This window comes from Xenopus laevis, chromosome 5L (genome assembly GCF_017654675.1).
Source record: "Xenopus laevis strain J_2021 chromosome 5L, Xenopus_laevis_v10.1, whole genome shotgun sequence".
NCBI classification, from domain to species: Eukaryota; Metazoa; Chordata; class Amphibia; order Anura; family Pipidae; genus Xenopus; species Xenopus laevis.
In genome coordinates this window covers 14,561,703-14,622,650 of record NC_054379.1, presented here as the reverse complement: position 1 = coordinate 14,622,650, position 60,948 = coordinate 14,561,703, and the positions used below count along the sequence as shown (strand labels likewise).

The 60,948-nt window shown below is 39.8% G+C and overlaps 1 protein-coding gene across 2 annotated transcripts; it reads right to left on the bottom strand.

The window, feature by feature from the left end:
* Positions 1-17,431: 17,431 nt before the first annotated feature.
* rrp15.L (ribosomal RNA processing 15 homolog L homeolog) lies at positions 17,432-48,676 on the bottom strand. 2 transcript variants are annotated; one of them, XM_018262607.2, is made up of 6 exons: positions 48,528-48,676; positions 41,408-41,658; positions 37,474-37,571; positions 37,297-37,371; positions 33,889-34,084; positions 17,432-17,968 (listed from the first exon to the last, which is right to left on the bottom strand). In XM_018262607.2, the coding sequence occupies exons 1-6, from the start codon at positions 48,565-48,567 to the stop codon at positions 17,801-17,803; spliced, it is 828 nt and encodes a 275-aa protein (XP_018118096.1). In that variant the 5' UTR covers positions 48,568-48,676; the 3' UTR covers positions 17,432-17,800. The 2 variants fall into 2 exon arrangements, with proteins under 2 accessions (XP_018118096.1, XP_018118098.1); XM_018262609.2 differs by lacking the exon at positions 37,297-37,371.
* Between the last annotated feature and the right edge of the window lie 12,272 nt (positions 48,677-60,948).

The following is a 60,948-nucleotide window of genomic DNA, read 5'->3' as shown; positions in this document are numbered from 1 at the left end:
GTAAATGTGATTATACAACTAAATCACATTATTTACATACATAGAACATATGGAGTTACATACATCACAACCAATACCGGTACAGAAGGTGAGGAAGGGAGCTTACAATCTAAAGGGAAGGGAGTAATACACAAGGTGTGGGAGTGGGCAAGATTGAATTAAGTGGGTGAGAAATGTGGTACTGTATGTGGTGTTGCATTTGGTAGTTAAGCAGAGTGAGGGTAGGCTTCTCAAAAGAAGTGCGTTTTCAGACATTTCTTGAAAGCAGAAAGGTTGGGAGAAAGTCGGACAGACCGTGGGAGAGAGTTCAAGAGGAGGGGTGCAGCCCTTGCAAAGTCTTGAATGCGAGCATGTGAGGAGGTAATGAGAGAAGAGTTGAGTAGCAGGTCAGTAGAGGAGGGTAGTAAGCGGTTGGGTGAGTATATAGAGATGAGCTTATGAAAGTTTGAACATATTTCTGTGGTTTTTTTTCAGTTATTACAGTTTTGCTAATGAAGGTGAATTGCCCTTTAAGCTGTGAGTCTAACTTCTCCCAAGGGACCTGTTATCTTATATTGTTACAATCACTTATTTACAAAAGTATCTTATCTGCAGCTGTGGCTGTTCTGGGCTCTCTGACAAAAGCCAATTAAGTTAGAAACATTGTATCTTTTTCTGACTGTTCAGCGCACAGAAAATCGGGACTTTCCAGTACAAACGAGGGTCTGCGGGTTGAAAAAGAGGGACTGTTCCTCTAAAAACGGGACAGTTGTTAGGTATGCGAATTTTTTCACGAAACTGCGGCTAAAATTCGCTCATTGACTAATGCATTTGGAGATACAAGTTGCCATAAGAAAAAACGCCCATTGACTTTAATGCATTCTGAGAAAAAAGTCGCCAAATTCTATTAGATCCAGGGGAAACAGTGATAAGTTAGCAGCACCCAGTGGGCACAGGAATCAGAGCCAGTCCCCAGCTCTGCACTTGCACAGCAATCACATGCCAAGAGGCTAAATAGCTTATTACACAATTGAGATAACACCTCTGTTTGCTTTCAGCCCTTTGGCAGGAGACAGCGCAGGGAATTCCTCCATGATGTCACAGTATTGCAATGCGCCAATAATATAAGGGACCGTGGGATTTGGGTAATGAGAGGAGACATGTCTGTCTAGTGCGGCGAGTGTCAGACTGTTTCACTTCAAGAGCCCTTTGGAGGGCCGACAGTGTGGTCAGGGACCCCATCAGCTCATAACCAGGCTACAGATAGTTATATAGAAACATTGGGGGTAACTCTTATCCAGCTATAGTTCCCTGCTATAGTTCCAGGGGTACCCAGGTTACAAATAAACACTCACCCCAAATCTCACCATAACTGTCCTTCAGGCTGGGCCCCCTTAGCTCATAACAAGGTTACAGATATATAGAAACATTGGGGTAACAGTCACCCTGCTATAGTTCCATGGGTACCCAGGGCACAAATAAGCACACACCCCAAATCTCCCCCTAACTGACCTTCAGACTGGGACCCCTTAGCTCATAACAAGGTTACAGATATATAGAAACATTGGGGGTAACAGTCACCCTGCTATAGTTCCAGGGGTACCCAGGGCACAAATAAACACTCACCCCAAATCTCCCCCTAACTGGCCTTCAGACTGGGTCCCCTTAGCTCATAACAAGGTTACAGATATATAGAAACATTGGGGTAACAGTCACCCTGCTATAGTTCCAGGGGTACCCAGGGCACAAATAAGCACTCCTGCTCATGGGTATATCTTGAAATACCCGTAATTGACTTGCTGTCCAGGATTCCGTCACATCACCCTTCTATGCAAACGTTGTTCCAGTAGTTCCGCAACCCTCAACCCCCTGCCACCATCTTGCCCAGCAGTTTGCTGCATTTACTGTATATACAGAATGTGTCATTTAAGGGCTCCATCAGATTTGTATTGTGCCCAATTTGGAGAGAAGGATAAGGCAACACTCAGCATGGGTAGGGGGTCAGTAAAGCATCTATGGTTTGATTGATGAGAGGTGGTGACTAGTTTACTGGTTTGCCCTATTTAGGATATGGAATGTTGGAACTTGTTATTGTCCAATGAGCTTGACACTGATATGTCAACTCACCCCATGACATTAGGGTCAAACCTTACTCCTAGGGGCCAAATCACTAACTTTGAGTGAAGGATTCGAAGTTAAAAAACGTAGAATTTCGAAGGTTTTTTTGGGCTACTTCGACCATCGAATGGGCTACTTCGACCTTCGACTACGACTTCAAATCGAAGGATTCGAAGTAAAAATCGTACGACTATTCGACCATTCGATTAGTCGAAGTACTGTCTCTTTAAAAAGGAAGGATTTTAATTCCTAGTCGAATAACGAGGGTTAATTAACCCTCGATATTCGACCCTTAGTGAATCAGCCCCTAGTGTTGGGTGAATTTACTCGGCAGGCGTGATTTTGCAGCAATTTCCCACGTTTTGCAGCTGTCTAAATAAATTTGCGAAACTACCGCAAAAATTTGTCGCCGTCAATTTTTTTGAATGCCCGTGACAACTCAGACGCTGGTGACAATTCTGATGACAATTAAAGGCGCCCGTTGACTTTAATGCACGTCAATTTGTCGCCGTCATTGGAATTGTCACCGGCATCAAAATTTTTTTTCGACATTTCGTAAATTTCATAGGGAAGTCGCTATTTTTTTGGTGAATCGAAACAGGTGAAATTCGCCCATCACTTCTTACTCCTCCACTATAAATGAGAACATGAAATAAGGTCCCAAACACAGCTTGTACGGATCATTATTACCCCAATGACACAGGTTAAGGTGACATTACAGGGAATAATGAAGATTTACGGTATGCATAACCTCCTCAAAAACAGACCAATTATTATGTTTTCATATATGTTCTTTATAGATTCAATGGAAAACCTTCTGTTGGAAGCCTCCCTAAACAAAAATGCCACCCACTTCCCATGGTTGAGGACACTGTAAGGGACCACAGTGTAGTGGTGCCAATGCTGCAATCAACATGGCAGCCAACCGAAGAGCACATATGTTGTTATAAATGGCACAGTTCTGATTAACTCATAGATATGATGTCAACAGAATGGCAAGACTTGTTTCTTATTGAATTGTGAAGATGATCCACTATCATTCATCCAAGACAGAAACAGTTTGAGATATATATATATTATGGGTTTGCAAATTGTCCACGACAATTAAACATATTGACCACAAATCACACTGGGCAGGTCTGACTGCTGATTTGCCCCCTTGCTTATTGTCCTCGGATACCATGCAGCTCTAGGACCACACAGTCAATAAAGAAGGTATCTGGGGGCAACACCATACAGAAGCTCTGAGCACTGAAAGATGAAAAGGCCATGATTATTGTCGCTAAAGATAGATGGTCTCTTTTGTTTGAGAGAGGCTAATCATTAACACTTGGTTTTGGTGATGCTGCTGCTCCTTAAGCTTTTCTTATTCTTCACTTATATCAATGGGGCTGGAGGTGGAAGGTGGAAGCTAACCTGAAGACAGGAGTCTAGAGGGTTCCATGAAGTTCTAAGTGATGTACAGTTTCAATATCATTCAGCAAAATAGGTTGTTCTGCTCAAGGTTTGAAGGACTGCTTCTCTTCAAGATTCAAACAGTAAACGGATGTGATATGTGAATCCATTGGTTCTTGTCTTTAAACTTGGAGAATTTGGAGTCTAGGGTCAGGTAAAATAAAGTAGGAGAAGGCCTAAGATCATTAATATATATTTTTAAATGGTTTAGTGAAGGAGATAGAGAAGTGAGGAGCAAGACAAGACATGGAGCCCCACCTTTAGAAGTAAATACATAAGTCTGATTCTCTTTTGTAAATCTGTAGCTCAAACTCAACACCTTTTCTTGAATGCTCTTTGTTAAGATTCAATTAAGGTTGAGGAGATACAGGATACAAGGCTTTTATATATATATATATATATATATATATATATATATATATATATATATATATATATATATATATATATATATATATATATATATATATATTATAAAGGTTGTAGGGAAGGAGATATAGTAGACAGAGAAGGTTCCCTGTCAAAAAAAGCTTGCTGAAGGTTTGAGGGACACTAAAAAGAAAGCAGCCTTTCCAGTTACTTGCCAAGTGAAGCCTACAATTTAATTGGTACATGAATGTATGACCAGCTTTAGTCAGTAGCAACCTCCTTACAAAGTCAATAGATATAGATGACTCTGAGATTAAAGTGCAGTAGAAATTCTTTCTGCAGGCAACAGCTGAGATTTGCCAGCCACTTGGGAAGAGCAGCAGTCGGGAGGGAGAGGTACGGCTGAACTTTTCAAACTCTCGGTAAAGAGAAGAAAAACTTGTATCCTGTATAAGATAAAAGGCTCGAGCCAAACACTATTGAACTACTATTCCATGTTTGCATTGGCAAAGCTCTCCGCACTAGGGATTCTTGCACTAGCATTGCAGACTAACCAGGACACCGTTGCTGTGGATACCAGCAATCAGAAGACTTCCAAAGGAAGGAATATGAACACACATGGAAATAAAAAGTCTGATTTTTTTTTTTCTCTCTCTCCCTCTCTCTCTTTTCACTTTAACAGAAATCTCACAGTGTTGTTGTCTGGAAAAAATAACAGTGGGATCAATATTGCAAATGAAATTTTAATTAACAGCACTCAAAGTCTTAATACGTTCAAGATTCTCCTGCTTTAAAAAATCCAGCAGCTGCCTATAGAGGTGGTGCTGGAGGTATTTGATGACGCATCACTTATTTAATGCCTGTCTGCTTCAACTTTTTTTTTTTCCTGCGTTCCACTGAAAAATTGGCACCCCAGCTTACAAAAATATCGTAGGAAAACTCAAACTGATTTGGCAAAGTTGCCATTGTTTCAGTAATTCCACATTGCACGTTCCAACTGTTTGGCCATAAAACGTCGAATCCGTGACACAACAGGAAAGAATTGAATGCATTCCGTTCAATTTATTAAATCAATATTCTGGTAAATTGTAATCGGAAATATCTAGGGACTTTATATTGAGGAATATCCCTCCCCCTTACATTTGACAGCCAAAATCCAAAGAAATTCTATTTGTTTTTGCCTCTGAAGAGTGAATTTTGGATGAATTGGATGGACTTGTGGAGACCAGAAAAATAAATATTATAAAGGGAATTGGGAAAGAGAAGAACCAGTAAACACTAGGGATCCCAGGCATAAGAAATAACTACAGGTTTCCAGAAAGCTCTAAATTATGGGAAGGCTGTCTCCCATAGACCCCATTTTATCCAAATAATCCAAATTTTGAAAATTCTCTGTAATTATAAAACAGTAGCTTGTACTTGTTCATAGCTAAACTATATTGAATCCTTATTGGAAGCAAAACCAGCCTATTGGGTTTATTTAATGTTTAAATGAATTTCTAGTAGATTTAAGGTATGAAGATCCAAATTATGGAAAGATCCATTATCCGGAAACCCCCAGGTCCCGAGTATTCTGGATAAAAGGTCCCATACCTGTACAGAAATCAGGTTCTTCTCTTACACATACCTGTAGCTGTTGTTAAACATCCACCATTACCCTTCATGATCAAACATTAAGTGGAAGGAATAGGGGAATATATTTCTTCTTGCCTGATGAGTAAAAGTTAAGAGAAATTGGAGGCTAGAGAGTTGGGCCAGGTTAAACGTAACTGGAGATAATATAATATAGACAAAATTTAGACATATTATAAAGCTTTTAGAGAAGGAGATAGAGACTAGAGGTGCCAAGCAAGAATGTGGACCTTCAACTTTCTAAAATAAGTACATAATCAGGTATTTCTCTTATGGAAACCTGTAGCTGTTGTTAAACCTCAACCATTGCTCTTCGTGGACCTTTGGTAATCAAGATTCAAACAGTAAGTGGATGGGATTTTGGAATCCATTTGTTCTTGCCTCTCAAGAGTGAACATTGGAGAAGCTGAAGACAAGACTTGAGGCACTTAGGCAAGTTAAAACAAAACTGGAGATAAATGGCCAAGAACACTATTAAATATATTATTTAAAGGCTGTAGAGTTGACAGAGAAGAGAGATGACCGGCAAGACAGTGGATGAGATACAGGAAAGGAAACTTCAATTAACTGTTCTGCTGTGAGAAGCGCACATTCTGGGTGTGGGAGATGGAAGGACCACCTGAAACTGATTCCTGTGTCAGTTTATCATCTGCTGGTCCCCAGGTGCTATAACATAGGTTCTAAATGTTGGGACAACAACCACAACACTAAGGGGGTTATTTATCAAAGGTCAAATTTCAGAGCTGTGAGCTATTTAAGACCTTGAATGAACTCACAGCACGAATGGTTTCTTATTTAAAAGTAAAAAAAAAACTTTGAATCAGTTGAAGTTGGGGTCAACAACCTAAAAACTCAAATCGATCGAGTTTTCTGCGGAAAAAAACTCAAATCACTCTTATTGATTGAGTTCTGAGCGAAACCCACAGAAAAAAACTGAACATCATGAATCTTCAAATGGTTCAAGGGACCACTGCCTTTGACTTCTACATGATCTCCACAGGTTTTAGATGGTGTATTTTTGGATTCAAGCTATTTCCAGGGTTGGAGTATAATAAATCTCAAAAATCTGCATTTTCAAAAATTCCAGGTTTTTTTTAACCTTAAAAATCAATTTTTGACTCAAAAATACCCTTGATAACTCGAATTTTGCATGGAAAACACAACTTGATCCTTAATAAATCTGCCCCTAACATACAAGTTGGATTGCTTTAGAGTGGGACTAGGGAAGGGATACAGAAACTAGCAAGGAGCTTTGCTGCAGGTCTCTATACTCATTCCTCCATACATAGCTCTCCCAGTTGAAGCTTTCTCTCTACCCAAAGGCAGTGATGTAACTAGAAGACCAAAGAGTACAATCATTTTAGGTCCCACAAACAATTTTGAGAATAAGACACTTTTCTCATAGTATTAGAAGATAATGTCCCACTAGTCTATCCCTACCCACAGGTGTAAGATACCCTTTTAGCATTCCAACTCAAATATGACATTGGGGGAGATTTACTAAAGGGTGAAGTGGCCATCGCTAGAGAAAATTTGCCAGAAATCCCATCCGCAGGGACATTGCCAGTTTACTATCAGGTGTAGAGGACAATTCGCTACCAAAAGAGACCATGCTTAGCGCATTTTAGTGCCCTTTCGTCAGGCACATTTTCGCTCAGGCAAACTATCGTTACTCCTCAAAATTCACTAAAGTGCAAATTTTACAGAATGTTACCCCTATCGCCGGAGTTTCCTTTACCAGCTTAGACCTGGCAAGCTGATAAGATGAAGCTACATCCTTCTCAATCGTATGTCAATGACATCATATCCTGTATGCCAAAAAGTCATATATTTTTTTTTAAAACGCTGGTGTTTTCTAATGCGGGATTGTCTTTAAAAGTTGTAACTATTAAGAAAATGTTATTTTTGTAACTATTAAAAATGTTTATTTTAACATTTCTTTTTAACCATTTGAGGGGCATGCTCTATTTGTTTTAGGATGGGCTCATGTCTAGGGCATTAGAGGAGCTATTTTGTCTTTATTTTGTTTCCTTGGGCATTTTTAATAATAAGTGACCACTTCAGACATTTGCACCAACATCTCTAATAAAGACGTTTATATGACATATATGTACCCGCCCTAATTAAACTGACCTAAGAGCAAGTGTACTAACGAAGTTTCGCTAGGCAGAAACAAATGTTGGTGAAAGTTCGCTATGAAAAGCCAAAGTCCCGAAGCTGCGAAAAGACCCGAAGTCACAAAAGCAGCCAAAGTCCAAAAGCCACGAGTTCAATTCAATTCAACCAATGTGTGTTTTTAATTTTTTGAAACCCCTGGCCTCCAATGTATTATTTTAATACTCTATAGGCCTCTGCCACTAATGTTTTTTAAAAAATATTCTCTGGGGCCTAATTTTTTTTTTTTACTTTTAAGGGGGGCCAAGGCGCCTACGCTTTCTAAAAAAAAATATTCTCTGGGGTCCCAATTTGTTTTGTGGGGGGGGGGTTTGGTCCTTAAATGTTGGGAATAAAGATTTTAAAGCCAAATACACATTTCTGTGTGAAATACTTACATTCTTCCACATTAAATAGAGACTCACTGAGCATACACAGCCTTTACCTTTGACCCGGGAGATTAGAAGATGTGGAACTGCCATAGTGTTACACCTCACTGTAATGTCTTTGTTATGTGACAGACACTCATCCGTGACATCTTGGAGTATCAACCGTAAATGAGCCCAGACTGCATGTGACATGCCACCAAGAAGATTCTACTCCAGGCTCATACTTAATGAAGAGGCATCACTACTTCCAAATACTTATGTTCACTGCTCGGTCCTTCCTGCCATCAGTTCTGAATCAGGCACTGTTACCCTGCTCCGCCTGGAGCGACCACCACCTCCTGTCCAGGCAGTAACTTCAAGGTTCCCACAGCGTACTGCATCAATCACCACATAGAAGTTGTGCCAAAGAATCACTCATGCATTGAACACCAGAAATGATACCAAAGCCTATTAATATCCCAATGTTACTATAGGCACCATCTCTCCCTACTATACCTGCTATCCCACAGTCACACTCCCTTCCCAGAGACTATTATCCACTGTTACTATAGACACCATCTCTCCCTACTATACCTGCTATCCCACAGTCACACTCCCTTCCCAGAGACAATTATCCACTGTTACTATAGACACCATCTCTCCCTACTATACCTGCTATCCTACAGTCACACTCCCTTCCCAGAGACTATTATCCACTGTTACTATAGGCACCATCTCTCCCTACTATACCTGCTATCCCACAGTCACACTCCCTTCCCAGAGACTATTATCCACTGTTACTATAGGCACCATCTCTCCCTACTATACCTGCTATCCCCCAGTCACACTCCCTTCCCAGAGACTATTATCCACTGTTACTATAGACACCATCTCTCCCTACTATACCTGCTATCCCACAGTCACACTCCCTTCCCAGAGACTATTATCCTACTGTTACTATAGGCACCATCTCTCCCTACTATACCTGCTATCCCACAGTCCCATCCCAGGGGTTATTTTCCCAGTTATTCAGATAAACAAATGAATGCAAAGACAGACGTGCAGCCTTTCCCCAGACTGAAAGAAAAAGTTAATCCAATTTACATTGTGTTAAAATCAGCAGATATGTGAGGATAAAGTGAGTAATAAGAAAAATACACAGAGGGGATCGTATTCCGCAAGTAGCTACAAAATAAACCAATTTGGGTCCCTTGCTCGCAGGCATTGGGTGCATTTTGTTACAGAGCTTTGGGAAGAAAAAGTGCAGTTTTACTAAACCAGAGACACCTGGAAAATGACTTTGCAGAACCTGATGGTTTTCTGTTTTCTGTTTAATGTTCGACATGATGTGGTCAGAATTTTATGATATGTGGTTTAGCTGGAGATGCTGGCGCTCTGGGTATGAGCAGGTAACGCTCTCCTAGACACAAAGGAAGGGATCTCAGAATTGCTGAGCAGATCATTAAATGTTTGGCCACATTGCACAAGCCCAGAGCAGTGATGGACACGCTGAAAGCTTTCAGTGAGGACGGTGCTGTTTATTCTTCTGCGGAGGTGTAATGTTTACAGCCAATGTAATTTCATACGAATTTCACATGCAAATTATGGTTAAGGATTTCAGGATTATTTTTGCAAGTGAGTTAAGCTCTTGAAAGTTCAGTTCAGGACTTTATTTTGCTCAAAAATCTAGTTTTAACATTCTATGAAAACATTTTAATACTTAATTTAAAGACAGGCTGTTGCTGATCAGGGCTGTCATCATTATTCATGGGGTCATATACTACTAAGTTAGAACAGGCTGCTTCCCAATTGTTAGACAACTCAACACCTAGTCAGTGTGCCCAACCAACAAGTAGAATGGAGAAGACAGTGTGTGTGTGTGGGGGGGGGGGTTTAAAATGCAGTTTACTCTCTAACCCCGGGATCCCCAACATCTTTTTACCCATGAGCCACATTCAAAAATAAAAAGAGTTGGGGAGCAACACAGGCATGCAAAAAGTTCCTGGGGTGCCATATAAGGGCTGTGATTGGCTATTTTGGTGCCCCTATGTGGACTGGCAGACTACAAGAGGCTCTATTGGCAATACAACTATTTTTTATGCAACCCATAAGTTGATTCCAAGCCTGGAATTCAAAAATAAGCACCTGCTTTGAGGCCACTGGAAGCAACATCCAAGGGGGTTGGTGAGAAACATGTTGGAAGCAACATCCAAGGGGTTGGTGAGCAACATGTTGCGTGCGAGCTGCTGGTTGGGGATCACTGCTCTAACCCAACCCATGATCCGCCCAACTGTACTTATACAAGCCCCAACCACTGCTTCCTGACTCTTGCAGTCAATTCTGCCACAGGGTCCTTGACTGGAGAACGCCCTTTACCCCCAATGACGTCAGCCCTGCTGCTGATGAAAAGAGGACTGTCTCAACACCACCAAAAAATACTGGCTGACATAGAGACCACAGAACCATAATGGCTTATTGGCCAATCAGGTGTTTTGTTATTGTTGACCTATTAGGTTCATTAGAGTGAAAGGAACATACAAACAGAGTAAGATCTTAAGAATTATTTTGGGAAGAGATGAAGTTGCATCTCTATATGTTGGGTGTGTGGACAGAACTGAGAATAATTAGGACTGGAGTTTCTCAAACAATAAAAAAAATGTACCACCAACTCCAATTCAAGCAGAAAACTTTAATTTTTCTAAGAATTTTTGAAGACTAATAACATTATGGAAATACAATATAATGCTTGTGTTGCCCACTGACTTGAATTAAACTGGCCACAATGGATAATTGGATGCAAAGAAAAAAAAAAAAGCCATTCAGTTGAATGAGTGTGCCCGGATTGTTTAGTAGTATTGTGCTAGATTAGCAGATATATCTCCAAAGAGCCACTTGAACTGAAGCAATTAGTAAAGACCATTCGTTAATATGTCCAATTCAGTGCCTGTCCGAACAAGCTCTGTATTATACTCATGGCAAGATAAATTCATCTTAAATTAGGCAAAACAAACGCTTTATGGTCGATTTATCTGCCTTCAATCAAAAGGCTTCCTAGCATGTAATCTGCTACTAAATGGAACACACTTTAATGGCCATAAATAATTATTCACCAAACTCTGATTTGATTAACATATTGCCTAGTTTTGGTCTTACTGACCACTGCATACATGGGCCATCACTGTCTTAGAATATCTACATCACCCTAAAAATTAATTCAAGGTGAACTATCCATTAAATAAGCTTGTGTTGACTCCAGTGTCTGCTCCATAGTCTCAGACAATCATTTAAACAGCAATATGAGCCTCTGTAGTTCATGATTTTAACAGGTGGAAGAGTGATGGAGTCTTAATTGAGCAATCAATCATCCATAGGATAGAGATAATAAAGAGGATGAATGAAAACAAAAGAGAGATTGCAATCAATGTGCACAAACATTAGCTTTTGAACTGCAAATGTAGTGCTCAGATCACCTGTGTAAACAGCCTTAAACTTTTCGGGAAATGGTGGTTATTCTTCAACTGCAATGTTCTTAGAACAAAGATTGTCTTCTAAATTGTCTTCTATCTTTAGTCTTCTAAGACTACAGGAAAATATGTAGTAGACCTCATCTGATACAGGGCTCAACTATTGTGAAACAGGATACTTTCATCCCCAGCAGACAGATGTTAAAGGTTATAATAGAGGTACTTAGTCTTGCAACCAGTTTTGATGGGTGATCTGCTAGGTCCTTCAGAATAGTTGGGTCTAAAGATATCTGTTGAGCATAATGTTCATGTTGCCCCTTTCCCACTGGAGATCGCCAGCAGATATTAATCATATTGAGTAGAATCAAACAAGAATTATTATAATCTGGAATTATTCTACAAACAGGTAAATCTGGTGCAGCATTGATGTATTCGTCCATTGGCAGCTCTATCATAGGCTGCTGAGTGGATCTCAGACTGATTAGACCAATGGGCTGATACAATACAGCGCACCTATAGGGACCTGTCAGAAGATCACCAAATCAACACGTCTCAACAAACCCGATTTTCATTTTGATAGATTAGATTATCTGGCCATCAGTTGGGCCAACAATGTACCATTGTGGTCTTGAGGGAGCGAATCAGCAGCTTTTATCAGCCTAGCTTTAACATACAAAAAAGATTGTGTTCCTAGATTTTCCGGCCTGTTTATCCAAAAATGACTAAATGTCAATGAAACAAGATACAAGTTCAGTAATTTTTAATAAGCCTCATTTAAATAAACCATGTGTGTATACAGGAAGGACAGAGCAAGTGATGGAAAAACTTCATACTCCACAAAGTACAGGCTTCTAACACAAATTGGTCACATTCAGCTTCACAAAAGGAGACCAGGAATTTAAGAACTTATATTGGCATTGATTTAACAATTTGAGGTTGGCATATTTTTTCTGGCTTTGTTGGAGTCAAATTCACAATTGCTGGCAAAATTGTGTTGCTCCAACTTTTTCAATGATGACAAAAATTTGGCCATAGGGTGGCATAAAAAAAAAAAGTTTGGAGTATGAAATTTTCTGGTGAATGAACTAATTTTACGCCAAATTCATCTTTGTAAATTTCCAAATTAATTCTGCTTTTAATGTATATTTTTTATCACTGCACACAGACTACACAAATTGTTTTTTTTTTTTACAAATAGAATTGTGGCAATTATCTAAAAATGTGCCTATTAAGACGGAGGGCAATTTTATTTGCAACTGGAAAAAAATGATGTTTGCAGAACATTTCAGAATCTCAGAAGGGTTTGTTTTTGTAACAAGACACACATCTTCCCAGTGCTTCTGGTTTTACTCTCTCCAGAGACCAGGGCAAGCAGCTTTGCAAATGCACAGAAAGTTCTGGGAATGAAAACAGCCATCTCCATTGATATATGGCAAACTCAATGTTTTGGTCCATTGAGCAGGAAGCAAGAACTGAAAATAGAAAAGCAGACTCACTGAATTTTTTAATTTCTCCCAGTTGTCCAAGGTGAACTTGACATAATGAGCAGCTGGTGGTCATTCTGAAGGATTTGGTATTTCTGCCCTAGATTCTTGTGTTGGTTCCCACAAACTCGCCTGGATTTGTAATAAATCCATAATTCCAATATGATTGGAGCTGGGGAACAGATACTCTGGAGAGTTGCAAGCCATTTGCTACCTTTTTTTGTTTGTTTTAGCTTTAACAGTGCAGTCTGTATGAACCAGGTCTAGATTTACTTTGTGGCCTGGAGCAAGTCACATCACAGGCACCACAATAAGGTTGTGAAAAAGGGGAACAAATTTCCCATGGAACATTACAGTGAAAAATAATTGGTATGGGGGATATGTCTATATTGTTTTCTTTCCTATTATATACTGTCATTATTACTTCCAGAAGAGCCCAGAATCCAGTTCCACATCTGATGGAAAGAGTCAGAGCACCGATTCATACCCTTTGCCACCATTGGAAGGCAGAGACGACAATATTAAAATGCATATTACAGTAATGGAATAACACCCACTTTCAGAAGGGTCAAATGCAAAAATTCCTTCTCAATTTTAAAAAAAATAAAAATAAAGTAGGACCTCTATGGTGGTAGCTTTGATAAACATCAACCAGCTTACCCGAACAAGGGAAATGTGGCTCATTAATGATTCTCAATTTAGCAACCAGCCTCCTTTCACTTTAGCAGAGCAGGGGTAGTGAGTCTGCTTAGCCTATTAAGATTTCTGGCATGACCAAAGGTAGCATAACTACCCAGAAGACCCAGAGCAACAGCAAACAACTCTAGTCTTCACAGAAAGGTGGTCAGTATAAGAAAAATCTCACTCATCTTGAGCCCCAGCACTCATATTTCACCCCTTAAGTGTGACGAGACAAGTTAGCCCATGGTCTATCATGTAAAGCTCCTAACTACTATCAAAATATCTAGATATGTCAGAATGGAAGAGGTGATCATTCTTGTTTAACTAAAAGTCTTCCAAAAACCAGACCTTTCAATTCACTTAGAGCTCCATACCGTATTTATTTTTAGTAGAACAACTAATATGGAGCAATAGCCTTAAGGCTAGAAGACTATCTGGAGAAGTTTGGGCTAAAACAAGGAGATGATTTTTGAGAGGAAGGGAGCAGAATGCCACACAAGAAACATCTCCACGCAAACAAAAAAAGTTACTATTGTTAAACTTTATTCAACAATTTTCAGTCATTGGTAACAACCTGATATTGTTAGAGAGAACGGTCTTGGTGTGAAGTTAATAATGACATTTAAACCATTGCTAGGATCACTATAGTTGGACTGGAGTTTAACTTATCTATAGCAGGGACAACTATGTCCAACTAAGTGTAACATAGTATAGTCGTGCCAAATTCATGCCAGGACTGAAATGTTTAGCTTTACATAATGGATTATTTCCATAATCATGATACGTGGCATGATTCATGATAGACATAAGTACAATGGAGCTCTATAAAAACAACATTTAGGGGCAGATGTATGAAGGGTCGAATATCGAGGGTTAATTAACCCTCGATATTTGACTAGGAACTAAAATCCTTCGACTTCGAATATCGAAGTCGAAGGATTTAGCGCAAATCCTACGATCGAAGGATTATTCCTTCGATCGAACGATTAAATCCTTCGAATCGAACGATTCGAAGGATTTTAATCCAACGATCGAAGGAATATCCTTCGATCAAAAAAAACTTAGGCAAGCCTATGGGGACCTTCCCCATAGGCTAACATTGACTTCGGTAGCTTTTAGCTGCCGAAGTAGGGGGTCGAAGTTTTTTTTAAAGAGGCAGTACTTCGACTATCGAATGGTCGAACGATTTTTAGTTCGAATCGTTCGATTCGTAGTCGAAGGTCGAAGTAGCCCATTCGATGGTCGAAGTAGCCCAAAAAACACTTCGAAATTCGAAGTTTTTTTACTTCGAATCCTTCACTCGAGCTTCATAAATCGGCCCCTTATTGTCCACCATTTTTTCTGCTTTTTTGGGGGGCAAAATATGTTATCAATCTTTTTAAAGACAGCCCTCAAAGATTCAAAACCAAGTGGTTTTGCTTTCAATATGGAAAATGAAACTTTTAACATTACATTGATTTCAATGTTTTCCGGGTTCTTGCTATGATATTTTGTTGGCACACGTTATCCTGAAAGCCCCTCGTCTATAGCCGGATGATAAATTCCATTCATCAAGAGACAGAGGATTTAGGTTTTCAAATTTGAAGAGAAGAGTTAATCCCCTTTAAGGAGTTCCCTTCACTCCAATCTCATGGGAAGGCAGCCTCTTCACTTCACACTCTGAAATCCGATGAGGTCACATTCCAATTTTACTTCCTACAGAAGAACTGGTATCGGAGAGCCCAAGAGCCTCTATCTGCGAAAGCCACGTTAGTATGCGTGCCATTGTGGGATATAATGGTCTACTGGCATTGAGCTTGCCTTGCTTTCCATTTAGAACCTCAGGCAAAAAAGTACAAGTTTGGAACATGTTATCCAAAATGCTCTGGCCCTGGGGTTTTCCGGATAACGGGTCTTTCTGCAATTTGTATCTCCATACCTTAAGTGTACTCAAAATCATTTGAACATTAAACTCAATAGGCTTGTTCTGCCTCTAATGAGGATTAATTATATCTTAGTTAAGATCAAGTACAAGTTACGGTTTCATTACTACAAGGAAAAGGGAAACCATTCTTAAAAATGTGAATTATTTGATTATAATGGAGTCTATGGGAGATGGTCTTCAAGTAATTCGGAGGTCTCTGGGTAATGGATCCCATACCTGTACAGCTTATTGTCTGAATATCTAAATCATTTAAAGGGATACTGTCATGGGAAAAAAATTTTTTTTCAAAATGAATCAGTTACTAGTGCTGCTCCAGCAGAATTCTTCACTGAAATCCATTTCTCAAAAGAGCAAACAGATTTTTTTATATTCAATTTTGAAATCTGACATGGGGCTAGACATTTTGTCAATTTCCCAGCTGCCCCAAGTCATGTGACTTGTGCTCTGATAAACTTCAATCACTCTTTACTGCTGTACTGCAAGTTGGAGTGATATCACCACCCTCCCTTTTTCCCCCCAGCAGCCAAACAAAAAAACAATGGGAAGGTAACCAGATAACAGCTGCCTGGTAGATCTAAGAACAGCACTCAATAGTAAAAACCCATGTCCCACTGAGACACATTCAGTTACATTGAGAAGGAAAAACAGCAGCCTGCCAGAAAGCATTTCTCTCCTGAAGTGCAGGCACAAGTCACATGACATGGGGCAGCTGGGTAATTGACAAAATGTCTAGCCCCATGTCAGATTTCAAAATTGAATATAAAAAAATCTGTTTGCTCTTTTGAGAAATGGATTTCAGTGCAGAATTCTGCTGGAGCAGCACTATTAACTGATTCTTTTTGAAAAAAAAATGTTTTCCCATGACAGTATCCCTTTAAGAATTCATGACGAGTGCCCCATTCTATTGGGGAAAAAGGGGCAGAAAATATTGCAAAGACTACAATTATTGCATACATACACCATATATAAAGAAAAAAAACTTCTCAGCTGACTCCACGTAATTGGTTACTCAATCCACAAACTATACCATGTGACAAATGTTGCTTTTAAGACCATCTTGGAAGCAATTTTGTTTTGGTTGCCTTGGGTATCGACCAGTGACTCTCAATTATCTTAAAAAGCAAGGCTGTCCAACTGGAAATTTTTGGTCCAGGTGTAGCACTCCCAAGAGATGTCTATGGGCTTCCAGACTGCTCAATAGCAGCACAACTCTGGATGACTTCATTTTGTTTGAATCTGGACCAACAACCTGTAGCCCAGTAGTTAACAGGCCCACTAAATGGAAATGGTTGGACACAGACTAACCCAGTAGCATCTTTACACTGTGCCTCCTGCCTTAGGCAGCTTTTATTAGATCTTGGACAACCTCTCTAGGGGAGCAACTAGGGTTGGCAAATAGGCCAAAGTAATATCCTTGGTGAGATTGATTAAGGAACCTGAAATTAATTGACCTTGTGGTTTATCACCTGGCATTCTCAATGTAAGCTGAGAAGTCTTCTACTATGATGTGCCCGAAACCAACTGAGCAGCACCACTCTACATCGGCTTTCCCCGGTGGCTGTGAAGCACCAACTGGCACTTTATGGTTATGTTTGGAAGGGGTATTTCATTGTACATCTGCTAATGGTACAACAACCTTTATATTCCCTGAAGGACTTGAACTTAAACACTTGATCTTCTAAAGGATCAAACCCTGATAGTACAGGAGGAAAGCACTGAACGTTCTCTTTTTTCACAGTGCTAAAAGTAACCAACCAATGTGAAGTTTTAATAAGTGCCAGCAAGGAGAGAACATGTTGTTGTCCCCCCCCCCCCCGAGACACTCTAAAAGGTTCTGTTTAACCCAATGACTATTTCATATTGAGAGTGAAAATGTAATTATTTAACGTTTAAATGGTGACCTGTGCAAATCTTTAGTGCACTTGGCAAAACCCACTCAAACTGGCAGGGTCCATTGTACAAAATGTTTTCTTTCTGGTCTGTACTCTGCGCATATTCCAAGGTGGAAATGGAAACGGCAATAGATCCAGGAGAATGGAAATCAAAGTATTTTTTTACTTCCCTATAACAAGGTATTTGTGTCATCCCAAAAATGTCATGCATTCACAGAATGAAGTGTTTATCCGAGCGAGCAGGAGCGGCTGTGTCTGGAGTGCTCTTCCTCTTGCACGGTTATCTGTCAGAATCACTTCCACTATCGTCCCGATTGGATCTGGGTCTCGCGGCTTCTCCACCCTCCTCGTTATCGCTGTCTTTGTCCCAGTCTTTCATGGACGCCCCCATCATGAAGTCATCTCGTAGTATGTTCCACCCAGGCTCGTTTTCTGCTTTCACAGCAGCCTGCAACAAAGCAAAATTGTAGTATTGAGCAATTTTGTATGAAACTGAAAGTGGCAGTGCCATTGGATCCATTAGATCAGAGAACATTCTGTAACGTAGAAAGGGACTGCTGCTTACAATGGGGATGAAATAGGATCAGCACCACAGTGACAAAATACTCTGTTATACAGATATCTCAGCCATAAAGCAGGACAGGACTGCTGCTTACAATGGGGATCAGATAGGATCTGTGCAGCCACTGGGACAGAATGTTCTGTTATACAGATAGCTAGAATCTCAGCCATAAAGCAGGGCAGGACTGCTGCTTACAATGGGGGATCAGATAGGATCTGTGCATCCACTGGGACAGAATGTTCTGTTATACAGATAGCTAGAATCTCAGCAATAAAGCAGGACAGGACTGCTGCTTACAATGGGGATCAGATAGGATCTGTGCAGCCACTGGGACAGAATGCTCTGTTATACAGATAGCTAGAATCTCAGCTGCCATAAAGCAGGACAGGACTGCTGCTTACAATGGGGATCAGATAGGATCTGTGCAGCCACTTGGACAGAATGCTCTGTTATACAGATAGCTAGAACCTCAGCCATAAAGCAGGACAGGACTGCTGCTTACAATGGGGATCAGATAGGATCTGTGCAGCCACTGGGACAGAATGTTCTGTTATACAGATAGCTAGAATCTCAGCCATAACGGAGGGAATGGTGTTAATAGTTTAGACAAAGTGATGCATTAGAACACCTTATTGGCACATTGCTGCAAGGGAAACAAAAGTTAAATAAAACGATTCAAAATGAAGTAAAATTATGCAATATTTCACATAAGTAGCCAGTGCTGCAAAAAATCTTCATCTTTAGCTTGTGATTCTGGTTCCTGGGTATAAGAATTGGGATACAAACGGCACAAACGCAACATTATCAGGAGACATTTCAAAGTGTGCAAATGAAAACTATCAGCTATGCCTATACTGCATTAACAAAAACTTCATGGAGCAACATCGCCCTCATGTGGCAGTTTAGCCGAAATGTTGCCCTTTCCTGCAAATAACCTGCAGTTAGCGAGTGCCGTGAGGTTCCAAAGGAGAATCAGACACTATAGGTTGTTGGAAGAGAATACTTCTTGCTGTTAAAAAGAAAGAAATCAACCACCTGCATTCTTAAAGCTACAGGAACCATAATCAATTTCCTACCAGTGTTGTTGAACTAAAACCTACACCACCTTGGAGAAGTGATTCCGCACTCCTGTTCTCAAAACAAAAGGCTCTAGCTACGAGCAGAGCCATCATTGCCAGGAATACTGTAAATGTAAATTGTCTCCTCCTCGGTGTCGCCTTTCCCCTCTGCATTAAGAGCATCTGATTTATTTACAGACATCAGACTTCATTTCTTGCAGCAAATATTAATTGCCATTCCTTTCTATGTAAGAATCCTCTCTCCAAACGGAATTCTGCTGGACGATCGGTTATTTGGTTTGGTAACTGTGCGAGGACATAGTTAGTTAGCAGCTAAGTCAAAAGTGACCCCTGTTTGTAAATTGGGATTATCTTCCATTTATTGCCCCCCTTGGACGGTACGAGGGTCTTTGTTACATGTGTTCATAGGACATTGCTTTACTGCAAATCTTTGTCTTTATACAGAGTTTTGCTCTCATAAAGCAGACTAGTAAATGCTACTTGCTGATTGGTTGTCGTGTTTACAGGAGTGTTTTTATTTTGTGCATAACGGGGAATTGTTAATTGCATCTCTACACCGTGAAGTCGGACTAGTTATTGGTTTGAAAGGCATTTAATGACTAGTAGGGTAAAAGTTACTAGTAATCCTCTGTAAAACCTAAGTACAGGTGCACTGGCCATTTAAAAAAAAAAAAAAACTAGAGATGCACCAAATGGTTCGGGATTTGGCCAGGATTCTGCCTTTTTCAGCAGGATTCGGGCGAATCCTTCTGCCCGACAGATCAGAATCCGAACCCCAATGTGCATATGCAAATTAGGGGTGGGGAGGGAAATCTTGTGACTGTCACAAAACAAGGAAGTAAAAAATGTTTTTCCTTCCCATCCCTAATTTGCATATGCAAATTAGGATTTGGCTTGATATTCGGCCAAATCTTTCGCGGATGATTCAGGAGTTCGGCCGAATCCAAAATAGTGGATTCGGTGCATCCCTAAAAAAAAAAAAATATTTAAAAAAATAAGTTTTTAGGATAAGCCTAGGATAAGGTTTTCTAGCAGGGATACTGAAAGGCCATGGACTAAAGAAAAATATTACAAGCAAGCGTCATTAAATGCTTCAGAGGATCCGCCGAGCAGAGAAGCACATCAACGTCTTAAAGGGTAGGAATATTTCATGGCAATTTAAGTTTAAAAATTTACCTAAAAAGGGTGGTTCACCTTTAAGTTAACTTTTAGTATTTTACAGTACGGCTTATTCTAAGCAACTTTTCAATTGGTCTTTTTTTTTTTTTTGCACCTTTTTGACACAACCCCTTTTATCATATGAGCTCACTCAGTATTAGCACAGTACAGGTATGAGACTGTCCAGATAAGTGAATTTTCTGTACTTTCAGATCATCAAACGTTAAGTCTACTAAATAATAATGTAAACATTAAATAAATCCAATAGGCGGTTTTTGCTTCCAATAAGGATTAATTATATCTTAGTTGGGATTCAAGGTTCTGCTTTATTATTACAGAGAAATTTTTAAAAATTTAGATTGTTTGGATAAAATGGAGTCTATGGGAGACGACCTTCCCATAATTCCAAGCTTTCTGGATAATGGATTCCATACCTGTATTACTATAGAAACCAGCTGTTTAACTGGTACATCAAGGTTAAGATTTGAAGAGAAGTCTAGTATACAAATGTAACCCCAGACTGTTGGCTCATAAATGGAACCAAAACAGCCCGTTCTTCTGCCCATGGGACGAGGGCGGCATCAACCCAAACTGCCCACTATCTGGGAGGCCAGATCTTTCAAACATTCATTCCTATGGGGAACTCGGTTAATGAGTGGATGTTTTTGTGTAGAGGACCTAAAGGCAGGGATTGTATGTGTGAGACGGATTGGCCCCAAACCAAACAGAAGAAACCTGGAAGGCACTAAAGTCCAGAAGATACACCTCAACCTCTACTCCCCAGATTAAATACACTAAAATAAGGCTGAAAACCAACATCCATCTTTATTTATTTAGCTGTGTCAATTTGGGGTTGTTAGAGGAAGCATTCAAAATGAAAAAGCGGTATTGCTTATGGGATACATGTACAAGTTCTGCTTAAAGAGTCTGGCTAATTAGGGTAATCCTATCTATTCACGGTGTGAAGCCAGCGAGGTCCTTTGTTTACATGGAATGTCAAGGATCAGTAAATATTAACAAATAACAATTGAAAAAGCTTGTCTTTCTGTTTGTCACCATTCAAGGCCCTATTCATTCTAAAAAGAGTCTTCTCTGCTCTTGAGCTCAGTTCACAGTCTGTGCCGAATGGATTGATGCGCAGACCACCCAAGTAGCCGGCCCATCAATTCCCATTTGATATTGTATCAACCTGTTCAATCTATCTCCGACTTGTGTACGTGACGTCTGTATGGAATTCTTAGCTTCTTAAGGTGGCCATACACAGAGATCTGCTCATTTGGCAATGTCACCAAATGAGCAGATCTCTCCCCGATATGCCCATCTTGAGGTGGGCGATATCGGGCTGATCTCATAACGAAGGGTAACGGGCGGTCGGATCACAGGACGGAATCAGCGAACAGATGCAGGCGCAATCCAACGTGATTTTTAGTCCTGTCTGTCATCTAGCCAACTTTTGGCCAGATACCAATCGGAGAAGCCAGTCGGAGGGCCCCATACACAGGCCAATAAGTTTCCAACTCGGTGGCCATCCATGGCCACCTTTAGACAGTATAGTAATTGAAAGCAAAATATTGGGGCAGTATGGTGGCTCAGTGGTCAACAACATTTGCATGGGTTTCTTCCTGACACTCGGAGTTCCTCCCACAATCAAACACAACATACAAGTGGCTTTGATAAGTTCATTGAGCTAGAAAGCATTCATTCTAGCTTGGGTACCTTTGTGTTGGCTGAACCATGTTAACAGGGAAAATGCCAGTCTAAAGTTCTTGCCTGACTTGAGTTTACAGCCTAATGTCTCCATAACAGTCACATTATCAAACACAAACTTGGGTTCCATATGGGTGCTCACATTGTTTGTGCCATTGATATTGCTTGAAAGTTTGGCCATAAAACCCTCAATTTTGGCCCAATTACAATGTATGTAGAACTATAGGCTGATATGATGAATCCAGTGCAATATGATGAAAGTAGCTATGGGGCTGCTTTTTATTGGCAGGGACAGGCCACCATGTTAAATTATAAAAAAAAGAGTAACGAAGCAATACAAAAAATTTCAGATAACAGAGGGGCTACTTATACCCTTAATGGGACTGCACTAGGCAAATTCTTAATGGAGAAGGACCTTGGAGTCCTTGAAGATAATAAACTTGGCTGTAGCAAGCAATGCCAGTCAGCAGCTTCAACGGCAAATAAGGTTAAAGGGGACCTGTCACCCAAACAAAATTATTCCAAATCCTATTGTATCATGTTAGTCAAGCAAAATGAACTTTAATTACACTGTATAAATTATTTGAATATTGTTTCCATCAGTCTGTGAACTCATAATTATAGCAACCAGGAAGGAGCCATATTGTGGACACTGTTATTAAGACAAGCCTTGTATCATCTCAGAATCTTGTTTGTGCACCAGGGACAGGGACCTGATGTCCATCCCCATGCCCTGGTTACACAATTAAATCGTTAAGAGAGCTGGGGGAATGTGGGGAGAGCGGTGACATCTAGGAAGTGCTGAATGGAAAGTGAAAGTAATTGCTTGCCCCGCCTCTATGCCTAGGCATAGAGGCGGGGTAGGCAATATTTGATTGACAGCTGATATTTTTAAATGAGTTTACAACAGCTATGAATGCTTTAATAAAAAAAAGAAATTGGATTTCATGTTTAATTTAAAAAGGACTTTTATTATACAGATTTTTATGTCTGGGTGACAGGTCCACTTTAAAGCTGTATTATAAGGGGCAGAGATTAGCAGGAGAAGGGGGGTATTTGTCCTCTTTACAAAGCGCTGATAAGGCCCCATCTAGTATATGACATTCAGTTTTGGTCTCCAGTGTCCAAATGGGATATTTTTAACTAGAGAGGGTCCAAAGAAGGGCAGATAAGATGGCAAAGGGCATTCAAATTCTCGGGGTTGTTTACACTGCTATGTATAAATATAGAAGGGGAACATATAATAATCTCTCTTAAGCTTTAGTTACAACCAAGTCCTTCAAGCGGACACAAGGGTATCCATTCGGATTAGAAGAAAGGAGGTTTCATTTAAATATTCTGAGCTGTGACGTTGAAGAATTCTCTCCCTGAATCAGTTGTACTGGCTGATTAACTAGATAGCTTCAAAAAGGGCTTTTTATTAAGTGATGAAATACAGGATTATTCAAAATAGCTCTTGGTACAAGCTGATCCAGGGACTGGAGCAATTGCCATTTTGGAGTCGGAAAGGAATTTTTTCCCCTCTAAAGCAAATTGGAGAGTTTTCAGAAGGGGTTTTTTAGCCTTCCTCTGGATCAGTTAGGCAGGTTTTATTAAGGTTCAACTCGATGGAGTTAAATTACTATGTTACAGCTTGATAGGTGAAGGAAATCAGAATTCACTTGTGGGTGACTCTACATAAAGCACCTTTTCCCCCCCAACCCCAGTAAATTTGCATTGTAGTTACTAGGTTTGCTCAACGGGTAGCATGGCCCCGGTATAAAAACAATATAAGGGAATGCCTAATAAATTAGACCACCCCCGTTTCCTTATTCTTTAAAAGGGAAGTAATGTCTAAAATAGAATTCGGCTAGAAATTCTGTATTTTGTATACTAAACATAAACTTACTGCACCACAAGCCTAATCAAACGAATAATTTATGCTTTCAAAGTTGGCCACAGGGGGTCACCATCTTGTAACTTTTTATACATCTTTGCAAGACCAAGACTGTGCACATGCTCAGTGTGGTTTGGGCTGCTTAGGGATCGTCATAAATTATCAAACTAGTCAAATAATATCTGCCAGAAGCCGATACAGCAAGACTGATTAATAATCAGAATAGGCAGACTGCACTGGGTCCTGTGTTGTCATGTAATCTAATGTGGATTTTTTTGATAGTTTTTGTATTGTTTAATACAAACTTTCTCCAACTCTGCAGAACCAGTGGCTGCAGCAAAATAATCCTCCAAATAGAATCCCACCAGCTGGAGTTGGAAACAGTAAAGGGGATGTAAATCCAAAATAAAATCCAATACAAATCTCTACACAGTCACCAACTGCTCTACAGGGAAACAAACAAAGCTGCTTAAGTTCTGCATGGCTGGTAAGTAAGGCAGGGGCTCCCCCTGCTGTTCATAAGTATGATTGTTTCCCTGCTCAGCAGTTAGGGATTGTCTGACAATTCCTATCTACAGCAGTAAATGAAAGAAGAATTTCCCTGCATACATTCAGGTTTCTTATTAAAATGGTACACATTTTTAATTAAAGTATATTGGAGATAGGTTTCTTTTCCATTAAAGAAAGTAAAAATGGGATTTTATTTTTTTGCCTTTACATGCCGTTTAAGAGTAGAAATCATTTGCCCATTTTGAATTTATCAGAATCTGTAATTACTCATTAATATATATGGTTTTGCGTGGCCAACTTACTATTACTGCACTTTTGCCCATACATTTGAAAACATGTTCATTTGTTTTGCTGTGCTTTAAAAATCTATTGTACTGCTGTGGTATTTTGATCTTTACATGTTTGGGTGCCCTCAGAGAAAACTTTTTGTGTAAATAATATTTTGGATACATATCCAAGTTATAAATGCCTTTACATAAAGTCTATTATAATTTAGATGTAATGTAAAATTTCTCCTGAAAACGCTATCAAATCTTGCTGGCATTTATATTCAATAAAGCAAATAAATGTAATCGCGCTACAAGGGTTGGGGTTAGGAAGTTTTTAAAAAAATTTTTTAGGGGAATCTCGACCAAGTAAACATTGTACCTTTGTGCATATTCTTGAGCAGATATTGCTTAATTGGAATTTATGTGGCTTTCCCTAGGGCAGCGTACAATGTAATTACCCTCTCAAGAGTTATACCCACTCATGGGTCAATGCCTTCAGAAACCAATGAGCCGCCTTTATGCTTCAAACATATTATATAGTTAAAATGAGAAGTGTGTCCAAAATCAGAAGAGCCAGCGTAGGCTGTGGACACGGAGAATGAAAGGACACAGGGCTGCTAAGCACAAATCTCACCTCCCCTTATCCTAAGAGGAATCTCGGGAGTTTTCAGCGGCCGGGGAGAGCAATATGGCCTCTCCTTGACATCTGGAAGCAATTCTTCTATGGCTCACGTTAGATACTGCGAGACACGGGATGAATGTGATTAAACTGCACCTGTGGAAGCAGGAACAGGGGTGCTGGGCGATAATAAACTGCCACAAACAACAGGCCTGCCAAAGTTACGTTTTGCTCTCTTCCATGTGTGCAAACTGCCCCCGTGGGAGAAGGAAAGCATTCACCTAGAGAGCTGGCCAGGAAGCGAGCTACATGTGTTTAGTACCGACGGTCGGATTGAAAGCAGCACTTTGTGTAACCCATAAATTCATAAGGAGGACAGAATATCTAGGTTGTAGCTGGGAAAAGTGGCAAACAGCCAAATGACACAATCTCAAACACATGTAAGGATTTAGGTAGAAAAATCCCAGGTAAGTCAACAGATAGGTCCTTACTTGAGGTCTTGTGAAATCCTGAAGGGGTTAACCCATCACTGTATCAAAATAGTGAATGTACATTAAGACAACTACAGGTGCATATCAGATCAGAGCCACTGGGACAGAATGTTCTGTTATACAGATAGCTAGAATCTCAGCTGCCATAAAGCAGGACAGGACTGCTGCTTACAATGGGGATCAGATATGACCTGTGCAGCCACTGGGACAGAATGTTCTGTTATACAGATAGCAAGAATCTCAGCTGCCATAAAGCAGGGCAGGACTGCTGCTTACAATGGGGATCAGATGGGATCTGTGCAGCCACTGGGACAGAATGCTCTGTTATACAGATAGCAAGAATCTCAGCCATAAAGCAGGACAGGACTGCTGCTTACAATGGGGATCAGATGGGATCTGTGCAGCCACTGGGACAGAATGCTCTGTTATACAGATAGCAAGAATCTCAGCCATAAAGCAGGACAGGACTGCTGCTTACAATGGGGTAGGGTCTGTGAGAGAAGGGTTAAGAGCATATTATGGTTTTTTTCCCCCATCACTTTAGAGAAACAGGAAAGATGGAGTTAAAATTCCCAAACTACTAACACAGAGAATGAACTTGCGGTCAAGATATAAAGTTGTTCTCAGTGTGTTACTAAACCCTGGTGGGTCGTGAAAATTTATGGAGCAAGACAAAATGTAGAAAAAAAATACACAAAAAACACAGAATTTGGGAAGACGGCAGTGCAGTTTGCGGTTGAAAGGCAAGATACAAATGTACAAATTAAATCTATATATTTTACAGCACAGCTCACTGTTTCCAGCTTCCACCAGCAGAGAAATAGCTGCTGAAATGCAAAAGAACATTGAACATAAACACAGGGGCGATTAACAGAAATAGAAAACACAAAGTACCCAAATCTAAGATTACATTGCGAGGCCAGTCTCATGCTATATACACATTGTACAGCACCGCTCACAGCACTACAGACTTCTGTTACCTGGAAATCACAATCAATGCAGTAGAATCAGGTCTTCTCCAGGTCAGCTGGCGTCTGCTACATTGTGTCAGGAACCATGCCCAGCAATGCAGAAAACAGCCAAGCAACTACATCCATTTTAATCATTTTATGTTCAAAGGTTGCTGAGAATTACATTAAGCAATAAAATGGTTTTGGGGTGGAGGTCCCCCATTAGAAGACAAAACTTGAATGAACTCTCCTTCCTTTGTACAACAAAGCAGCAGTTCTGCCTTACTTTATGGCAAAAGCTATCTTCTCCAGCTGGAAATCGGCACTTTTTGAAAGCACCCCCGACTAGTGATGTGCAGGTCGTGTTTTTCCTGACCAGCACCCGACCCTTACTTGCCCTCCCTCCATCCACGCCCGCCTCTGACTTCTGCGCAGTCAATGTCACAAAAGGGGCGGGGCGAACAGGCTATAAAGGTGGAAGCCGGCAGTTGAAGGAGAACAGGAGGAAGAACTTGACCCGGACCACCCACACAGGGGGGGTGCGAGGTCGGCCCGAACCTGACCGCGGGTATCGGGCTGGGCCAACACATCACTACCCCCAAACATGTTCCTTGTCCAGGACAATAGTTTTCTCCAAAAAGAGCAATGCAAAGCCTGCAAGTAAGAATGAACCAACTGCCAGCCGTGTGGGCTACAGGTTCAAAGCATAACATACACATAGGCAGGATATTGGGTTGGCTTCACAAAAAAAACCTAGAATGTTCTTGACATTTGAAAATCCTTAAAAAACAGGATAAAATCTGGTCGCTAGGGCCCAAATTAGCCCAAGCATATAAGAGACTGGAATATGAATTAGGAGAGGCCTGAATGAGTAATAAAAAGTAACAATGCATTTGTAGCCTTACAGAGCATTTGTTTTTAGATGGGGTCAGTTTGAAATCTTGAAAGAGCAGGAGAAGAAGGCAATTAAATAAATGAAGGTTAACAAAGGTGAACCACCACATCTCAACACGATTTCTTGCACCATGTAAATGAGGCACAAAAGAGCCCTGTATGGACCTCATGATAATATAAGACTACAGGATTTTAAAATATTTTATTAAATAAATATCGTTTAGTGCGTTGTATAAATCAAGGTACATTATGTCCTATAACAAAGTGAGGTCACAACGGTTAGTATCTTAAGATACCTTGAGAGCTTGTAGTATTTCCAGTGACTGGTAACAACTGGCATCCAACGTTTAGTTATTTTGGGAATGTTTGTAACCATTATTGACTAATAACTACAATACCAAGAGCTTTATGGTTGGTTAAACAAAAGTGAACCAATATCCCTAGACAAATATCAGAATTCCATTCTACTGAATAGACTGAAGCCTTTAGGTAAAACAAAGAAGAAGAATATAAAAAAAGAATCCAGTAGGTTGAACAAGGATAAAGTGGTACCTTGACAAAAAGTCCAATATCTATGAAAAGGGAATGCCTTGGCCTCACTCCAGAACACAATGAATTCCATCTGGACATACAAATCCTTCTCTGTTGCCGTCCCTCTGGAAGGGATTTCAGAAGGGGATTATACAGCGTAGAAAGCATGTATTCATCACAATCTCACATGAACTCTAATCTAAATAGACATTCAGCAAGGTGACTCTGAACAGTTATCACTTTGGTGCCACACTGGTACATTCCCCCCATATAGGATTTCAACATGGGTTGTTTTGAATTTAAAATTGGGGAACAAATTAACGTAGGTAAAAACAACCTACGGAAAAGCATTTGCACCATACCCCTGCATTGTTCTCCATCAATAATGTATCACCTAAAATATAGCACCATCAGATGCAAGGTGTGATTTGCTTTTTGGTGCAAGGGAGCACCATATTTAAATATTGCCTCTACTCATTAGATTTAGGGGTTAGTGACTGGTAGTGGTGTTTTGCTGCAGTGGCTGAATTCTGCCAAGGAGCCTGTTCAGAGTTAACAGAACCACCTGACGACCAGTGGTTTGGTTTCCATTAAACTAATAAACAGGCTCCTCACTTGGTTTTGGGCCCTTCTCCACCCCTTCTGCTATGAGCCTAAATGGGCAATATTTTACATCCATTTTGGGACAACCAAGTCCAATATTTATGTTCTATGGACGTCGGTTAGGCAGATCTGCCAATTTACCATGTTGACAAGTACAGTTAGGTCCATAAATATTTGGACCGAACTTTTTTTTCTAATTTTGGTTCTGTACATGACCACAATGAATTTTAAATGAAAACTCAGATGCAGTTGAACTGCAGACTTTCATCTTTAATTTAGTGGGTTGAACAAAAAGATTGCATAAAAATGTGAGGAACTAAAGCCTTTATTTTTTTTCAAAACAATCACTACATTTCAGGGGCTCAAAAGTAATTGGACAAATTAAAAAACTGAAAATAAAATGTTCATTTCTAATACTTGGTTGAAACCCCTTTGCTGGCAATGACAGCCTGAAGTCTTGAACTCATGGACATCACCAGATTCTGGGTTTCCTCCTGTTTAATGCTCTGCCAGGCCTTTACAGCAGCGGCTTTCAGTTGCTGTTTGTTTGTGGGCCTTTCTGTCCGAAGTTTAGTCTTCAACAAGTGAAATGCAGTTCAATTGGGTTCAGATCAGGTGACTGGCTTGGCCATACAATTGTCCATCTGTATTATGAAATGCCTCCCAAACAGCTCAGAATTCATTCTTGTGCTTCTGTCCTGTGTCACATGATGGATAAACACTAGTGTCCCAGTGCCACTGGCAGCCATGCACGCCCAAGCCATCCCACTGCCCCCAAATGTTTTATACATCATGTGCTATGCTTTGTATCATCAGCTGTTCCACACCTTCTCCATACTTTTTTCTTGCCATCATTCTGGTTGATCTTGGTTTCATTTGTCCAAAGAACTTTTTTCCAGAACTGTACTGGCTTTTTTAGATTTTTTTTTTTTATCAAAGTCCAATCTAGCCTTTCTATTCTTAAAGCTTATGAGTGGCTTGTACCTTGCAGTGCTCCCTCTGTATTTACTTTCATGCAGTCTTCTCTTTATGGTAGACTTGGATATCGATACGCCTACCTCCTGGAGAGTGTTGTTCACTTGTTTGGCTGTTGTGAAGGGGTTTCTCTTCACCATGGAAATGATTCTGAGATCATCCACCACGGTTGTCTTCCGAAGACGCCCAGGTCTTTTTGCGTTGCCGAGTTCACCAGTGCTTTCTTTCTTTCTCAGGATTTACCACTCCTAATATTGTAGCAATTTCTCAGATGTTTTTTTTTTCTGTTTTTGCAGCTTAAGGATGGCTTGTTTCACCTGCATGGAGAGCTCCTTTGACCGCATGTTGTTTTTTCACAGAAAAAATACAAGCAGGGCTTTTATCTGCTTCATTGATTAGGACATAACAAAGGAATTGCCCACACCTGCCCATGAAATATCCTTTGAGTCAGTGTCCAATTACTTTTGAGCCCCTGAAATGAAGTGATTGTGTTATAAAAAGGCTTTAGTTTCTCACATTTTTATGCAATCTTTTTGTTCAACCCACACCAAAATTAGAAAAAAGTTGTCTCTGTCCAAATATTTATGGGCCTAACTGTATATGTTGCATCAACCCATGATGACACCACAGCTCCTCTTCACTTCCTGCTTTCCTGAACATTCAGGCTGTCAATCTGAGTGCATGGAACAATAGAACAGTGGTCATCCACTGTAGAGCTACAACCACCCCCCCCCCCCCAATTCCACACTCTTCCAGATATTGCCAGAAGGGCACCGTTAGGTATTACAGCCCTAGGGTACATCTTCACTGGTGGTGAACAGAAAGGTGGTCATACCATGTATGGTCACTAGTATGGTTTCTATGGTTTTCAGAACGATCTGTTGAAGATATGAAAAAAGTGATTCTTATCTTAGGTTCCGAATAGAAGAGCGGAGACCTTTTGGCCAACTTCTTAAAGTCTTTTACACCTTGACAAAGCAGTCCGGCACTGGTTGGATATCTGTGATATAGGCAGATCTGCAAAATAAATGCCTGGCAATCCAAATAAATGGCTGAGTAAAAAAATAAGAATGACGGTCTAATCATACACAAGGGGCTGTCATGCTTGGCTTTCAGAACAGCGTTAATTTGAGGTTGTTTGATGCAAAGAACAAAAAACAATATATAAACAAAACTCTTAAATGTTTCCATCCTCTCCTGTTTAAGCTTTTGATTATGGATTTAATGGAACCTTCCTACATGAAGATTTTGATATTATGGATATCTGTTACCAAAGTAAAGAGAAAATGTTTATACTGAAGAACCGCTTTAACATGCAAGGAGTGCACACAAACAAAAACCATATGACAATATGTTCTTCGTCTTAATTGTATCAAGAACTTTTTTTTTTAGTGACTATGCTGAGGTAGATATTAAGGTGGTTTCCACAAGCAGGTCAATGAGCATGTAACGTAGGTAGGGTTGCCACCTTTTCTGGAAAATAAATACCGGTTTCCTATATATTTTTTTTTTCCCCTATTAATAACATTGGGATCAACCATAATTTTTATCAGCCAGGGCGGTAAAATACCGGCCAGGTGGCAACCCTAACGGTAGGCAACATCAAGAGTTTTACAGATCTAGAAAGAAAACAGTCCTTGCGTTCCAAATATTTTCAGCTTAATGAACACAGGGCCATGTTTGTGCATAGATTCAAAGAAGCTTTGATGATAGTTGGTTTCCATTAAAAGTAATAAAAGGCTCCCCCTGACGAAGTTCAGGCCCTTCTCTGTACCTTGAGTCAAGAGCCTAAGCGTTACTTTTTACTTCACTATGATGCAGTGAAGTGATTCTTATTTTAGATAAACAATCCCATTGGACAGAGGCTTCCTGAATCAAATCTTTTCACCGACTATGTCGAGCTGGAATCTGGCTTAAAGAAGAGCCGCACAAATTAAATCCTGATTAATGAGCACATACCATGGCAATGGCAACTTGGAGAGCTCTGCTGATCTAGAAAGAGGAGAAACCTTGTGTGTTAGATATATATCTTCAGTTGAGCACACAAGAACGGTTTTGCATGGGCTTAGATTTAAAAACGAGTTAGATGACGAGCAGTTACCATTAAAGCCTGTAACAGACTCCTCGACTGGGTCCCTTCTTCACCCTTGGGTCAAAGCACTGCTTTTTGCTGCACTTTGAAGCCAAGAAGGGACTATTCGGTTGGAAAGGAACCAATTAGAGAGAGGCCTCTTGAATCTGTGACTATGCTTAGGTAGATATAGGCTAAGAGAAAGATTCAGCACAAAGCATCCCAGAACATACTGTGGGTAGTGGATGATTTAGAGTGAGAAGAGACCTTACTGCACATGAATGATTTTCAGGTTTTTTAAGCCTAGATTTCAATCAGTTTAGATGTGTTATTAGCATCAAAAGATCGTAATAATGCCGATGCCCTCTATATGCACGTTTGGCTTCCAAGAGTGACCTCAGCAGACATCCAGAACAGAGCGATTGTTCCGGGTCTCCGTGTTTCGTTCAGCTCTGCAGGATCATCATTAAGCCAAAAGGGAGAGCAAGGCAGAGAAAATGAGCTCAGTATGGCAGAAAAAAAAGCATTTCAGCAACCCCAATAAATCAATCTGATTGAAATATCGGACAAAACCTTTCCTCTTGATTTAACAACATTACTGTAACTGAAGGAGAGATAAGAGCCTTGCGCACAAATTACTGGAAACCACATTGACTTTTACGGCTGAAACTTCCAAGAAACCTTTGATGGCTGCGGCGCTATCTATAAAAGACAAGTTTGACGACACTGTTACGCTCTGTGCAAATTACTTTGGCCAAAATTAAAGGAAAGGGAGACGAGGAAAAGGGTCTTGAATGTTAAATCTACAAGCTCTTTGTTTTGTTAATAAAATCTGAACTGTTGCCAAACGTTAATGTTTCCATGTGTAAGGGACGTAGGCCTCTGAATGAGAGAGTTTCTCCACTTTACGCACTCTCATTAAGGCCAATAACGATACAGTTAGACAAGCAGCAAAGAGGAGAGGGTTGTATAAAGGCAAAAGAAAAACTTCACAAATAAATACTTCAAAAATGACGGTGGATCTAGGCAAGTGACAATTTTCATGCAGGACTAAAACTATAATGCTGAAACACTAGAAAATCAAAGGGCTGGTCTTCTAAATTCCATAGGAGGTCTGACTAATAGGATTACAGCCTTATCAGTATTGTGGGATCTATAGTTCACAAAGACACATACTGGTAATTCCACCCCTACACAAAAGGTAATTAATATGCAGACATATCTACAAGCCATATACAAAGGATCATCAAAAGAAAAAAAAAGACAACATGCAACACTTACTTAGATAATGTCATGGCTAAACTGCTAAGGGTAGGGACACACTGGGCGATTTGGGGAGATTTAGTCGCCTGGCGACTAATCGCCGCGACTTTCCACGACCAATCTTCCCCGAATGCCTCCCCTCGCTCTGCGCCTGGCTAAAATGAAAAATCGCCTGCGCTAATCACACGCGGCGGTTCGTTTTCCGAAGTCGCCCGAAGTTTCCTCGTGAGGCAACTTCGGGCGATTTCGGAAAACGAATCGCCGTGTGTGATTAGCGCCGGCGACTTTTCATTTTATCCAGGCGCAGAGTGAGGGGAGGCATTCGGGGAGAAAAGTCGCTGCGATTAGTCGCCAGGCGACTAAATCTCCCCAAATCGCCCAGTGTGTCCCTACCCTTAACCAGAATTCATCGCACTTATCAGAGGAGCAATAAAGCTCAAAATGCTACATGGGTTACTGTCACTACTATTTGTCGGACATTACTTTTGTACTGCCGTCTGTCAATTAATGGACAGAACATAGTCCTACTTAACCTTACAATTTAAATCTAAATGGTTAGTCGTAGGTCGTTGCATTGAAAATGATCGATATCGAATCGTTCTAGGAATAAAATCTGAACATCTATGGCCACCTTTAGACAATTACCAGCACAGTTTGAAAAGTGTGATTTTGCGTACAAATAAAGATGGAAATACTGATCATTGCCTCATTCTTTAGTCTTACAAAAGCCCAAAGTACAACATTTTGCTTAGTTGTAAGGGGGATGTGGTCAAGAACAATTGAAGGGGATAAGAATCCAGGCAAACATACCTTTTTAGCGCCTCTCTTCTCTGTAGGTGTATGCTCGGCTTTACCTTCTTTTCCTCTAAGAACATCTATGAAGTCTCTTTTGGAGACTGAGGACATCAATTTACTACGTTTTCTTTCAGAGCGCCCAACATCTTTCATTTTGTCGTTCATGTTACTCTGGTGGGTTCTGACGGCATTGAACAACTGTACAACCCCCCTGCAAGGAGACACATGGACTGGGTTAAGAAAAGAAATAATGAAACCAATGGCAGACAATTATTATTTCCTTAAAGTAGGAAATAAACAGGGTTCAAAACACACACCATCAATGTATTCAGTAAATTCTTCTTATTAACAACCCACATTATTCTTATCACAAAAGGCAGGATAGAACCAAATACAAACATTGGGGCATTTCTTGGGGCTTTCACTTTGAGTAAATTAAAGCAACAAACGAGAAATACTCTAGAGGAACAAAAAAGGTCCGAAATGTTCTGAATCATTTCTCGCAACGAAACATTCATTAAGAAACATCTAGAAGAATTTTCAAATTTCGATAAATATGAAGATACCTTTGGATGGAAATCGTTATACTTGGGAACTATAGTAGATGACTGGTAATGTTCTTTCCTATCTGTCCCTTGTTATTAAGCAAGGATAAGAGGCTGAGCAAATGCTGGACCACAAAAAAAATTCTGGAGACCTAGAAAGCACAAATACCACCACTGTTCATGATTTCACTCTGGTCATTTCAACTGCTATAATGGTAGCCACTGTTCTCGATGACTTCCATTTTTTTCCCCGTAGCAACTTCTTACAGCATGTTTCCTACAAACACAGGCACATTTTACCCACCATTGGCCATGCCAACTGTAATAAAAAATTTAAGATGGCCATTCACCGGCATTTATTTGGCCCCTCCAGAGTTGGTAGCTTATCTGCCGTGTCCAACTGCCTCCCTAACAGATATCTGGCAGGGGAAACATTTGAATCAGCGGATTTGGCCCAGTTGCTAAATAGGGCTTCTCTACCTACAGTCATTCTAAAAAATAATAGATTAAATAGATTAAAATTAGAGAACCATCAATTCTGTTTCCATTACAAATTTAGCTGTTGACCTTTAAGGCGCTCTAAAGAACATATGTCAATCAATCTTTCAGCTCGATTAAAACTGGGACGGAGGGTATTACAAGACCCTCGCTATAAACTATGGCCCTTTCACTTTCCCCCCAAGACGATGCATTCCAAGGCAGGCACCAGAGTGATTTTGTGTTCTCTCCCTAAATTGAATAAAATCATAAAATATGGTATAAAAATGTTTGGAGGCATATAAAAGGATGATTAACTAACGAGCAACAATAACCCTGGAGACTGTAAGCTGCTGTCATGATTCAAGCATTTGTAGGTTCATTTCAGTAAACAGTGTTCTTTTTTTCTTTTTTTTTTAAATAGAAAATCTGCTTTAAAAGCTTCCAAAAAACAATCCTACATCAGTATATATTCCAGAGGTTTTAAAGAGACAGCAACAAAGAGATACATTCTATAACACACAGTAGGATCTAACAGCAGATATCTAATGATCGTAGCACAATATTATACTGTATTAAAATCAGGTAGAATTACTCTGATAGATGTCCCCCTGCTATAGTTCAGGGGTACAAGGAGCACCAAAAAGCACTCACCCCAAATCTCACCCTTACTGGCCATCAGGCTGGCCCCCCTTAGCTCATAACAAGGTTACAGATATATAGAAACATTGGGGGTAACAGTCACCCTGCTATAGTTCCAGAGGTACCCAGGGCACAAATAAACACTCACCCCTAATCTCACCCTAACTGGCCTTCAGGCTGGGCCCCCTTAGCTCATAACAAGGTTACAGATATATAGAAACATTGGGGTAACAGTCACCCTGCTATAGTTCCAGGGGTACCCAGGGCACAAATAAGCACTCACCCCAAATCTCACCCTAACTGACCTTCAGGCTGGGCCCCCTTAGCTCATAACAAGGTTACAGATATATAGAAACATTGGGGTAACAGTCACCCTGCTATAGTTCCAGGGGTACCCAGGGCACAAATAAACACTCACCCCAAATCTACCCTTAGCTGTCCTTCAGGCTTTATCCACACACCACTTAGGACGCCCTTCTGGAAAGGGTCGCGTTAGAGAAATATTTAAAATTTCAAAGCAATTAATGGATAAGTAGTCAATAAGTAGTTTGGTACTATATTTACTACGGTCTTCTTCCCTGTCAACATAATCTTTATTGTAGCCCTGGGGTGTTCACAGCAGCAGAGCAAAAAAAATTGCCTTTTTTACGTTTAAGTTCCAATTTTACTCTGCTGTGCATGTACACAACCCAAACCAGCCACACGGTATCACTGGGACAGACGAGAAGATGGCAGCACAGCATTAGATTCCATGTTTGCCTTCCCTGGAGCTACTGCCTATGTGTAAGGGCAAGGTCACACAAGGCGTTTCTACATTTTGTTTTTAATAACGTACAGCCAAGTGTAAATACACACAAAATGAAACCCTATCCAAAATAATGGAGGACACACTATAGCAATTCCCAAGGGGCGCTTGTGAGCCAACATCTGCCAGTATTTGCAGTTTTTAGCAGAAACGCCAATACGCCAACAAAATGCCATATTATTGAAGTCTAGGGGATCTGCAGGTTTGGAAATACTATTTGCTGAAATACACTGCATATTTTCAACATGGCGGCCAAACTCACACGATGGATTTCACATATACGTATTTACGGCATTGTATGCTGGCGACGTATTACGTTGCGTATTGACAAACAGTACGGCTACATTCTGCATGTAATTTGCTTTCCACTTGGATTTTCTTGAGAAAAGTTTACTAAAATTTTAGGTAATGAGAAAAAACAGAAATGCATGTTGGGAAAAGAAAACTAGAGGCTGAAAAATGCATATTATCCACGTGGGACCTTGCCCTAAGGCTTGCAGGGTGGTGTGGGAGAAGGTGAGGGGATCCACGGTTTAGCATTACACGTAGCTCTAGATTTGAACTGTAAACTTGGAAGTGGAGTCATTTTTAGTACATATTAGTGTCCCTTTTCATGCTTTGATATCGCATTGCTTTATCCGGCACCCACTTCGCAACCAATCCCGTATAAGCTTTATTTTAACAGCAACAAACCAGTTGCACTAACTGCTGGCAGCTACAAGTTACTGAACCAGGGCAAAGTTACTACAAAAAAAAAAACCAAGGCTAAAGAACCAGTACCAACACTTTCAGGCGTTTCCCATTCGACGAGAGGCGGCATGGGGGAGTAATCTGGGTACTTTTCAACCTGCATAAAAGCGCTTCTCGGATAAAACAGATCACGCACAGGAAGTTCTGTTTGTTCCAAGAAATGCACGTTTTAATTTTCCTTTTTCCCCCCAATCACATTAAAACCTTTTGTTCAGCGTCTCCCCTGTGTACGTCTCTGTGCATAAATCATTTGGCTCCTTCTGGTCCGATCTGAAAAACCTTATTATTAGAAACAGATTATAGACAGTACACAAACTTCTATATTAGTTTAACGAAAATAAGTGTAAAGAAAAAAAATATATATATATATTTATTTTTTACCTCGTAGCAATTCTCTGCAGATTTCTCTCCATTTCTTTGTCTTTGACCACATCTGGTTTCACTCTGCACATCATTTCCCACTGCCGCTTTTTATCAAGCTGAATTAGAAAAATGTTACGTGAGGGAACAGAGTACTGGGAAAGGGTAAGACGCAGAGATATGGCAGCCTTCTGATAGAGATCAGCCATAAATACACTACTTTGCCTTTCATCTCTTCAGTTTTTGTCTTTGAGAACCAACAGAAAGGCAAATAAAATATTGTTGTACTTATGGCACATGGGGATGTTGGATGGGCTTGACTGATAGGCTTTCGAATCACAAGTAACTTATGATAATGCAGAATTCTGCATTCTCAAGCTATGGTTGCTCATATAGGCCCTAAGCATGTTTCAAATGGATAAATATTTGGAAGGAGTACCTTTTGTCAAATCACAGAAACTTTTACCCCGAAGGCAATAAGAGAACCTACAAAGCTATGGACAGAAGAAAAAATATTTTAACACACAAATCCATAAAGTTTGGATGAGGCAAGAAACCAAATCCTCCACAAAAGATTTGGCCCATTCCATGTCGAATCCAAACGGTAAATCAACATTCAAAAAAATTACTTTAAGAGTTTGGGTCGGCTGCAGAATCCCACAGAAACAGACTTTCAGATTCAGTGAATCCATAATTTTAGGGTACATAAAAGTACTAGGGCTGAGAATGGAATTCCAAAGGGCAAGTGGAGTTAAAGGGGAAGGAAACCTAGTCGGCGCAAAACCCCCACCCCCCCTCCCGTTTGTTGCCGACTAGTTTTCCTTCCCCTTTAAGGGATTATTCACCTTTGAGTTAACTTTTAGTATGATGGAGAGGGATATTCTGAGACAGTTTGCAGTTGGTTTTCATTTTTTTTTTAATATTTATGTTTTTTGACTTATTCAGCTTTTAATTCGGCAGCTCTTCAGTTTGAAATTAAGCAATCTGGTTGCTAGGGTCTAAATTTCCCTAGCAGCCATGCATTGATTTGAATAAGAGACTGGAATATGAATAGGAGAGGCCTGAATAGAAAGAGGCGCAATAAAAATACATTTGTAGCCTTAAAAAGCATTTGTCTTTTTAGATGGGGTCAGTGACCCCGCCCCCTTTCAAAAGCTGGAAATAGTCAGAAGGCAAATAATTCAAAAACTATTAAGTCCAATAGAAATGTGGCTTAGAATTGGTCATTCTAGAACATACTAAAAGTTAACTTAAAGATCAACATCATCGTCAATAGCCAGGCAATTGGTATAATTACTGTAGTTGAGAAGGAAGACTATGAAATAACCCTCATTACTTAAACCCAGGGCATAGTGTGCCACCCAAGTATGTACATTAAGGTTGGATATGGAGTGCCCAGCCTCAGGCATAGCAGAGGAGAAAGAAGAAGAAGAGAGCCATGCCAGTTGAATCTAAAAGTGTGTAATGTGTGAGAAGGAATTTGTGAAGTTTAGCACAAGCATATGCCATAACATGACAACCATGGTCTGTTTTCTTTGCTGTAAGTTGGAAGTATATGGCTTAGAGCTCACATAAGCAACCATGGTATGATAGAACGAATAGAACAGTCCTTTGACTGTTTACCTACTTCACTCTTCCCTGTGTTCTGTATATTTATGCTGAGCTTTTACTTGGTTTTCAAGTCCAAGTCAAGACAGAGACTTTGGTGTGATACAGTCTAAATCGAGGCTAGGACTTTGGGGAGCTCAAGTCAAGACTGAAACTGGAAGGAATTTATTAGGTTAGAGACAAAGATGCCTCCACAAACTGAAGTGTTATAACGGCAGAGAGAAGAACATGACTCAAGAGACCAAACATTTTTCAAATATGGTCTCACCTGATCTCTGAAGCAAGATTGCAACCCCTTACTGTATCAAACTTAAACAAGACAGAGGGCACCTTTACACAAAACCAAGACCAATGTATGGACAAGGACATTTGTATGCAGGTTAAGCTTTTGCAGTTGCATAATGGAAATAATGTTTGCCTCTGGCTTTGTTTTCATGATGGTGCTAACTCAACTATGAGAAGAGTTAAGAGGTTACTTCAAAAAGGAAGTGGACGTGAGGAAAGTATAGGTTGGCCATTGAATCATTCGTATGGATACTCTTCCAAAATTCTCAAGCAGCCTAGTGGGTATACAGAAGAGCTGTGAGCTTGACAAGATACATATCAACAGGAAACAAGAGCTCCAGTGCCAAACATCTGCCCTGAGAGCTAAACAAGAAATGGCAACCTACTTTGTGTGCGCTCTCATGCCAACTTATGAATCTTAATTGCAGACCATATGAGTTGCATTGCCCAGATTGGAAATCTGTAATGCTTTCACAAATTAAGCTATTTTCCTAAGATTTCTTGAGCGGACGACAGAATAGATGAAGTCATGTCCCTGCAATGCATGAAAAAAAAAAAAAGTAAAATTGTTTTCTCGTTAGGAAAAATTTACTGGCTTCATTAAGGGCTGGCTTTTAATGGTTCTTTGCTCACGGTAATCTTCATATTCAGCTGTAGTGTACAAAACAGCTCTTTCATGGGCCTACCTTTATAATGAACGGCAGCTATGGATTTATGACAGAGCTCTGGCTTTTCATCAGATATTCCTACATTTTAACCATCTAATGCCGACTTGCACAATAAGAATAAAAGAGGTACTGGCTTTCATACCAAAAAACTGAAACTCCAAGCTTTAAACCAGGCTGGTCCAACCTGAATCACTCCAACTTTTAAAATGTATAGATACTGGGATCTGTAAACTGGATATTGTAATTCCATTAAATCTTATATAAAAGTCTGCAATATTCAAAATGGTGTTAGTGTTCAGCTCAAAAAGACATTTTGATGGTCTCATCTCTGTCTTCTCTACTGTTGTACTTGGTTTTGTCTTGGAAAGGTAGTCTCTTGCTTCAAAGACCAGGTGCACAGTTCTACCTTTGTCTAGGCCAGTGCTCCCCAACTCTATCCATTTAGTAGGCCACCCTCTATTTACTATATCACAACTTTGATTTGAGGGTCAGATTAGACTAAAATGCCATGAATCCAAATAGGTCAACTGAGCTTTTGAGAAGTCTGGGAGCCCAAAAAAAACCCTTGAAGGGACACATCAGGTCTGTGGGCCTTCAGTTGGACAGCCATGGACATGAAGTTAATTCATGATTCGAAAGCTGACACTTTGTTCTGGCAACTTAGTTCTACTTGAGCCAAATAAACCAGTCTCAAATTTTGACCCCTGGCCAGTGTTAAATTTGACTCCAAACCCTCAATGACCATCTGCGCATATATCACTGACTGATCTGGCTCATTAATCTCTAGTGTGATAGGTTGGCTAAAAGAGCCCAATTACACAAAAGTGACAATGAACAAGGTCACTGGTTGACCAGGAGCACCCATGCTGAAAAACAGATGCCCAACTTGGCCACAATAAAATAACTGTTGCTATTAATTTTAATGTTTTAAAACATGAAAATGTGCTAATATGCCTGATAAATTACAAAAAAAAAATAAGCAATTTAAATTTCTAGTTGAGGAATGGCAGACCACAAATATGAATTGCCTCCCCAACATTAGTGTCTGGTCTACATCATATGAAAAGTTGAAGGTAGATGGCCACGTTTAAAAATCAAATAAATTTAAAAAATCTGGTATTGGAGGCATAACTGTTGCCAAAAAATGCATGGGATTGTGGGAAGTATTGTTCTAGAATTTTGACATTGCCCACTCAGCTACTCCCTTTCACCTTATTTTATTCCAACCCCACTTTTATTGGCCACAGTGTTGCAGGATTCATTAGAAATGGATTTCCCATTTGATGAATATCCCACTTCTGGCTAAGTTTGAAATAAAGAGCTACTTTCCACTCTGCTGCCATTTCCCACTAAACCCAGGCTAGACGGGAGCCATCTCAGCCTGTGAAACGTACCTGCTTCTTCTTTTCCTGCTTCTCCAACTTCTCCTTCTCTAGGGCTTTGCTCTTCGCCAATATGGCTGTTGCCTTTTTTTCAGATACCTTCTTGTTAAGGATCTTGGACATGGCATCGGCCCAGCCTTTGTTGGCATTTTCATCCTCCAATGACTCCTGCTCATCCTTTGCGACCTCCTCCTCATTGTCGCTGTCGGCACTTCCACCGGAAGCAAAGCTGCCATCAGATGCCTCGGAGCTCAATTCTGAGCCTGCCAAGAAAACAAGAATACACGTTGATAACATAAAGGTGCACTTTAAAGGTTCTGTCATCTTGGTAACCTTAAATACTCTTCAGATACTCAATATTCCAGGTAAGACCAAGTAAATTTTACAGTTCTAGCTCTTTCTATTGCCACAAGAGAAGAAAACAAAAAGGGTCAAAGCTGAAGAACCCCTTCTGACCCTTTAGAATCCATGATTTGTAACAGGCATAGAGTGGTTGGTTTTGTGATGCAGGCTCAGCAGCCCTGTTCCCGGATACTAACCCATACACCATAGATTTAACCCAGTCTGTAAAAATGACAAGTGGACAATACTCCATTTCCAGTGCAAAGGAACTCCTTTTTAATTGGTCTGACTCAACCAATTAAAGGGGAACACAAACCTGTAAATTAAATGTTGCTTAATGAAAGAGAAAGCTGTTCTAAGCAACTTTCCAATACACCTTCATAACATATTTTCAGTAGTTTTAAAGTTCAGCGTATATGGAATTGCAATAGGAAGGAGCCTCGGAATCCCCATTTCTCTGCTCCGGACCCTAAAACCTCTTAAACAAGGTTGCAAAATTTAGCTTTGCTCCAGCCAAGGTTGCTCTGTTAATCAGAGCAACAGAATGGCATAGACGTATACTACATTCAATAGCAATTAGACTGAAAAATCATGATAACCCTGTGAAAATATGTAATCAATATTTATTTGAAAGTTGCTTAGAATTACATTTACTTTCATTAAAGGGATTCAGTCATGATTTTTATGATGCAGTTTTTATTTCTAAAATGACACTGTTTACACTGCAAATAATTCTCTCTACAATATAAAATTTCAGGCCTGAACCTGCAAGTATATTTTTTTTAATTTATACTATTGGTGTGTAGGCGCTATCTCCGGTCATTTTGCCTGGTCATGTGCTTTTAGAAAGAGCCAGCACTTTAGGATGGAACTGCTTTTTGGCAGGCTGTTGTTTCTCCTACTCAATGTTACTGAATGTGTCGCAATGGGACCTGGATTTTACTATTGAGTGCTGTTCTTAGATCTACCGGGCAGCTGTTATCTTGTGTTAGGGAGCTGCTATCTGGTTACTTTCCCATTGTTCTGTTGTTTGGCTGCTGGGGGAAAGGGAGGGGTGATAGAACTCCAACTTGCAGTACAGCAGTAAAGAGTGATTGAAGTTTATCAGAGTACAAGTCACATGACTGGGGGCACCTGAGAAACTGACAATATGTCTAGCCCCATGTCGGATTTCAAAATTAAATATAAAAAAATCTGTTTGCTCTTTTGAAAAACAGATTTCAGTGCAGAATTCTGCTGTCCCCATGACAGAATCCCTTTAAGCAAATGTTTAGTTTTGGGTTGACATCCCGCTTTAAAGGTTGTTTTAAGGTCTTTACAAGAGCTTAAATCAGAAAGGTCATGTCCATGGGCCACTGAAAAAATGTATATTTTTGAACGCTGCTGAGTACAGTGAACAGGACTAAGAACCTTATTTTTTTCCCTGGGAATTGCATGCAGATAAATTTAAACATTTACTTTCAATAAAAAATTCCTAATAAAAAAAGGTCCAATATTATAATGGAAAACATCCACAAAAGAACCTCTGCCTATCGCACTACACATGCAATATCCCTTATATTCAATGTTTTCTCCCGTCAGAGAGCATCAAAGCTCACGAGAAAGCGTTTCCATATTTTGAGTTTCTTTCTTTCTTTTTTTTTCCTGCAAGGAGATTAAATGTAATTTTACAAGGGACCTCTGCCAGCAATATAAAAAGCGAGGCTGACATCTAGTGTTTAAAGAAGAGAAGCACAAGGAATGTTTTGTATCCAGTAAACATAAGCAGGCTCTGTTTGTAAAGTGCAGATTAATTCCTTGGCGATTACTAGAAATAAGATTTATAAATAAATAACAAATGTGTGAGTGTGTATAATGAAGGAGTCTATCATTGTAATTAATATTGCAATATTCTCTTTTCACAATAGTTCCCCTTTAAAGCAGATCACCACTTTATTAATTTAAAGAATTGTCATTCCCAGGAAATTCCCAAAATATTTTAATTAAAAATGTTCAGTGGGGCCCCAGTTACGCTCGCCTTGAGCATAGGGTGAAGTATCAAAACAGCCTCTCTTTATTTTGCCAAATACAGGTATGGGACCTGTTATCCAGAATGCTCGGGACCTGGGGTTTTCCGGATAACAGATCTTTCTGTAGTTTGGATCTTCATGCCTTAAGTCTACTAGAAAAGCATGTAAACCAGGCTGGTTTTGCTTCCACTAAGGATTAATTACGGTATATCTTAGTTGGGATCAAGTACAAGCTACTGTTTTATTATTACACAGAAAAAGGAAATCATTTAAAAAAAATGTTGGTTATTTATATAAAACAGAGTCTATGGGAGACAGCCTTTCCGTAATTCAGAGCTTTCTGGATAACGGGTTTCCGGATAAGGGATCCTATACCTGTACTCTGTCCAATAACTTTCCAAATCCCGAGCCTTCACGACAAAACAACTTGCATTTCACCAGCTTTTAATTAACTCTTTGTATGTGTGGAAAGGGAAAGTTACCCATTTATATGTTGAATAACTAGTACAGCTAGCAGGAGTGTGTGTGAGTGTAAATTAACACTTTAGCTGCTGGAGTGCTTGTTGAACTAGTAGGCTCTAACCAGGACTATCTACCATAGGAGAGAGTGTTTAATGCATTGTTGTATTGTGAGTTGTTATAGAGGGCAAGGGGGAATAGCCACATTAGGTGCCTATCGCCTGTTAATGATAGAAATAATTATCTAGGTGTTTTGGGGTGTCTGATGTTACTCTAACCTGTGTGTAACCTCTCATAGCCAAACCCAAGAGTTACGTGTGGTTTAGAGTCCTGTTTTCATGACAGGAGAACTAAAGCTTAACTAAAGAAGTAGGTAGAAATGTTGCACATTATGTTTTGTGCTTCTGATCCAGCCCAAGGCAACCACAGCCCTTTAGCAGTAAAGATCTGTGTCTCCAAAGATGCCCCAGTATCTCCCCATCTTCTTTTCTGCTGATTCACTGCACATGCTCTGTGCTGCTGTCACTTACTGAGCTTAGGGACCCACTCACAATATACAGTACACATAGAATAGAAATGTCACAATATAAGGCTGATTAGTAATTAATACAGATAATTACTACATGGCAGCACAGCAACCAGTGCAATTAGCATCAGAATTTAATAATCAGCAAACCTGTAGCATCAGCTTATATTACAGGGGAAGCTCATTTTCTGCTGGATAATTAGTGACGAGCCCTAAGCTTAGCTTCTCAACAGCCAATCAGAGCCCACTGAGCATGTGAGTGTCACTTCTAAGAAAATGCAAGATTGTGAGCTCCTGTGCACAAACCAGAAGTCCTGGGTCATTACTACTATAAGTGAACCTTAGGCTGGTGCAATAGGTTCTGTATATAAAATATGCCATTTGTACCCATATAAAAAAAAAAATTAAGATTTTATTTTGCATGTTTTTCAAATGAACAAACAGTTGAGGCAGTAGTACTAAAGGAGAGAGAAAATAAAGGAAAAAGAAAGCAATACAAAGTAAGGCTAAGGCACCAAATTAGAAAATTTAAAGAAGGAGATGTCAAACAATGAGATATTTTGTAGTTCAAGCCAAGTACCCCATATGGCATTACATTTCTCTGGACAACCTCTTGCCAGGTAAGTAAATCTTTGACTTGTAAGGGAATCATTTAAAAGGGTTGTTCACCTTTGAGATAACTGTTAGTATGATGTGGAGAGGGATATTCAGAGACAATTTGCAATGTGTTTTTATTTTTGAAGGTTTTTGGAGTTATTTAGCTTTTTATTCAGCAGCTCTTCAATTTGCATCTTAAGCAATCTGGTAACTTGGGTCCAAATCACTCTAGCAACCATGCATTGATTTGAATAAGAGACTGGAATATGAATAGGAGAGAGTCTGAATAGAAGGATCAGTAATAAAAAGTAACAACAACAATACATTTGTAGCCTTACAGAGCATTTGTTTTTTTAGAAGGGGTCAGTGACTCCCATTTGAAAGCTGCAAAGAGTCAGAAGAAAAAGGCAAATAACTGTAAAACAATTGATAAGTTGCTTAGAATTGGTAGTTCTATAACATAATAAAAAATTACTTCAAAGATGAACCACAACTTTTGCCAAAATTGTAGGGGAGGAGGATCAAGAGATTACCCATATTCATTTTTAGGGTTTAGTTCTCCTTTAATAAACTCAGGTTGCAGAACCCACTCACTAAGAGCGGCACCTGATGCATACAGGGGGGTCAGCCCAATCAGGTAGAATGTACTTCTGCTGCACATCTTCCCTATTTAACATCATTAGATCTGTCTCTTCCCCAAGACTGGCTGCCACTTTCACCTTCCCCAGAGGGCTAAGCTTCAGCACAAGGTGCAACAGGCAGAACACACTGTTTAGATTGGCTCCCATCATGCCCTCACTCCTGCCCAATCAGCAGGCAAGATTAGGAACTAGTGATGTGCCCTGCTAATACCCGTGCCTGCCCCGGGGTTTCTTTTATAGACCCGCGCCGACCCACCGATGACGTCACAAAAGGGGCGGGCGAGCAGACACGACACTATAAAACCAGTACACATAAGTCGGATGCCGGCATTTGAAGGTGGCAGGCGGGGAGAGCAGGAGAAGAGCTCAACCCGCACCCGCGAGGAGCACTGCAAGGTCAACCCGAACCCGCCCAACCCGCGGGTATCGGTTCGGCCCTCACATCACTACTAGGCACGACCAGAGAGGCTGCTGTCCTGCACACCAACATAAAAAAGGGGCAAAGTAGAGGAGAAAAAAAAATACAGGAGGTAACGGGGTTTTACTCAAAAGCTGATTATTATTATTTTTTTGCACAATGCAAGATAATGTCACTCTAAGGAACTTTTCAATATACATTGCAGGGGTGTTTCAGCTTTACGTTAACTTTTAATATGTTATAGAACGGCCAATTCTTAGCAACTTTTCAATTGGTCTTCATTATTTTTTTTATAGTTTTTTTTAATTATTTGCCTTCTTCTGAATCTTTCCGGCATTCGAATGGGGGGTCACTGACCCCATCTAAAGAATAAATGCTCTGTAAGGCTACAAATGTATTGTTATTGTTACTTTTTATTCCTCATCTTTCTGTTTATGCCCTCTCCTATTCATATTCCAGTCTCTTATTCAAATCAATGCTTGGTTGCTAGGGTAACTTGGATCCTAGCAATCAGATTACTGAAACTGCAAAGCTGCTGAATAAAAATAAATAAATAAATCGAAAACCACAAATAATAAAAAACGAAAAACCATTTGCAAATAGACTCAGACTATTACTCTCTATATCATACCAAAAGTTAACTCAAAGGTGAACCACCCCTTTAAAAGGGGTTGTTAACCATTTAAAATAGCAATTAGTATGATGTAGAGAAATATTCTAACACAATTTTAGCTTGGTTTTAATTTTAATTTAGCTTTGGTTATTATTTGTGGTTTTTGAGTTTAGCTTTTTATTCGGCAGCTCTCCTGTTTGTTGTTTTGGCAATCTGGTTGCTAGGGTCCAAATTACCCTAGCAACCATGCACTGATTTGAACAAGAGACTGGAATATGAATAGGAGAGGCCTGAATAGGACTATGAGTAATAAACAGTGGCAGAAGCATTACATTTGTAGCTTTATAGAGCATTTGTAATTGTGACCCCCTCCCCCCATTTGAAAACAGTCAGGAAAATATGCAAAATCATTCAAAAACTATAAAAAAAGAAAAAATGAAGGCTAATTGAATAGTTGCTTAGAATTAGTCATTCTAAGCATCTTAAAGGAACAGTTAAGTGTAAAAATAAAAACTGGGTAAATAGGCTGTGCAAAATAAAAATATTTCTAATATAGTTAGTTAGGAAAAAATGTAATGTATAAAGGCTGGAGTGACTGGATGTGTAACATAATAGCCAGAACACTACTTCCTGCTTTTCAGCTCTCTAACTCTGAGTTAGTCAGTTACTATAAGGGGGGGGGCAAATGGGAAATAACTGTTCAGTGAGTTTGCAATTGATCCTCAGCATTCAGCTCAGATTCAAAAGCAACAGTTATGACCCGTGTGGCTCCCCCTCAAGTCTCTGATTGGTTACTGCCTGGTAACCAATCAGTGGAAAGCAAGAGAGCTGAAAAGCAGGAGGTAGTGTTCTGGCTATTATGTTACACATCCAGTCACTCCAGCCTTTATACATTACATTTTTCGGTAACCAACTATATTAGAAACATGTTTTATTTTGCACAGCCTATTTACCCAGTTTTCTTTTATTTTTTATTCCTTTAAAGGTGAACCCTATCACTACACATTTTCAATGAATTTAAAGTTAATCTCTCTTGAAAACAGTGTCTTTCTGTCACTGTAGTACCAAAGTAGTAACAAACAGGTCCTTCAAATGGCATCTGTTAAATAGACTCAGGAGTCAGAACCAGCAGTAAACAGAATCTAAACAGATACAGAGAACTGCACAGCCATTAGACTTGTGCTTAGGAATGTACAATGGCAATTTGTTTAGAATCCCATGTTCTTTGATGGAGCAAAATGTTATTTTGACATCATACGTTGGAAAGCCTATAAGAAGCTGTTGACCTACAAATCCCAGCATTCAGCAAGAGCAAATGGTAAGTGAGAACAGACAAGCAGCACTTTGAGGCAACTCCCTGTAACAAGCATGCTAAACACACTCTCACAACTCAACCCATTCTTGTGCTGTGTAATCCAGGGCACACTGAGGATTCTGGGAAGTGCAGTTAAAAATCACTGGTAATAGAAAGCCGCAAACTCCCGCCACCTTCAAGCAAACAGACAACAAACCAACCCGCACGCTTACCTTCATATTCCACAGGTTCCATCTCGCCGATAACTTCCATGGTTGCGCAGCCCACGTGCTACTTTCCAGGTCCTTCCGGGTTGGGCGGAGCTAGCATCAATACGTCATTTCCCGCTAGCGTCACATCGTTGCTTTGTTACGCCCGCCATTTATTCATCCGGGTATGTCAGCCCTTCTAAATACATAGTTGGAGTATTTTCGCCGCCATATTGTGATTGGCGCTTTAGCTGCATCTCAAACGTAGGATGTTTGGGCCTTGACAGGACTCAGTCTCACAGAAATAAATACGTCTCTATTTAAGCTGGAGGAAAATATATCCGAGTCAATGGGTTACGGGGAGCAAATCCTCTCCATTTTGTTAAAGTTATTCAGTTGTTACATAGATTTTCATGTGAGGAAGTTCAGTATTATAGATATAAAGGGCAAACACTCCAAAAGTATTTTTTTTAATAAAAGAAGTATTTCTAAGTACAGAGGACCAGTGGGGCTTCACTTTTAGGGGCTGATTGATCAAGGGTCTGATTGAAAATTCAAATTTTTTAAATTCAGAAGTTTCAAGTTTATCTTGGGGCAGATTTAACAAGGCTCTAAGCAAAAATTAGAGGTAAAAAAATGTGAATGTCGAGCTATTTTTTGTGTACTTCGACTAGGGAATAGTCCAAATTCGATTCGAATTTGAAAAAAATTAAAAAATAGAAATTTATCATGCATACCTCCCAACATTTTGGAAGTAAAAAGGACAAAAATTTTTTTGTCATGTAGCGCTGCAATTTTTTTTGACCACACCCATTTTTGTGGCCACATCCCTTAAGTACCATGTTCATTTTACAAAATTTGGCAGGTTATAAAAGTTTGAAAATATTTCTCCTTATCTAAACTGTTAAAATTACTTATATTCTTATCTCAAAATTGTTACAAAGTATCTTAGTTGCACCTGTTAGCTGTACTGGCCTCTCTGCCAAAAGCCAATTAAGTTAGAAATTTTGGACACAATAAAGATCTTTACACTTTGAATTGGTGCCTGCTGGAAGTCTGCGTTCATTGAGTGCCTGCTCCTTTTCGGTTCGTCCTCCCCCTATGCTGAGGGCTCAGGGCAGTGCACCTGGGCCACTTCCCTTACGTGGTGAGTAATTTGTTTACCACATTGAAGTACCCATACTACAGATGACTTCTTGTAAGTTAGAAATTTTGTTTCTTTTTCTGGCTGTTCAGTGCAGAGAAAAGAGGGACTTTCCAGTACAAATGAGGGACTGTCCCTCCAAAAAAAGAGGGTCTGTCCCTCCAAAAAAGGAACATTTGGGAGGTATGCCATACCTCCCAACATTTTGGAAATAAAAAGAGAAACAAACATTTTTTTTGCATGTAGTGCAGCAATTTTTTTAACCATGCCCATTTTGTGACCGCACCCCCTAATAACCATGTTGATTTTACAAAGTTTGGCAGGTTATACAAATTTGAAAATATTTCTCCTTATCTAAACTGTTAAAATTACTTATTTTCTTATCTCAAAATTGTTGTAAAGCATCTTAGTTGCACCTGTTAGCTGTACTGGCCTCTCTGCCAAAAGCCAATTAAGTTAGAAACTTTGTTTCTTTTTCTGGCTGTTCAGTGCAGAGAAAAGAGGGACTTTCCAGTACAAATGAGGGACTGCGGGTTGAGCTGTCAAAAGAGGGACTGTCCCTCTGAAAAAGGGACAGCTGGGAGGTATGATCATGTACTGTCTCTTTAATAATTCGACTTTGACCATTCGCCATCTAAAACCTGGCAAATTGTTGTTTTAGCCTATGGGGGATCTCCTAGAACCGATTTGGAGTCCATTGGACAATACTTCAAATCAAATTCGATCTTACTTCGATTTGAACGATCAAATGCAGCCTATTCACCTGTAAAAAAAAAAAACGTAAATTTTTTTAATAGATTTCGGTTGGTCTTTTTTTATACGAATTTCGAAGTTATGGGATTTCAAAAACCTACCGTTACTTCGAAATTTTTAGGGATACACCAAATCCACTATTTTGGATTCGGTCGAACCCCCCGAATCCTTCGCAAAAGATTCGGCCGAATACCGAACCAAATCCTAATTTGCATATGGAAGGGGAAAACATTTTTTACGTCCTTGCTTTGTGACAAAAATCACAAAATTTCACTCCCTGCCCCTAATTTGCTTATACGGTTCGGCCGGGCACAAGGATTCAGAGGAACCCGAATCCTGCTGAAAAAGGCCGAATCCCGAACCGAATCCTGGATTCGGTGCATCCCTAGAAATTTTTTAAATTAAATTACTTCGAATTTTTAGACATGATAAATTTCGATATTCAAATTTTCTAATGTATTTTCAAATTCGAAACGAATTTGGACTATTCTGTAGTCGAAGTACACAAAAATTAGCTTGTAATTCAATTTTTTTTTCACTTCGACCTTTGATAAATCTGCCCCTTAATCTGTTTTGACCTTCCAAATGGTCAACAATGCATAGTATGAATTTTTAGTATGATTACGCCAATTCAATTAGTTTTTTCTTAATGTTAATGGAGAATTCAACCGTAAATTTAAAAAAAATCCTACCCCCCTCGGTGCAGATTCTGTCCAGCGGAGTTCACGGCAGCCATCTTCCGGGTCTTTGGCAATCTTCAGAATGAGAACGGCATATTGGCAATTTCCGTGACTTTCAGCGCATGCACAGTTGTAGCGAAGCGGAAGATTGCTGCAACTGCGCATGTGCCGATACACCGCTGTCATTACGAAGATTACAGAAGAGCCGGAAGATGGCTGCCGTGAACTCCGCTGGACAGAATCTGCACCGATGGGTAAGTAAAGGCTTAGGGGCATTTGCCCGGGGTAACAGCTAGACTGGGGGGGAGGAGGGTCTATGTAGGTTAGGGGGTTAGGGTTTTTTTAAATATACATTGAATTCTTCTTTAAGGGCCTTAACTCCTAGAAAACGTAGAATGCAGATGTAATATTCCTGCAAGAAACACATTTTAAAAAAAGGAGAATTTCCGCAATTCTCTTTAAAGTATTTCCCACATATATTTCATGCAATGACTCCAGAAAATAAAAAGGGGGTATCAATCATTTTTATTTTTTGAGTCTGACCCTGATGGAAGGTACTTAATTCTGACATGTAAATTTATCTCAATATTTTCCGCTACAAACTCTGATCAAATCCGCTCGGGTTTTTTCGCTTATTTATTATTACATTTTCCCGAAAATTTGCTTTGCGGGGAAAAAAAATCAGATTTTCACAATTTTTTGGGATTTTTCCTCAGATTTTCATGATTTTTATTTGATTTTTCACCCAAAAATTCAGATTTTTGATCCGAAAACGGGGTGTTGCACGAAACCCAGCGCACATCAAAAAATCATTGGGACTTCTCCCATTGACTTATATGCAACCTCGACAGGTCTGAGAAGCCCGATTTTCTGATCAGACTTTTCAATGCCCACCTCCAGGTCATTAATAAACAAGTTGATTAACATATTCATTTTTAGCGTTTAGTTCTCCTTTAAGGAGGTTATTTATTAAGGTTCGAGTTGTGGTTTCCATGAAAATTTGAGTTTTTGAGGTTATTTTTTTAGTCAAACTCAAACTTTCGGGTTAAATTTATAATACCCCGACCCCAGAAATAGCTATAATTCGAAAATACACCATCTAAAACCCATCAAGGTAATGTAGGAGTCAATAGAAGAGATCCCTTGCACCATTTGAAGATATTAATATTCTCTATGATGTTAGAGTTTTCTTTCACCAAAAACTCGATTAATTCTACAAGTTTTTTCTTAAATAAGAGACCATCCGAGTTGTGAGTATAAGGGCAGGACTCCACAGATGATTCCAACACGATCCAACAATAGCATTACTTACCTTATTTCCGTCGCATCCGACGTGACGCCTGCGTTTTCGCGCAGGGCGTCAGATCGCGCCGGAATTGTCCGTGGAGTCCTGCCCTAAAGAACTCTAAGGGGCTGATTTACTAAGCTCGAGTGAAATTTCTAAGTTAAAAAAGTTCGAATTTCGAAGTCATTTTTTGGGTACTTCGACCATCGAATAGGATACTACGACTTCGAATTTACTTCGACTTCGATTGGAATTAAAAATCGTTGGAATATTCAATCATTCAATAGTCGAAGTAATGTCTCTTTAAAAAAACTTTGACTTCAATACTTCGCCAACTTAAACCTGCCGAAGTGCTATGTTAGCCTATGGGGACCTCCCAGAGCAATTTTCTAAGTTTTTGGGTATCGAAGGAAAATCGTAGGATCGTACGATGAAATCGTTCTAATCGCACAATTCGAAGTACAATCGTACGATCGAACTACGATCAGAATATGATCGTTCGATGAATAAAATCCTCCGACTTCGAATTAGAATGTCGGAGGATTCTATTCGATCGCCGAATTTTGAAGTATTTTCCACTTTGAAATTTGACCCTTGATAAATCTGCCCCTAAGATTCAGTTTTTGATAAATAACCCCCTAAACATACAGGTGTGGAACCTCTTAGTCAGAATGCTCAGGACCTGGGGGACAAGGAATCTTCATACCTTAAGTCCATTAGAAAATCAAATAAACATGAAATAAACCCAATAGACTGATTTTGCCTCCAATAAGGATTAATTATATCTTAGTTGGGATCAAGTACAAGCTACTGTTTTATTATTACACAGTAAAAGGAAATTTTTATTATTTATCAATGGGTGAAAGTGAAAGTTCACTCTTTGAGAAATAGGCCTTTCAAAATCCCATAGAAATGAATGGAGAGTGGCGGGATTTCATTCTAGTGGACTGTGGTGATCTCTAACCTCACTCTTTGATAAATATACCCCTCTGGGAGGTGGGCTTCTGTAATTCGGAGCTTTCAGATAATGGGTTTCCACATAACAGATGCTTTACCTGTACAATTTACACACAAATACTGACCAGTAAAGGAGGTAAATAGGTTCTTGCACTTTAGAGCTTACAATCTTAAAAAGCTAATACAGGTATGGGACCTGTTATCCAGAATGCTTGAGACCTGGAGTTTTCCGGATAATGGATCTTTCAGTAATTTAGATCTTCATACCTTAAGTCTATTAGAAAATCATATAAACATTAAATAAACCCAATAGGCTGGTTTTGCTTCCAATAAGGATTAATTATATCTTGGTTGGGATCAAGTACGGGCTACTGTTTTATTATTACAGAGAAAAAGGACATTATTTTTAAAAATTTGGATAAAATAGAGTCTATGGGAGACATCCATTCCGTAATTCGGAGCTTTCTGGATAACAGGTTTCCAGATAACGGATCCCATCCCTGTAGTATGAAGTGCAGGAACAGCGGTATTGCCAGGCCTTCCCTGCAGCTTCCATTGTGCCGTATAATAACTGCATTGCTCCAGCCGTTTGATAAGCAGCCGGTTAAATCATTGTCCTGTTTAACTTGTGCTTGTTAACCTTTAAGGTCAACTAGTTTGAACATACGTTTCATAAAATCCCGGAGCCAGAATTTATGACACTGCGGCTGAATGTTAAATTGGACAATTTACATAAGCAGGACATTAACCTTCTGAGCATTAAGCAGCATTTGAGCTCTTTGCCGCTGGGGACAATAAGTGACATGTTCTATATAGTTGTGATTAGCTTGCCTGGAATCTCTCTCTCTCTCGCGCCATGACCCAAGTTTAGCGGCGTAATTAAATGGAATGGACTTTGCCTAAGTAAATTATCAACGCTGTGCGCAGTATATTGTCAGGGCTGTGTGAGATATGTATCATTTTCTTGATACATTGATTGAAGAGAGCTCATTCAATTTGTCGGTATCCAGAACAAGGTTGATTTTTGGTTTCCTATTTATTTCTTATGTTTTTTTTCATGTTAATTACAGGTATGGGACCTGTTATCCAGAATACTCAGGGCCTGGGGTTTTATGGATAATGGATCTTTCCATAATTTGGATCTTCATGCCTTATGGGGCAGATTTATCAAGGGTCAAATTTCGAATTCAAAAAAACTTCGAATTCAAAAAGACCAACAGAAATTAAGTCGAAGTTTTTTTTCAATCGAATAGGTCCGTATTCGAATCGTACGAATCAAAGGGTTAGAGCATTTGATTGAATTAGATTCAACATTTTTCCCAAAAATAACTTCGATCTTTCAAAGTCCACCAATTGACTCCAAATAGGTTCTAGGAGGTCCCCATAGGCTTAAACAGCAATTTGGCAGGTTTTAGATGGCGAATGGTAGACGGTACATGATAAATTTCGAATTTTTTGCAAATTTGAATCGAATTTGGACTATTCCCTAGTCGAAGTACAGAATAATAGCTCGAAATTCTAATTTTTTCAATTCGAAAATTCCCCTCGACCTTTGATAAATCTGCCCCTAAGTCTACTAAAAAATCATTTAAACATATAGGGGGTTATTTACTTAACCTCAATGTATCTGGTCTGACTTTTTAAGGCAAAAACTAACATTTTTAGTGGAAAAAAAAACCTAGAATTTTTTCGAGATTTATTATACCCCAACGCTGCAAAAAGCCAGAAATTGAAAATCCACCATTTCAGACCTGTCAAGGTCCTGTATAAGTCAATAAAGCACCTATATCAATTTGAAGTTATCGCGGTCTGTGCTGGGTTTACCCGAAAATTCTGCAAAAACTCAGAAAAATCAAGCGATTCAGAAAAATTTATGAAAACTGGGTTTTGTTCAGTTTTATTGAGTTTTTCCCCGCTCCAATTAAATTGAGTTTTTTTTAAATTAATAAATAAGCTAAAATCGAGCATGGGAGTTTGGCAGAGCTATTTTTATGGAGATTATGACATAAATTCGGATTTTAGTAAATAACCCCTTAAATAAACCCAATAGGCTTATTTACTTAACCTCAAATGTATCTGGTCTGGCTTTTTAAGGCAAAAACTTAAATTTTTAGTGGAAAAAAAACATAAATTTTTTTGAGATTTATTATACCCAGACGCTGCAAAAAGCCTGAATCTGAAAATCCACCATCTCAGACCTGTCAAGGTCCTGTATTAGTCAATGGAAGAAGCACCTACATCAATTTGAAGTTATCTGGGTTTAGCCTGAAAACCCGACCTTTTCAGGGTTTTCCTGCAAAAACAAAAAAATTGAGCGATTCAGGAAAATTCCCAAAAAATCGTAAGATTCTGGGTTTTGTTCAGTTTTAAAGAGTTTTTTCACAATCCAAATTAATTTGAGTTTTTTTTTTTTTATCAATGAATAAGCTAAAATCGGGCTTTGGGACATAAATTCAGATTTTAGTAAATAACCCCTCTAAATACAGGCTTGTATGAAGCATTAATTATATCTTAGTTGAGATCAAGTAAAATATATTGTTTTATTATTCAGAGAAAAAGGAAATCATTGTTAAAAATTTTAATTATTTGGATAAAATGGAGTCTATGGGAGACGGCCTTCCCGAGCTTTGTGGATAACGGATCCAATACCTGTACTATAATAGCATTATAGATGATGTATGGAGCCAGCTGTCTAGGACCTGATTTTGGTGCTATCAATTTTTACTTTTCCGGATTTCTTTTTAATAAATGCCCTCATGTGGCATAGCAACATCACTGAGCACTGAGGGGAGATACTGAACTGTCAAGAGAGAAGGTGAAAACTGAAAAGTAGGAAGAAGAGAAAGTGTGAGAATAAAGTAAGAGAAGGGATGGGACCACAGAACAGACAACAGTTAAAGCAAGTCAGTTGGGGAAAATCTTTTTTTTTATGTGTAGGTCTCTGTTTACTGTTACTGGAGGTCCACCAGTTCCCTAGTTCTAATGCTTTATTCTGCTATGAAGGTCTAACAGGGCATGTCATAACCAGAAGACCCTTAGAGACAATTTAATTTGAGCTTTCAGGATCTTCACAAAATGAAGAGCATGTCAAAAAAATTAAACCTGTACCTGACCCTACCAGATTTAAAGTCCATACATAACCAGAAGACCCTAAGAGACAATTTCATTTGTGCTTCCAGGATCCCCACAAAATGAAGGACATGTCAAAAAAATTAAACCCCTCCCTGACCCTACCATATTTAGGCGTATTTTATCAAAAAGTGAAGTTAGAGATCGCCTCAGAGTGAAATTTCGCCACTCTCCATTAATTTCTGTTGGATTTTTAAAAGAGTATTTATCAATGGGTGAAAGTGAAAGTTCATGCTTTGATAAATACGCCTTTCAAAATCCCATAGAAATGACTGGAGAGTGGTGGAATTTTACCCTAGAAGACTCTAACTTCACTCTTTGATAGATATACCCCTTAGAGTCCACACATTGGGACAGATTCACTAAGGGCGAAGTGGCCGTCGCTAGTGACAATTCACCAGAAATCTCAGGTGTAGACGGCAATTTACTAGCGAAAGAGACCGTCACTAGCGTTCGTTCACACCATATCGCCAGACGACTTTTCGCTCTGGCGAACTTTCGTTACTCATAAATTCTTAGTAAATTCACTAAGATGTGAATTTTACTGAACGTTGCCTCTTTCACCAGAGTTTACTTTGCCACCTCAGACCAGACAAAATGATAAAATGAAGCAACGCTAGAGAAAATTTGCCAGTGTTTGGTAACTTCGCATTTTAGTGAATTAGCGCATCGGAAACAAATTAGCACCTGGTGAAATTACATGGAGTTTGGCGAAACGGACACTGGTGTAAATTCGCCATTTAGTAATTTTGCCCCATAGACTTGCCGACTGTGTGCAAACATTGTGGGGAACAGAACCTGATCTGAACCCACCAGTGACATCAAAAAAGGATTGACCAGGTAGGCTTAATGGGGAGGAACCATGGTTCATACATTGTCATGGTGCAACCTAGGTGCACTACCCACTGTAGTACACAAATATGATTCACTTACAACCTGAATTAGCAGTAGCCGCAAGTTATGGTCAACCCTGTCTACAGAGAAGGTCATGAAGATACAGTGCAACAAGAGTAGCAACCTCTGTGTAACGGTTGGCACCCTGAATCTAGAACCAATGCCAAGCACCCTGGTCTCGGCTCGTGCTACTGCCTGTAGCAGCCTCCTTAGGCCTCGGGAGGAGCCCTCAGCTACTCAGATGCTGCCAGGTCTTAAAACGAGAGGTGCAAGGCAAAAGGTTCTAAACAAGCGAAGGGGCACAACTGTAAGCAAAGTCTTTGGGCAGAAGGTCGTGGTACAAGGCGTAAGGCAAAATCGTAGTCAGATCAGGCTGGGTCGAGGCAGGGAGATCAATCAGAAGAGATTTAGCAGAAGAGGTAGTCGGTATTCAGGCAAGGGTCAGGATCCAGAGGTCAGAATAGTCAAAAGCCAGGCAGGGGTCTCAACAGGAATCAAAACAGGTTCAGACAGATTATCTTAAAGCTCAGAAGCACCAGGAACAAACTCCTATAACGGGCACTGATCACAAGCCCAATTGCGCCTTAAATATTATTTGAATTTCGCGCCAATGCATGCTGGCGTCATCACGCCAGTGCGTCTGCGCCTTTAAATCACAAAGGAGTGTGGTGCATGAGTCCTAAGGAAGCGGTATCTGCGGCGAAACAGACTGGCGCTGCGGGCGTCCCCGCCGTGGCGCGACAGGTGTCCCTGCCGTCCCCCCCCACTAGACCACCGGGTCACTCTGCTACATCTATTACAAGGATCGATATGTATCCCAAATATGGGGATATGTGAACCCCTTCATCAGTAATGCCTTGTTTTTTTAACAGATAGATATAGACAGAAGGTGTAATATACTGTATATATATAACTAGCACAGAGGATCCGCACTCTCAGGTCTTATATAAATATAAATTTATTTTTGTATGCAAGACTAACGTTTCGGCCTCCTCCGAGGCCTTTCTCAAATAAATATACAACATAAGCAAATGGTATGAATGGCTTGAGAGGAAGTCTACACGGCCTTAGCTATTTCGTGTCATTTTAGTGTGAGACAAATCTATTACATATCTAATGTAGTGGGTATGAGTGAAATCCAAGGAGATAAATAAATGAATACACAGCTCCTTTATGGCTAACATTTCCATTCAAGTAAAGTGAAAGCCTAGAGGGAGCGATGGGAAGTTCTCCTGGGAGCAGTGAAATGAATGACCTAGCTGTGAGCATCCAGACATATAACTTAATTTGTTACCCCTCAGGGTTTTAATTAACTTGAGCTATTGGGATTAAATATATATACAATATGCCTTAGGCACGACGGCTTCATAAAATGTGATGGAATACTCTGAAAGAGTAACATTCTGCAAATTCCCTGTATATGAGCATAATACTACACAGCCAACGTCTTCTCTAGATAGAAGCCATAAGATATTTATGTACATACAGTAGTTTTCCTCTTCTGTAACTGTATTTCTCTTTGTATTACAACTGTCAATACAATAAAAGGACATATACAATAAGGGAATCATAATAAGGAGAAAAAAATGATCCCTGTAGATATTGTATACCCTCTACTAAAGGTGCACCCAATGTGGCCCATGTTTCATTGTATAGTGCACCCACAAAGGAGTCTTGCATTTACTATCTACTCCAAGGTAGGCAGTTATTACAGGGTTCCCTGCCCAGTTTAGCAAGGGGTGCAGTCCTGACTTTGTGTCAAATGCTGTAAATAAGGAGCAGATAGTATGTGCAAAGTGAACATCAGATTATACCAGTGCTGTCCAACTTCTCAAACGGGATGGCCATTTATTTTTATGGTTCAATGTTGGGAGATCTTCCAGAGCTTCATTTTTCAAATGACAGTGGGCTGCAAGGAGAGCTGTTGGATGGACATAAATATGTTGTCCTCTGTAGCTCCTGCCCATATGTAATACATTGGTGTAAAGTATCCCAAACCCAGAACTAACTCCAAGGTTCCAAGTTACTCTTCTGCCTATAACAGCCACCTTTGGCTTCGGGTGGAGGCCTCCGCTACTCAGATGCCACCAGGTCTTATTGTGAGGAACCCAGGGAGAGAGTTCTGGGCAAGCACGGGAACCAAACTTAAGCAGATAGGACAGTCAGCGAGGCTAACAGGCAGGGTCAATACCAGACAGGCAATGCAATACCAAATCAGATAGCAGAAGCAAGGTCAGGGTCACAGGCCAGGATCAAAAGAAACTGTGGTGAGGTACACAATCGGAATCCAAGGAATAGTCAAAACCAGGCACAGGTCAGTTTCAGGCAGCAGACAGACAGGTCAGGGACAGGCAAGTTAGAATAGCACTCAGGAACTCAGGAAAGACCTTTTATGTTGGGCAATGAACATGGGACCTTTGCCCCTTTAAATATTTGAATTTCGCACCACCCACTATGACATCACGTTGAGTGCAAACAGAGAATGCCGAGTTTACCTGAATGCTGCACAAACCCGGAAACGGTGCTTAGGAACAGTGAAAAGAGGCAATAGGCGATGTGAGCGAAGCGGGCGTTCCCTGCCGCCCCACTAGACCACTAGGTATTCTTACAAGTGGTCACCCAACCAGTGGCTCATGAGCAACATGTTGCTTCCAGGGTATTTATTTACTACCTTCCTTTATTACTTATTAACTTCTTCTCATGTCCTGTCTCATCTGCTGCTGTTCTTCCCCTACATTTTTCATTCACTTTTTTTCTTCCATTCTCTTGTCTTTGTCATCAACTTCAATTCACTCGTCTTTCATCTGCTTCTAATTCTTCAAAGCTTCTCTAAATTTCGCTAAAGTTTTCCTTTCCCTTAGCTCTCTTCTTTTCTTCATTCTTTCCATTGTTCACATTCTCCATTTTTTCCTTTTTTTCTTTCCTTGTCTATTTTTTTTATAATGTAATAAGGAACACTAAACACAGAAATAAATGAAAATACAGTTACAAAGTATATGTGCCACATAAATGTGTTAATGAGGCATAGGAGGAAGACAATCGCTGCCCCCGTACAGCTCACAATCTAAGTTTCCAAAACTGAACAAGATACTTTTAGTGCCAAGAGGTAGAGAGAGCAAGTCTTAAGACGGGAGATGGCAGTGGATGTAGTAAGTGGCATAGAGACACAGTGGAGGAATGAAGGTGGTGATGAGGAATACAAAGAACCACAAGATGAAAGGGGTCAAGTGGTACTCTCTGACTTGTGTGTCTGAATGACAAACAAATTAAGGAATGGTTAGAGAGATGGATGGGAGTGTCAGCAGAGTGCTCCTCATGAATACACACTCATGTAGGCACTGATGGTGGCACAAAGTTTAGTGTGGAAAACATGGAAGCATGATGGTCCATTTGGGTTGAGATTGCCATCAATAGTAATCTTAAGAAGGTGGAGGAGAGCCAGTTGTAGATGGAAATAAAATGAGTTTTGTATTTGTTATACACAGTTAGAGATGACATTGATTAATCTAGGAGGAGCTAGGAAGGAGGCAATAAGAGATCTGGGCTTGACTCTCAGTGGTTAGCAAAGTGGGCATCTAAATTTATCTCAATAATATCCATATA

Coding starts and splice junctions, on each gene's coding strand:
- rrp15.L (XM_018262607.2), bottom strand. CDS start 48,567: ATGGAAGTTATCGGCGAGATGGAACCTGTGGAATATGAAG. Junction 41,659..48,527: donor GGAACCTGTGGAATATGAAG/GTAAGCGTGCGG, acceptor TTTTCTTGGCAG/GCTCAGAATTGAGCTCCGAG. Junction 37,372..37,473: donor CTGCAGAGAATTGCTACGAG/GTAAAAAATAAA, acceptor TCTAATAATAAG/GTTTTTCAGATCGGACCAGA.